General features: G+C 40.7%; 3 protein-coding genes across 7 annotated transcripts; all 3 read left to right on the top strand.

Annotated features, from left to right (window-relative positions):
* The first annotated feature begins 19,863 nt into the window (after window positions 1–19,863).
* Window positions 19,864–44,121, top strand: gne (glucosamine (UDP-N-acetyl)-2-epimerase/N-acetylmannosamine kinase). Of its 4 annotated transcripts, XM_050045627.1 has the most exons (15): window positions 29,583–29,772; window positions 36,375–36,398; window positions 36,508–36,579; window positions 36,775–36,923; window positions 37,113–37,359; window positions 37,615–37,822; window positions 37,915–38,067; window positions 38,156–38,368; window positions 39,055–39,142; window positions 39,472–39,682; window positions 40,227–40,356; window positions 40,467–40,688; window positions 41,029–41,211; window positions 43,241–43,357; window positions 43,547–44,121. In XM_050045627.1, the coding sequence occupies exons 1-15, from the start codon at window positions 29,734–29,736 to the stop codon at window positions 43,780–43,782; spliced, it is 2,292 nt and encodes a 763-aa protein (XP_049901584.1). In that variant the 5' UTR covers window positions 29,583–29,733; the 3' UTR covers window positions 43,783–44,121. The 4 variants fall into 4 exon arrangements, with proteins under 4 accessions (XP_049901587.1, XP_049901588.1, XP_049901584.1 ...); XM_050045630.1 differs by lacking the exons at window positions 29,583–29,772; window positions 36,375–36,398 and adding an exon at window positions 19,864–20,018; XM_050045631.1 differs by lacking the exons at window positions 29,583–29,772; window positions 36,375–36,398 and adding an exon at window positions 20,502–20,661.
* Window positions 44,122–47,656: 3,535 nt separating this feature from the next.
* On the top strand, window positions 47,657–60,050 carry clta (clathrin, light chain A). Of its 2 annotated transcripts, XM_050045632.1 has the most exons (7): window positions 47,657–47,937; window positions 48,683–48,711; window positions 50,596–50,713; window positions 50,986–51,097; window positions 53,933–53,986; window positions 57,281–57,316; window positions 58,812–60,050. In XM_050045632.1, the coding sequence occupies exons 1-7, from the start codon at window positions 47,760–47,762 to the stop codon at window positions 58,981–58,983; spliced, it is 699 nt and encodes a 232-aa protein (XP_049901589.1). In that variant the 5' UTR covers window positions 47,657–47,759; the 3' UTR covers window positions 58,984–60,050. The 2 variants fall into 2 exon arrangements, with proteins under 2 accessions (XP_049901589.1, XP_049901590.1); XM_050045633.1 differs by lacking the exons at window positions 53,933–53,986; window positions 57,281–57,316 and having other exon boundaries at window positions 47,659–47,937.
* Window positions 60,051–64,924: 4,874 nt separating this feature from the next.
* nansa (N-acetylneuraminic acid synthase a) lies at window positions 64,925–69,764 on the top strand. The gene is made up of 6 exons (XM_050043299.1): window positions 64,925–65,184; window positions 66,099–66,314; window positions 66,397–66,496; window positions 66,976–67,130; window positions 68,265–68,531; window positions 68,650–69,764. Exons 1-6 carry the CDS (start codon window positions 65,053–65,055, stop codon window positions 68,857–68,859), a joined length of 1,080 nt encoding a protein of 359 aa, XP_049899256.1. The 5' UTR covers window positions 64,925–65,052; the 3' UTR covers window positions 68,860–69,764.
* Window positions 69,765–72,089: the final 2,325 nt, after the last annotated feature.

The raw sequence follows: 72,089 nt of genomic DNA, 5'->3' as shown, positions 1-72,089 counted from the left end.
ACAAAGAGGAGCTGATATTGAAATACAGCACGGCCTTGGATGCTGAACTTCTGCCTCTCGGCGCTGCTGCAGTCAAATGAAAGGTGGATTATGTCTCAGGACAGCAACTTAGTGCCGCTGTGCCATTTCTCGAGGCAGGATGTAGCAAAGAGGCAGCGATTTAGGCGTCTGCATCAGTAGATCCTCAGTGAATGGCCTTTAGAAATCCTTTCAACATCCTTTTGAATGCATTCATTCTTAGTTACCTGCCATTAGCCGCATAACATCAGACCTATTTGCTGGATTGGTACATCCGTGTGCTTATGTTGTCAGTGATATTTCAGCCAGCATTAGTCTTTTTAATCTTATTTTCCCCACGAACATAGGATAAAAATAGCCTGAAATCTTGGTTCATGCATTCATTATTTCAGCTTCTCATGTAGAAATCACCTCTATACATACAGGACCATTTTGCTGACAAAGACCCAGCTGTCTTACCTCATGGCCCCTATACCACCTCTGATTTATTAAGTACCAACTACCGAGGCATGTGGTAGGATATATAGGACTCTGTATCAAATCTCATTCATTGTGATATAATATGCAAGCTAGCAGGATGTCAGCTGACGCCACGGGGACACGGTCACTTTGAAGCTTTGAACTGTCTGAGGAGCACTGATATAACCTGAGAAAGATTATTCAGAGGATGAAGCATGTATGCAGTGGCAGCCAAAAACATCCTTCAGCTTTTCAGAGGATAGCAGTGGGCATTACAGTAACTGCAATAACATAGAGCCTGTTAGAACAAGAGCCCAGTCAAATTAAATATACTTTGCAAATACCTTAATTAGAATAAACTCCCATATTATTTTAAAGGTCAGCTAACACAACCCAGTCTCATTCCCAGCTTGCCAAATACTGATGCTTGGTTTGTGTCAGATACCAACATACCAAGGGACCGTTTGAAGGAGTATGGGACACACCAGGCATTTTGTTGATGCTCTGATCAACTGCCATAGTATAAAGAGTGAGGAAGTCCACATAGGGCAGGTGGGCGTGGCAGTGGATGGACACGCTGGTCATGTCCTAAAGTTATTTTAATAACAACGTATTGTGCTAGTTTGTGTAGCATACTATGCTAATGACTAATGTCATGTGACGTATGTGAGTACTGAAAACCTACACTCAAGTAAGAGAACTATTACTCCCATAAAAAAATGACCCAAGTAAAAGTGAAAAAGTACCTGGTTAATAAATGACTAAAAGTACAAGTTACTTTCCATTTTAACATTTTTTACAATGTGTGGGCCAATGAAAAATAATGAGAGAAACAACACTTAATAAAACTTTTCTCAATTAATTAATAATCCTAGCTCCTTTTGATGAGTATTAATGATTTCAAAAGGCCAACAGACTACTGGCTACGAGACAAGTTAATGTCATTATCATAATCTCAAAAAATATCGCCACACATGAATAAGGAACACGCCCGTAGCTAACATTAGCTAGCTAACTACATTTCACCTACAGTATGTGCAGCTTCAATGTGCGTGTGAAGATCTCAGTGTTTTCCAGGAAGCACAGCAAGCACTTCATCGTGTAATCGCTGTCTTTTTCAGAATTTGATACGATAAGTATGGCCAGATGTAGCCGGAGATTGCAGGGTTACCTCCAGAAAAGCTGTTAGGCCGGTGTGGCTTAGCAGACAAGTGTCTTTTTTTAACCGGGACCAGCAACAGACTTAAATTTTGGTGTTAACAATGCAGCTAAGTTAAATTAAAACACATTCTTTATGTGTAAAAAGTAGCATTTGGTCTAATATGGATATTTAATATGCAGATTTGGTGTAGATTCATGATTGATGGGGGGCAAAACAAGATTTCTCCAAAAAGTTAGAAACTAGCTAGCTGGTGTGTCTACTGGACAAGATGCAGCTGTCATGGGGAGAGGAGCAGCATGTTGCCAAGGACAAAATGTGATGGAGAGATCTTATTGCAGTCTGAAGTCCCATTGGGGATGAAGAGGAGTCAGTAAATTAGTAAGTGGTTAATGTTAATAACATTTTGCAGAGTTTTAACTCCTCATAGTTAACATAACATTTTCATCAGCTCATTCTCTGTAAATTCAAATGTCAGCTGCTGACTCATCATCTGTAACGTCACCATTAAAATCAAACAGTTTAACATTAGCTAACTGGTAACATTAACATTAATACTTACCTCACTGACTTGGGTTGAATTAATCTCAATCTTAAATCTTAATCTCTAGGCTACTATGGTCTAAAAAAGACCTTAAAAATGGCCTGGATTGGGTCAAACAAACACAGGACTTTCATCCGAGTCAATGCTGAGTTATTTTAAGTTACGCACATTACGTCATCAAGACTCGTGGCCGGATGTCATAATGTACATACTTAACATAATGTGACAACACCCAACCATGACTAAACCTAACCTAACTGGTGAAGGCGCTAATTTACAAGATATCATACAAATGGTGTGCATCATTTTTCCTAAGATGTCTTACAAACCATTGTATGAGGATATGTTGCATGAAAGACCCCCAAAGAATTGCGCCTCAGTCTACTTTATTGGTGTGAAACAGCTGATTTAACTGCAGTATACATCACTTATTCTTTTTCATCTGTATAACACATTACTTTAGCATGTACATGACGATCTGGTTCACAGAAATGCTCGAAAGTGTAAACAAAAGCAGCGCATGAGGGGTTAATTTGTATCCAGCTCCAAAGGCTGATGCCTTATCCATCGGGCCACTGGGTTTGAGATGCCTTGAAGTAGTTTTCATTCATCATTTACAAAGTTCTGCTATTTTCCACTGTGGAATTCAGTGTTGTTCTGCTGCCCGCTGCTTGTCATATGTCTTTCACAGGCATTTGTTGTTGTTTTGTTATTTGCTTTTGAGACACTATTTAAAAGTAGATTACAGACAGGTTCTCTCCCTGCAGCCTTTCTACAGCTGACTGGAAGAACACAGCTGGGCTGTCATTGATCTAGATAATTTTACAGATGTCCTTGAAACAAGGCTGACAGGGTTAAACTAACCATGCACAATAAATCCCAAGTGTAGATACAGGGTTATAACAGTACTATATATTTTTATGTTTGACAGGGTCACCTGCAGGATGCAAGAAATTCCTGCTGACATTTTCTGGGTCCAATTAAATAATAAAAGTGTAACCAGGAGGTGCCTCCTTGATAAACCTTAGTGTGTCCCTGCTCTCACCCTATCCCCTTGCAGACCCAAGCAAATTTCTACACAGTTACTGTCCCAGAATAGCACAAAGGATTCATACATCAGCCTCTGCTGTGTTGTATAAGGTGCCTGTAATGATCAGCACTATGATAAAATCAGGAGCGACTTCTGAGGGTCTGAAAATGTAGATTACCAAGAGACATTTATAATGTATGTGGTGTGATGGAGGATTTGATAATTCCTCCTAATTCGACAATGTGTCCTTGCTGTTTCTAGTCAAACTGAAACTACAGTCATTGAATCACTGCATGCTGAGGTGAACAAAGTGTGATGTCTGGGTGATGCCTGGAGTAACTGCATGACAATTTCAAATCTCTCAATGCACAGTATTCATATTTTAAAGTACAGATTACAATATTAATGATTTCACAGCACATGCCTCCTTCTATTTGCTCAGTTTTTTAAGCTTTATCTTGGCCGCCGTTTCCTCTATACTGTAATGGGTCATCTTCCTCCATCTGAAGGGCACAGTGGCCTCTGTCAGGCCGCTCTGTGAAGTCAGAGGGGAGGAGTCGTTAGCTTTGGATATTAGTCTGCTGTCCATCATCCCTGCTGCACTCTGAGGTCCCCAGAGATGCTGAGAGAGGGAAAAGAGGAGGCGAAGGGAGGGAAAGAAAGAGGGAAAGGAGGCGGAGGGATTGCATGTAATTGTGTGTGTGTGTGTGTGTGTGCGTGCGTGTGCGTGTCCATCAACCCGTAGAGGACCTCTGAAGTCCCAGACAGAGGGAGGTGTGTACTACTGCAATGCGTAAAGGCATCACAGCTTCATGGCTTCATGCAGTGAGCAGGCTGACTGACTGAATGACTGACAGACAGACACACAGACAGACTGACTGACTGACTGACTGACTGACTGCCTCAGGGATTTACAGCATGCCTTGTGAACTGGCCATATGAAATGAATCGCTCTCAGAATAGCTGACTACCTAGCTGACTTTATAGGCTTTTCTGGTGCGTCAAACATGTCCAAACAACCTCAAGTGACGCCATCGCGCAGGTCCACTGGGAGTTAGCTGTTCATAAATAAAAGCTAAATATACAAAGTATATGAGAAGTATCCTTCTCAGCACATATTTCAGCACATCATTTGGCATCCGGAACAGCTTGAAAATAGCTCTCTCAAAAAAGACTGAACAAAAACACAACATATAAAAATGTAGACAGCAAAAATGCGACTTTAAATTAGATGTTATTTTCCATTTATGCAGCAGGAAACTGGGTTAAAGGGAAGAATTAGAGTGTGCACACAAATTGGTCAATTTTAATAACTGTGCAAAAGCAGTTATAGCTTTGATGAATCTATTCTATAACTTCCTAATTCATGATTACCTTTTAATGCTATAGGAAAAACTATAGCACATTTACTACTGTAGTAACACAACAGTAGCCTGTGCAGTTGCACTTTACGCTTTGTTTCCTTTCAATTATTGGAGTTGGCAAATTGTATATAGAAAGAAAAATGACAATGTAGTCCTCCATAAAGGTATCCTCTCAGTGTGGTCATTTATTTTCAGCTAGACAGATAAAATCCTAAAATAATAGAGAAGATGTGTTCACATCTTAGACAGCTGTACTCCATCACCAAATTAGCTCATGATATTTGCTGCACTGGGTGTCTTTTTTCATCTCTTGGAGCCTTTACAACCAATTGAACCATGTGTTCTCTTTTAAACATGGTAAAAGTGAAGAATTTGCCAATGTGTTAAAGGGAAACCCCAAAATCAAAAATACACATTTCCCCTCTTACCTGTAGTGCTATTTATCAATCTAGATTGATTTGGTGTGAGTTGCCGAGTGTGGGAGATATTGACCATAGAGATGTGTGCCTTTTCTCCATTAAAATGGAACTAGATGGCACTCAACCAAAAAAAGAAATATATTTGAAAAACTCAACAGCAATGTCACTTTCCAGAAATCATGACCTGTTTGCTCAAGATAATCCACAGACCTTGTTGTGAGCAGTTTCATGCAGGAACTATTTTCTTTCTACACCCATCATCTGAATCACTGCCCATAAGGAAGCATTCATCTACTTATTAACAAGAAGCATGTCCTTGTGACAGCACAAGATGTAAACATGAAAGGCGTCCTCCTCGGCTGAGTGGTGATATTAGCTAGCTTACTGGTGCTACGTTTGCTAGCAGCAGATGTATGCTTCCTTCTGGCTGGGAAACAGCTGGCAGTGGTACTTCAATAGAAAGAAATAGTTCCTACATGAAACTGCTCACAACAAGGTCTGTGGATTATCCTGAGTATCTGGGTCATGGTTTCTGGAAAGAGACATTGCTGTTGAGTTTTTCAAATGTATTTTTTTAGCGCTTTAAGCCCCACAAGCGGAGTGCCATCTAGTTCCATTATATTCAAGAGACAGGAGACATCTCCACAGCCAATATCACCAACACTCAGCAACTCACACCAAAACAAGCTATATTAATAAATAGCACCACAGGTAAGAGGAAAAATATGTGCTTTTTATTTTGGGGTGAACTGTCCCTTTAAAAGACATCACAGAGCATTCACATACTTGAAGTACTTACATACAGTTGGAAATAAAAGCCCCCAAAATATTCAAGTAAAAGTATATAGACTTATTGTTCAATTCAATATTAAAATCACAAAAATTTGAGTTACAAGGTTTTCACTCAAGTGTGACATCAGAGCTCGCCATATTGTGGTGTCAAAGATCATTCGCTCCCTGAGGTCCAACAGCAGGCCAAAGGAGCGGTGAAGGAAGCAGCTCAGTGTGACAACTGGAAACACTCCAGTGTAGGAGACAATGCTCGTTTGTGTTTAAAACATGAAGAATGACACAAACAGGTGTAAAACTGTGAGGTTACTGTATATGCTTAACCGGATTTCCTCACTTGGCCTGGATAAGTGGGACAAAAGGAAAGGTGCAGCTTACAGACTGAGTCATAGCATGGTGACAGTGCAGCTGGTATCATTTGTGCCGTCGATGGAAAAACATGACCAGGACTGGACCTCTCCAGCAAAGTGAGTTTGTGTCCTCTCTGTGCCCAGGTGGCCCAATCACTGGACTGTAGTGTTTACCTGTACTGTCCACACACTTTGACTGCAGGGTGTGGGCAGTGCAAATCATCGTGTTGCTTTCGCTCTCCTCTGTATCTTCCCCTGTACCTGTCTGAAATAGGAATAAAATACTGCAGGAGGCTGGGCCCCCCACTCTCCTCTACAAAAAACACTTGGAAAGCATCCAGAGCAGAGCGCATCGTGCCCTAGAAAGCTAGTGCAGTAGAACTGTCACGGAGCAATGCAGGGAAGAGAGGAACGTGACAGGACGGTGGGAGCTGGATTCACGCCCACCACACAACCAAATATGAGCAGGAAGGTAGTGCAGTGGACAGCAAGAGCAGAGATTTGGATTTCTCTGAGTAGATTTAAGATGCAGTTTTTGCTCAAAACCTGTAATAGCGTGAAATAGTGTTATGCAGATGGGACTGCCCTGTCCCAGTAACCCTCATGGGGTCAAAAACAGCTATTGTGACCAGATCAGATTAAAATTGATTTCTGTATCCTTTTAAAGGAGGACAAAAGAATCCTATTTTCTGAACTCGATCACGGCCCAAGTGTTGCCATCTAGGCAATACACTTATTCCCCTGAATATCACTCCAGTATTTCTTCTTCAGAGACTGTAGGGCAATTTTTTATTGGACACTATAAAGTGGAGAGACACAGTGGAAAATATATATATCTTTCACATCAAGTTGAACCCCTAGAAATGTTTCAAAGGGATGGTTGGATGGAGCCACTGAAAATCTTGGGGTTGGCACACCAAAACCTAAAGCCATAACTGAATTTCACGAATTTGATTATGTAGTTTTCTATAGGCTTGTTAAAAAAAATATGTCAATATGAGAGTTAAGGAACTTCACACTGATATACTTTGGTTTCTTATTTTACAATTAATATTAGTAATTATCTCACGTGCATAGATTTATACCTGTACAGTTAACAATTTGAATTCCACAACAGTTTTGTTATAATGTGTTATGTATCTATACATGTGTTAGGAGATTAATTGTTCTTTAAATAGATTGGTCATTATTTTCCCTTAAAATACAAATATACAGCTTTGATTTGAAGTACAATGATCTTAAGGAGCAAAACATTTACAAGCCATTGCAACTTTAGGGGAGACTCATGGGTACCCATAGAACCCATTTTCATTCAGATATCCTGAGGTTCAAAGGACCATGCCCCGAGCACAGTCCCCCCCATTTGTGTTGCCTGTGTTTACATCATCATTACCCCATTTTACACAGCAACCACTTCGTAGTCGTCGAAATCCGGTGCTTGGGCAGTGACTTGCGGCTTCAGACACTGACGAAAAATCCTTCCTTTAACGTCTGCATGATATGCGGCCAGTCGCCGTTATAGTTTAATGGCATTTAGCGGTGTTGGGGGAAACGCAGCGGGAAAAGAACGTCAGTTAAGGCGGTGAAAGTCCAAGTAGGGTGGGCAGGAGGGTTGGTGGGTGGGTTCAACAAACATTGGCTTTCACCCAGGAGAGCGGCGTTCGCGTCACGTAAGACTCTAAAGCCAAACCCTGTTCTTTTTTCCTAAACCTAACCACATGCTTTTGTTGCCTAAACCCAACCATGTGTGTTTGTTGCTGATGGAAAAAATAATGGCAATTCGCATTGCGTTTATTTTGAAAGACACAGTATGTAAAAAGTAAACTTCCTGTGAAAACGGAAGTGTATTTTGAACTTGACACGGTGTCCCAGAACGTCAACAACCAGGGTACCTTGCACGTTGTATCTGGATGTGGAAAGTCCATGACCAAATGTCGATATGTGACGAGGTCGGAGTTAGAATGTGTTGTACACAGAGACCACACTATAGGGCTGCTACGAAGTCCCTTCTTTATGCTGTCTTTGCATTTTTACACAGAACCGGACAACGGTGGCATCATTCTGCTTCAATATGTGATTTCAGATAACATGCCGGTATCGTGGAAGCAAAAAAGGCATGATGGGTGTGACATGTAACACAATAGCGTTGGCATACACATCGGCAGTGCTATGTAAGCAATAACAATGACATAATATGGCAATAACAATCAGTTGCTTTCCCTGTTATATGTTTTCCCAATTTACCGACATTTTCAGCCACTGTTGTTTGAGTTAGCTGCTAACTGCTACCAGCTTTTTAAAACTGCTGGCGGTGGGTTGCACACATAATACGCCATCAAAATGTCACGCCTGTCTCCTCCATAGTCCCATCCTACCAGCTGTCCCTTTTACACAGATGTCATATCAGTGCTGTTACTACCTCCACTGGCATCTTAAAGGCAAGAAAATTCTGCCCCTCCCCCCCAGTCTGCAATTATGCCCTTATACAAAACAGCGAGGTGGCATAATTGTGTAAAATTCCCACCTTGAAGAGGAAGTGTGAAAGGGGCTATCAATTGGCCACCTCACCGTAACTGATCAGCTTTAAACCAGCTCAAATGACATCTGAGCATGTAGTACAAATACAAAATGACATTGTGGTCAAAGTGCAGTGCTTCTAAGCTAGCTCACACACACTGAATGCTTACATTACGTTATCATCATAAAGTGATACTGCCCTCTCATCCCCCCCTAAAGAGAAACAAAGGGAGCATAGAGAGTTGGATTGGGACCAAAGTGTCGTGTTCGCCCGAGGAGACAAAGTGCATTGGAGGCAGTTTCCAGCAGAGCACCTCTGACAGGTCGTCCCTGACTGAACAGATGCTTCTCTTAGGTAAACAAGAGAAGGTGACTGTCTGCAACCATTTAGACAAAAATTGCTGAGCAGATGAAGGTTGACACACATAGATGAAATTACCTTGTCTGTACTTTCACTTCACAAAGAGAAAAACATTTTTTGCAAGTCAGAAGTGTAAGGAAGACACAAATTTAAGCAGGCTTTGTTTCAAGTGAAATCTAGTCCTGTGACAGGGTAGGTGTGGTTTTACGTTTGGCAGCAAAAGGAAATATGACTTTTACCATCTATGCCCAAATCTAATCTTTTCATGGCTATTCAGTGGAGACAAATCAGACAGGACTTCAAACATAAATTGTTTATACCTGTGTTAAAAGCACACTTGAAGCGTTCAAACCTGGTTCTGTTTGAACTGAGGATAGAGCAGAGAAGCTGGACTGCCTGCAGAGCTGAACAGACTTCTGATTCAGGTGAGAAAAGTAAACAAGAAGATGAAGAAGAGCCAGCATGGAGAGTGATGCATGAGATATGAGACTCACCACCCCCAGCTTTTAGAGTGCTTTCTTGTGCGTGCAAGCGTGTGTGTGTGTATGTGTGCGTGTGCGTGTGTGTGTGGGCATCTGAGCGTATTTGAATATGTGTGTGTGCCCTCTTATGAGCACAGGAGCATCAAAAAGAGAGCCAACAAGTGAGAAAGAGCACAGAACAGAGACAGAGGAAAGTGTGTGTGCGTTTGTGTGTGCGGTTATATGTGTGTGTGTGTGTGTTTGTTGGCTGTTCTGTGAAGTCATCCTAATTAATAGCCGAGAGTGTTTGGCTGAAAGCGATGTTCCTTAAATTAGAAAACGTTCTGTTGTCCAACTTGGCAGAATAAACTAGCCACTTTAGCACCCATGTTCCTCAGAGTCATAATAATGATATGTTAAATGTCTGTGCAAAATGCTTTCCTAGAATAAATGCTTCAAAGTACTACTTGTGAAAAATAAAAGCCATGATGAAAATATTATGTTTTCAACAAAATTAAACATCATTTACAGCATGCAAAGACCTTTCTTCTATCTATCTAACTATCTATCTATGCTTTCATCAGTCGATTAAGCTGCAGGGTCTTTAAATAATAGTGAACATAAACCACACCAAAGGAGGCTGCATCAGCAATACAGGGAATGGGTGCTATGGGGCGGCGCTGTGGTGCTGATTAAAGTGTACCTCGGTGCAGTGATCAATACTCTATGGGTCATACTTAGTAACTTTATGAGCCGCAGTTGTCCCATCTCCTTTTATTTTATGTGTCAGTCACCCAAGCCCCTCGACACCACCCTAACCTGCACACAGTCACACACACACACACACACACACACACACACACACACACTCACTCCATCCATCCCTTCTGTGATAAAGATTGCGCTGACAGAGCAGTAACCACCCATGGCTCATGTCCAATGGGAAAGGGTGTGTCCATGTGTGTCTGCGTGTGAGTGTGTGTTTGCATCTCCCCCATATGTCCATTGCCATAGGATGACAAAGAGGGAATGAGCAAGCAGGGAGGAGCAGTTCTCCCCATGTTAAAAACACTGTTTGCAGGTTTTAAGTTTGCATTTCTTCACTCTGCATGTTCACAACCACACACAACACACAGACTTAAAAAATCTCTTCTTCTTCCTCATCTTTTAGTTTACAACAATGGCTGCTGGCAAGCATGAGGTAAAAAGAGTGATGGATGGATGCACAGTTTAACTGTAATAAACATGGAGACGCTGAAACTCATTTTAAAACATAGAAATGGTGCTAGTGACATAGCTCAAATCTTTCCGAAGGGAGGATTTTAAAAGTTTGACAGTCTGAAGTTTAGTTGATTGATCCGTTTCTTCTGGCGTTATCAATAAATACAATTGTGTATCATCCGCATAACAACTGAAATTTACAGAGTGATTTCTAATGATGTTACCTAAGGGAAGCATATATAGAGTAAATAGGATTGGTCCGAGCACAGAACCTTGTGGAACTCCAAAAAAAACTTTAGTACATAGAGATAATTCATCATTATAATGAACGAACTGAAAACGATCAGATAAATAAGATTTAAACCAGCTTAGTGCAGAACCTTCCCCGTTAAAGGTTTTTTTGGGGGAGTTTTTCCTTATCCGCTGTGAGGGTCCTAAGGACAGAGGGATGTCGTATGCTGTAAAGCTCTCTGAGGCAAATTGTGATTTGTGATATTGAGCTTTATAAATAAAATTGATTGAATTGATTGATTGACTTCCTGCTTTGTCACTTACTGAAGTAAAACATAAATTGAAATTAGGGCAAGTACTGTAGGTTGGAAGGTAAAGCTGAGAAAGGATGGCCAAGCATGACAGCATGAAACACAGTAGGCGGTTTTCTTGAAAAGAAGACAAACAAAAAACGTCTTAACCTTTCCCATCAGACGAACACAGGTATATGCACACACTTCATACAGTTACCTGCACGAACAGTCATTAATATCAATCATCCCAATCGATTGTGAGCCTGATGCCGCCATATAGCAGCAATACTATGAGACTTGCCGTCCTGTTTTCCTTGCCAACTTGTGGGCCTTCTAAGCCCTTTGAGACAACATGCTGTGATCTGAGGCTCTAGCTACATAAACATAAACTTGAGTTAGCTGCAGCTTTTGGCTACGGTTAGCAGACAGCTAAACTATTAGCAACATTTCCTCTTCATCCCTTAAACATTTTGTCGATATTGACACGTGTTATATTGTGTTTAAGTGTAACAGGGTCAGTTATACAGCAGTAAAATGTGTAACAAAGTCAAATGTACATTTGTAATTTTAAGTCTTATAATTACACAAAATTAGTTTCAGTTGTTATTACCTGACATGCTCAGGCCTCGATAGTCAATATGTGGAACACTTGATACTCTGATTTCTGTATCCCTACGTTCACCTTTGGGGTAACCCCACCTATATAGGGGTGTCTCCAGACTTACTTCTCCCCTTTTGCTATTGTACTTCATGGGAGAAGTAAGCGACATTGCTCTTCTATTAATGTCCATGTTTTAGCACTGTTAAGCTGTTTTTATTTTATTTATTTGTTTATATTTTTCATTTTTCAGCCTAAACTTATTATATAATATGCTAACATATTCCCGTGTCACTTAATTTGTGTAGGGGCTGGAGCTGACATAATTGAAGATTATGTTTTTACCTCTTGCTGTCAGAGCTGTCAGGAATACACGGACATCACCTCCAAAGATATCCACGGTCTGGGCCTCTTCATATCAACACAAGGCAGACAACACTAGAGTCCACCAGCTACATATGCTCAGACTCTCGTTTGGACTCTCTTTTGATAAGTCTGTCTTCTTTAGTTTTTTGTACTGCCAGTTGCTGCCAGTGCTGAAATAGTAGCTTATAATTTTCTGCCATTGAATCAGGCTTTCACCATCTGAAGAGATGTGCACTTGTAGACCAGCCAATAGGAACGCTCTCTCCCTGAAATTGTCTCTGATTGGCTTTAGTCTCCCATCACAGGCTAGCTTTTCTTAACCCCGAAGACAGAGTTAAGAGATGCAGAAGTCTAGTTTTCTCTCAGACCACTTGTATTACAATATACTGAGAGATTATTTTGATTTTTTTTTTGCCCAAAACCCTGCCAACCCCAGCTTTAATATTTCTTTGAGAAAGTAATACACAGAAATAAATGAACATTTTAGACAGTAATAAAGACAGTACAGTTTTGTTTTGTTACAGAGCCTTGATGCCACTTAAGTTTCCTGTGGACACAAGAAGCATTTTGGCATTGTTTATTTCTTTTGTAGCAATCATCTCACACAATATAATAATATCAGAACCACTGCGAACAATACCAATTAACAATGACTTCCACCTGTGCTCTTATTTGTTTTTGATAATGATTTTGAGGTGTAGAGGTGTACTATTCTAAACAGAGCCTTTTATGACATATTCTGTACTTTAATGTAAAATAATTAAATACATTGCTCACAGATCCAGAACATGCCACCCACTGACTCTGTGTCTCTCCTTTGTAACTCCTTGCTTCCAGGAGACTATGAATCAGTGTTTATTGATTATGTTTGTGTCTTGTCCTGGAGACAAACATACACACACAGACACACACTCTCACACAAACTGCTGATAGCGAGCTTTTCAGTGCAGCGGAAATCAGTGAATACATTATATGTACACTCAGATGGGCCATGCATATTTGATGGCTATAAAAAGGTAAGGCTGGGGAGGTGGGGGTGGAGTTATGGCTCTCCTGCTCATTCTCGAAGTACAACACACTTTCTACCTCAGAAGGCTATGCATCACAATACAAACAGCACAGTGAGAACATTGCTCTGGTGGAAAATCATATTTATGACAAAGCAAGTAGCAGCCATTATGTTAAAATAAGCAGTAAATATAAGTTTTTAATGTCAGCTGACTTGCTAAACACCCTTAAGCTATACTGGTTTGAGCTTATCTGTTGGGCCAAATATAGGCCCAACAGATAAGCTCAAACCAGTATAGCTTAAGGGTTTCTTATTTAAAGTTTCAACTTCAAATATTTGCAACTACAGCAGGGTGGGAACTATTTTGTTAAGATATATTCAACGGATGCCTAAGCTCAAAACATTTTCTCCTCCTCTGTGTTGCTCTCTTTGCTCCAGCAGAAAACGCCCATACAGCCTCTCCCTGCTTTACATGTGACTTTGCAGATATGATGTGTGCCCTTGAAAGAGACCTTGGCTTGCATTGCAGTCATGATTGCAATGGGAGCAGTACTCTGGTTACACTGCTGCCCCTCTGTGGGCAACATGGAGACGTGCATCAGCAGAGATCTGCACATGATGATGAAACTATAGCTTGGTCATGAGTTGAGGGAATCCCCTGAGTGATTATGATATTCTGAGATGTAAATTGAAGTTAATCAGTTATTCGCTGCGGTATAAAAAACTGTTTAATATCTCAACTCTGCAGTGTAAATGGCTCTGAATGAGGATTTTTTTAAAAAAAAATGAAAAATAGTTATTGAATTTGTGTGACAAGAACAAATGAAGAAGTGAAAATAATCTGGTGGAATCAGTTTTTAGAGGCTTTTTTTAAACCCAGTTTCACATCTTAGTAACTGTGCCTCCCTGACACATGAACCAGAAAACCCTGCGGTGCTAGGGTTGCCACAATATTCTTCCCCCAAAGTAGCAATATTGCATATTATTCATAGAATTGATTTGTGGAAAGTTACAGCATCTGAAGCACCTCAACAGCAAAACCCCACACTGACAAACAGGTTACTGAGACTATTATGCTGTGGCATCATTTCCTCATACCAGCACCTGCTCTCACCCAAATACCAGTCTGATACAAAAGCACACAGCCTCAATGGGAAGGAAAAGATTGTGCAGCTGAAACAAGTTTAAACTGAAGGATGATTTAAGTTTATTTTCTAATCTAAATGTACAAATGTATCTGATACAGGAAGCACTCACAGCCCATTATAGGCCAGGATGTTGATGTGGAGATTATAATCGTCTCTCAAAATGTCTGATAGTATTGCTCAGTTGGCGGTTACTCATGAGTTTATCCATTTGACAATCGCGAGTATCACTAGAGGCCAGGAAATGAGGCACGTATGTTACTTGTGGTTGTCAAAATCCAGCTAGATGCCACTGTGGCAATTCTCCTTTAAAAAAGAAAGACAAAGACTCTGTGTGAACTTCAGTCTTTTCTTACATTGGCAATTTCTTTCGGTGAGACTCCCCTTTTATTACCTCCTTATCAATAATGCAGCAGGAACAGTGTTAAAAAGTGGTGACCAAAGAAAGAGAAAAGGACAGGACATTAAAAGGAGGACAGATAAGGCAATGCTGAGCAGTAACAGTTGGTAGAGAATGAGGAAGAAAGAGAGTTAAGAAAGAGAGATGCCTTTTGTGTATTCTGCATCACATGATCACAAATGTAGAGCAGGGAGGGGTGCTGTTAATCTTCCCCAAGGAGGTTGTGTTTTTGGTTTGGTTTGTTCGTCTGTCAGTAAGATTACAGAAAAACTACTGGCCCGATCTTGATGAAACTTGGTGGAAGGGTGTAGCATGGGCCGGGGAAGAACCCTTTACATTTTGAAGCAGATCTGAATCATGGGGCAGATACTATTGTAATTATTGTATTTGTATTGTAATTGTTACTCGTTACTTGTGTATGGTAAGATGAGGTATTCATGTACCTTTTCATGTGGGTTTAAATTTGAATTTTTGAATTTATCATCATAAGGTAAGACATTTACAGAAATGATTTTGGAGCCTTATCAGAAAAGGAAAAAAAGGACCAATATTATTTCTCAGCTAATGATTTTGTGTTTCATCACAGTTTTATAATAATTTGTAAACCTTGCCTTGCTGTCACTTTTTTGTATGAATCTTGAAATCCAGCAAATTCATCATCAGAGGAACTTCACAGCAACATAGAATTAATTCAATTGACCATCAAGAATCCTGTTTGTTGCTCATGCACTTATTCCAGAGAGCAGAAAAGTTACCAAGTCACCATACCTTTAAGACGCAGACTATAAAAATGACACTATGACCCGAAGCTTCTAGCCTCTTCTGCACACAAATAAAACCACATGACTCAGTCACAAGTCATGGACTCATGAGTTCTGTGCATACATGCCATGTCACACATTTTCAAACCCTCTATTTTCCCCTTCTCCCCCTCTCTCTGCTGTCACTGTCACTGCGGATATTGTTCAATATTTAATGGTCATGTAAAAAACATTGCAAAGTACGAAGACATGGAAATATGTAAAGCATAATTTGTTTTGGCATTTACTATTGTAAACATGTGGGTTACACAAGTTTTGCCACATGTTGTTCCAATTCATCAGCTGCTCAGCAGTAACTGCAGCTCAGACCCTGTGACTGCAGTGGAGTACAGCCCTCTCAGTGCAGCCAAGCCCTCTGGATAGTTTTTCTGTTTTAATGCATCAAAATGGCTCAGTTCCTTCTCTGTCCCTCCACAGCTGCTGCGAAACTGATTCCATAGATGTTAGGGGAAGGGAGGGCCATGCTTCATGCATGTAGATTACATTGTAGAGCACCTTTGGAAGGAAAAATTTGTAGTTTAAGCCATTGCAGAAACGAATAATGTATTCAGGTGGTAGGAGTAAGCTAATTAAGGCTGTGGCTCCCCCAGAAAATTTTCAAAGGAGTGGCCAGATGGGGCCACAGAAAATCTTGGGGTGGTGTACCAAAAACAAAAGCTGTGACTGAATTTCAGGGATTTAATAAAGCTTTTAAAGAATAAAGGATAGTTGAAATCTATGTAAATGTGAGCAACATATCTTCAAACAAAAATGCTCACAAGATGGTTTGTATGATATCCTACGAATTATACGACTTATTGTAAAGTTATGGATGTTAGGTTTAGGCAAGTAAAGTTAATGTGTTCAGCTTTAGAAAAAGAAACATGGTGAGGTACCTTAAAATGACTCTTGGGAGAAAGTCTGGTGTTTTGCGAACCATCCACCGCACCAACCTGCCACCTTAAGAGACCACTTCCTTTTTTACTTCAGTCAGCGCATTGGTCATGTGATCGAAGCCTTCCCAAATACATGGGTTATAGAGAGTTAGAGCTGCACACTGATATGTTGGTTTCCTATTTTATAGTTTATATTACTAATCATCTGATGTGCATGGATGAATCACTGTACAGTTGACATTTTGAGTTCCACAACAATCCTGTTTTAACGTCTTATGTATCTACTCATGTTAGGAACTGTAAAGAATAGGATTGTAAGGAGCACAATATACTGAGAACAAACCTCAAGGTTAGGGGAAACTCGTGGGTACCCAGAGAATCCATTTTATTCAGATGAGGTGAGAGTTCGAGGGACACGTTTGAAAATCACCATACCAGGTCTCCCCCCCTAATGAAGCCTAATTTTGGAGCATTATTAAGCCCCCTTCCTGAGCCTCCCAAGCTAGCATGACATGATTGGTACCAATGCTTGCCTTAGGTTGTCTAGTTTCAAAAGGTAATACTGTCTTTGTGCTATCTTAACAAATGAGCACTACAGCCTCTTAAACACAGTAATGTCGGCCTCCAGTTTATTCCACCAGGGAAGGCCAATGGCCATGGCCACCCTGGCCCCCCCTTGGGGGCGCCACTGAATAAAGGACAGTATAACACAATACTTTTAAGAAATAGCTCAAACTAAGTGACAAATTAGAACAGAGGGGAAAAGTTAATTGTCTATGTACATAATTTAGTCGTGACAGTAGCAATAAGAACACAAATCAGTGCAGAAAGCCAGCAGCAAACTACAGGACAAGCATAGCCGTCATGCTTCTGAGGGTGTTAATTAGGTAATGCTGCACAAAGCATGGGTGCTATTACTATAATATGTTGTTTTAAAGAACTAGGGATTTGACAGTCATTTCCTACAGTAAAGTGTCACAAAATCTAATCAGATCATCTTCTCATAGGGGAAACTGTGGTGTGAATATAATGTTTTTATTATGTATGGACTCTCATGTGTGGACACAAACATTGCCGGATGACATGGTGTCCCATATACTTAAAAAAAGGAATTTAATATTAAACCTTTAAATAAAACATAGTAGACATATCTTTGTGAGGTTAAATAAACATGATGTAATACTCAAATCATGACAACATTTAAATAAACATCTAAGAACTAATAAAAACTGACACAGTAAGGAAGTAAGACACAATGAGTTCACAGACTGTAGAAAGTACTTTTTGTCATAGCTCATACTGTAGTTTGTGTTGCATTAGATAAATCAAATTTTGCTGAAGAATAGCAGGTGTGTCATGTTGACTTGTCAGGGTGTGCAGTACATCGTGTACATCTCTATATGTGCCAGTGCAGCGAGTCAGCAGAGACAGCAGCCAGTCCTGCAGAGCGACATCAGTGTTAGAAGCTGTGACACAGTGTGCCAGAGGCCAAGAGTATCCCTCCAAATTTACACACATAGACACACACACAGACACACACACAGACACACACACACACACACACACACACACACACACACACACACACACACAGAGTAATGTATAGCAATGTTTTGTGATATGTCTCAGGGTTGAGTTGAAGGAGGAGGAAAGCAAGGGGGAGATAAAGTAAGTGCATTTGAGTCTCTGTGCACGTCCTACTGCGTCACACTCACGCACACATACACATTTATACACACACTCCTTCACTGTGACTCATCCCCCAGGCCACCCCCCTTACCCCATCTCCACTCAACCTCCACACACACCCAACAATCAATCTGTCAATGCCGCTGCTATCTGCTGCCCCCCTCTCTCTCTCCCTCTCTCTTTCTTTCTTTTTTCATTGTCATCTTTCTCTGCTTCACTCTCCACCTCAGCCCTTAATCCCTCGACAAACTTTCCTCATTCTTTCTTAACTTTTCTGTTTTCTTCAGGCAAATCCCACCCAAGCCTCCTCCACCCATCTCCCTCACAGGGCTCCTCCAAACCACCATGATGCTGTCAGTTCTTATGCAACCGCAGCCATGGTTGTGGGGGAAATAGCCCTGCAATGCAGCACAGTTATAAAATAGCAGCAGCCGCTATGGGGGCTGCAGCTGAGACAAAACGCTGCCACTTCCACCGCTGCTGTGTGGTTATTGCTCTGCACTGGAGCTGCTGTTAAACACTCCTTTTAATCTTTAATATGTGAGTGTTTTTTTTCTGTGCAGGCTGGGCTCATGCCCAAAAAGAAGAATGGGTGTTTTCTTCAAGGTCAAATGAGTGCAGCCGGGTGTAAGGACTGTTAACCATACATTTAACTCTTGTGGTTCACACATTAGGATCATACTGAGATTTCTTACTCTATAATAAACACAGTAATCGAGAACATCTGATTATACATAATGCATCATTTTATACTCAGCTAGGCCTAACAGAGTCTGCAAATGTATCCTGAACAAATGTGTAAATATACAAATTTATTTGGCCCCAGAATGGAGGCAGCATGTCACCGTAATGTAGCTATAGAGCTACAGCTAATTTTGGCTACTATTTATGCTGTGTAGTATAGTGTGCATCATTTATTTAAACTAATGATATTGTGAATGTAAACTCAGAATCTGCAACATTTCTACTATCTATATCTGTGCAATAAATGCAGAGGAGTGGAAGGAATACACTATTTGCATCTTCAACACAGTGGAGCACAAGCATAAAGTAGCCTAACATCAAATGTAAATACACAGTACAAATACTTCAGTAGGCTACACCCTAGACCAAGCAGTAAAAGGTTAAATCTGTGCCGGTAAATCCCTGCAGCAGCTGACATGTTGCAAGACTTTGGGTGTGTCCTGATTCATCTAGGTTCTGAATTGAATAAGGAAACTGTGTGTAGTTTTAAGAGCTTCACAGTCTTAGGTGACACTGTGCTTTATACATTTTGAATATTCCTATAGCCTAAATTAAACATTTATTATCTTGTTATTTAGCTTAGTTTTATATTTGCTATATGTTGTATTTTATATTTGCTATGTATTGCTTTTTCTGCTTTGTTATTTATTCTTTAAATATTGTATGCTTTGTAGCTGCACATCTTCAACTTTGTAATGCAACTTCTGCAGAGCAAGTTATCTCAGGATAAATAAACATCTGTCTTATCTGATATCAGCTGGTGTTTTTTCAAATTACCACAATAACAACAAACCGGGGTTAGGTGCCATTCCAGGAATAAAGTAGGCCCACACATTGGGCAGAAAAAAATAATCAGTGGCTTATTAATACTTATATCCCCCCTGGTACGTCCAGAAAGGTTAATACGCCCTTGTACATCAGTATTAAAATGTGTACGTTTAATGGGGGGTTTTATTATGAAGGTCAAATCACGCACATCCGGTCTCGTTCAGGCGGTCCGCCCAGATATCGACAATGCGAGCCCAGTGAGTGCCTAGATGCTCTGAGCCGTTTGCTAGTAACCACTGGAAACCCAAAGCAGAAGGGATTTAAGTGAATGTAACCACGGATGGTTTCAGCATGAGATGAAGCGACAGCGTCTCTGAATAATTCAAGGTATATTTTAATTACGCATCAGTGCGATAAAAATTACAGATAGCTTGTAGAGGGGTTGATAACTTTTGCTAACTGTGAGGTGGGGTTCACCAGCTAACAGCTAGCCTGAACCTCTACGTCACTGCGAAACGTTCAAACACTACAATTATAACACCCACTGATGATTATACAATGATGCCAATGGTGTTTTTATTACGTGTTAGGCTTGGCAGCCGGCTAACAGGCGCTAGCATAACTTTGTTGCTAAAGCCAAACCGCAGTAACGGTAAAGACGCACGCGACACGAAGTCGTCCCCATTCATTTTTTTTTTCGTGGGACACGGGTGAACGGTTCCGCAAGGTATTATGGGATTCTAGGCGACACAAAACACTCAATTTGTACAAAGTTTAACATTTTTACTACATATATAACTGTTATATGAGGGAAAAATATGCGTGCACCCCCCCCTTCATACTGATTTGCCTTAAAACCGATAAGGAAAAAGTGACGTAGTTGTGAAGCAGACAGGACGTTCAATGTTTACTTGCAGTGGGTTAGTGTCCGAGGTGGAGAAAGATGCCCCCTTTCTTCTTTAACCCTGGCTTCACGGATTATAAATGCTAACAGAAGCGAAGTGCTGCTTGGCAAAGCGTCACATGAAAGGTGGGACAAAGTGCAGGTTGTTTGTTGACATTGTGTTTTTTAACAAGCAGTCTGCTCGCTAGCTATAATTGACACGTCCGCTGTGACGAGTGAAGTAGTGGGGGCTGTGTTTAACGGTTTGTTCCCTTTCAGTGGGTCTCCTGCTTATTTGAGCTGACTTCAGTGTTTGCTGAAACAGATATTTGTTCAGACAAAACAAAGCCAAATTAAAAAGATAAGATGAATAATAAGGTGCTGAAACGGCACATAGCTAACAAACATTTCTGATGCCCTCGTGCAGAATAACCAGATGTACCTAAAGATATTGTCATACATTGAATTCCTTCTGATATTGGTTAAAATCAGCAGGCTACTCTACTGCAAAACATGCAGTCTGTAATCTTTGTGTTATATAACCTCACATTGTACCATTGGTCGACTCAGTTACATAAAAAAAAACTTTGGTCCCTGCAACTGGAGCATTACTGCCTTGCTGTGCCTTGAGTTGGTTGTAATAACATAATAGGTCACATGTTATTCCCTCCACGTGGCAATCAAGTTAATCCAGTGCAACATTACTAATGATGTTTCCTATTTAAGGTAATGGGTGTGTGCAAGAGATCCAGGTAGCATGTCAGGCCTGAATTTTAAAAATATGCAACCACACCTACACACTGCACACTGGCAGTACCAGTGTTGCTTGCTTATAAAGAACATTAGATGGCAGCATCTTATTAGCAAGTATATGACATACCTTCTTTTGTGTCTGCCATTTATAGATCCTCAGTAACACTGTAACACTGTTAGATTGTTTTATGATACTTTATTGGTACCTTAAAGCCATGTCTTCATAAGATAAGTAAAGCAGATCAGATATCTGCTAAAGGTCAGAGATAAAATGTTGTATGAAGAAAAGAAGTGGTAACTATAACTACTCTTAAGTTTTAAGTGAATCATCAGATCATTAAATCATATTTAGTGAGTTAACAGGGAATTTGGTTTTAAATACTAATTGTAGATTGGGTAGTCGTTTCTTTTAAGACAATTTGGGAAGCTTATGATCTTGACTTTGTGGTAGTCTGGGAGAAACAGGTTGAGGGCACAGTTCATGGTCCATTGCTGTGTTTGCTCTTTGTTTCATCAGAGTAAATCTACATTGAACCTGCTCACTGAGATCAGTATTTGATCTAGCTCGATGTAGTTTTTTCTGTGTCCTTTGGGTACCCGGATGTCACAACTGTGTCAACACTGAGGGCAGTTTACCCAGTCCACATTCATATTTACAGCCGGCTTGTTGAGGTGGTGCCAGCACTGCCAGTCCCTCATGTCAAATACAGATATACAATATGTGCGTGAACTAATATTCACATGAGGTTATGTGACCGTCATTATGTCTGTCATTATATGCAGTACATTATATTTAGCAATAATATCCACTTCACAAGGTAATTCTGCTGCCCTTTATTATTATTAATGATGATTTTCATTTTTGATTAATCCGCTTATTAGTTTCTTAATTGATTAATTAGTCTATCAAATGCCAGAGAACAACCAAAAATGTCCATCACAATTTTCCAAAGGGGACTTCTTCAGATTGTTTGTTTTGTCCTTCAAGCTGAATGTAAATTTCTTGGCCTAAGGGCAAACTGGTAGTTTTACATGACTATTACAGAAAGCTTAGCCAGAAGAATTCCCCTCAGGACATGGAAACAGTCTTCATGCCTTTAACGCCTTCAAGGTTGTTGTTTTGGGGTTTTTGCAATTTGCATTACTACAAATGTTAGTGTGGGGTTTTTTTTCAGTTTAATTAATTATGCTATAGGTAGACTATATCATGTAGCCTAAAATAATTTATTCCATGTCTGTGCAGAGTTTTTGGGCCAGCGCAAAGTGCAGTGCAACTGTCATTGCAAGGTTATAGAGCAAGACATGGCCAGTGCCCATGCTGTGAAAGACTGTGCGCCCATGGGCGATTAGGTCTTAGATGAGATGTGGTCAAGACATTGTTGGCGCATTGCCTTTTTGAGGCAGCAGGTCTGAAGTCAACAGCGCACTATTTTCCCGCTATTTAAAGGGTGCATTATGATGCGCCTACAAATGTGGGTTTGCAGTGCATGTACACTCTGCTTGGTTCACACACCAGACACACAGATGGGTGAAATAATACATCATTAATGAGTAAATTATTAATAAAATGTGATATAGAGAAGTAACGCACACCAAGAGTTGCAGCAAGGTGCTGATCACTGGCAGTAGACTTGAAAGTAGAAAACAGGTGTTTCACACTCTGGCTCAATGTGCGTTTCTCTTTTATTCAGATGAAGTTTTGGCCCTCTGGCCTTCTTCAAGAGTATGATTGTTGATCTTGAAGACGGCCTGGAGGCAGAAACGCCTTCTAAAAAAAAGAGAAATGCATATGGAGCCAGAGTGTGCAACATTTGCATTCTCTAAAGTGTGAACATACCAGAGAGTAGAGCAGCATAACTACATGTATTATTTCAGAAGCTAGAAGTTAAGTTTTGTCTCTGTCAAGTTTATAGCTACTACTACTGGTGCTAAAAAACTGCTGCTACTACTTTTTAATTGTGGTCATTATACTCGCTGCAGTGACATTACGGCTTTTACTGAAATACATACTTAATTAAATGCATTTGCACAATGCACTTTAAACCATGCACTATGAATTACTTAAACAGGGTCCTTTGAGGTTTTGTTCAATTTCCTTGAAATAAAAGAATATGACAAAGTTACCTTGAACTCTTTTTGTAAATTGAGAGAAGCAGAAGCACACAGGTCCCTGAACTCCTTAAATAAACAGAGAACACTAGTAATAGTGAGTCATCAAACACTCCTGAGAATCAGACACGTGGCACACTGCAGTATCCTGCATCGTTTTTATGGCTTTGTCATTATTTGACCTCTGACCACAGCTGTGTCTGATAAGGGTAGGCAATTTAGGGTCTCTAGGGACTGACCAATGAGGTGAAGGCATGCAGATGGTGCAGTCTGTTAGTACTATCAGTGACTCTGTGGGGGCGTACATGTTGGTCAGTGGGAGTGTGCAGGTCTGCACAGAGACTGATTGTAACTGGGATGATTAACAAAACTAAAGGGATGAGCGGCACATAAAAGTAACCTATATGGTCAAGAGTCTTTTATTAACAGTGGCATGAACAACAACTTTTACCTAGTGCTCCATTAGGCTCATAAAAAGACATGAAAAACCAAGAGCTTTAGTAAGAGTTCATGTGCCACGAATGGAACCAATGTGTTTTAAACGTGACAAGTAATTGATACAGAACAAACACCATCAATCCATCTCTATAAGAAAATATAAAAAGCACTCTGTAGCAACACACAAACATAAAGGAAGCAAAATGCAATAGAAAAAAATGCAAGGGAAAAACCAAATCGTACAAAATGTTATTTAGACTACCCCCTTAAAACAAACCCACATCTAGTCTTCAGGCTCGTGCACTGAATATTAGCCGAACCAGTTGATCCTCAATGAAAAAGACTCTCAATATTCACTTCATCCAAGCTCTATAAGGAACAACTTATTTATCAACCATGCTGACTATATGTACAAGCACAGAAGATAAGTAAGGAATCTTTTAATAATCCAGGAACCGAGCTGCTATTGCACCCAATATGAGTATACAACCTACATACATGACCATACAAAGAGCCACACATTTAAGAGGGTCATCTTAGAAGTTAGACTTTGTAGAATTTGTAGTTCGACATTTTGGCAAATTCGCCTATTGCCGTAATCCCTATAGTCATATGGGTAGGTACATTACCTTTAATTATCAGTGCCTGTTGTTCTGAGATCGGTGGGGCAGAGCTGCCTGCTGCTCAGTGCACAAAATGGAGGTGAATGGTACGGCCCCCTCTCTCCCTCAAAACTAATCAAATACACCATCGAATGACTCCAAAACGCTCTTGTGGACGATTTGTAGCTTACACATTCACCACGCTATGAAATAATAATGTAATATTACGAGACAGAGTTGTTTTGAAGCCAAATGCAGAGCCGGAACTACATTCCAGACACACAGTACTTGCTGGGCGGAGTGATTTCAAACAGCGTATGTTTAGTGCAGTTACTCCCGTCATCAAAACAAGTTTACCACCCAGTACACCACCACCATTCACTATGACCTCAATAATAAACAAAGTAGAATCATCACTTTCTAGACAATGTCAACAATAACCGAAAATTTATAAGCTTCGGGGGGAAAAATCATGGTATAGCCGTTCTACTGGATTGCATTAGATTACACAGGTGTACCTAACAAAGTGGCAGTGACTGTATGTTACATACATTTGTTGATGGTGGGATGGGACGAGAGTACGCCTCAAAATAATCACCGGAACACGGGGAGAACATGCTAACTCCACACTCATAAATCACCACAACTCCTGAGGGAACAACAACATAAAATGTTCCCTAGCAGTCTGTTTATTCCCAACAATGAGTAGTAATGCCAGTCACTTCACTATATGCTCTGGGCAAGCACTTATCCAAAACATAACCACAACAACATTTGCATTTTAGCCTTATTTACCATGCTTGGGTTGTAGGCTAATGTTACTCAACATGGAGGTAACGTTACAGCAGAGAGCTTGCTGAGCAAAATACACAACGATCACTTACCACATCTGCTTGTTTTGTGATGCCGACAGATGGTATGGCAGTGTCTCTCAAGAAATGCGTTTGAACCATTCCTGAGCTTCTGCGCTCCATCCTTTCACTGTAGTCCTCCGGTAAAAAATGTTTGGAGCAAACAAACATTTTCCGGACCATTTCCACAGGCGTGTTGGGGTCGATGTCCGGCACAAATAGCCATTGTTTCATCCTGTCCGTACTTTTGGTTGGTACTACGTGAAACTTAACTCTGCTCCATGTCTTCGGCTTGTTACCGCAACCTTTTACAATACATGTGTAAACCATGATTTACAACAGCACTCTGTAAACTTTTCTCAAACTTTCTGGTGCTTCCAGCAGACGATACCGCAAATGCAAGGCTGCAAGCAATAACTACGGCACTGTCTCAGGTGCGCAGTGTGTCACTCCGCCCAGTGGTTTACTCAAGAAAGTAGTTCAGAGTATTTGCTTCATGTATCGTAATGTTACTTAATTATACATTATTATTTCATAGCGTGGGGAATGCGCAAGCCATGTGTTGTCTACTAGAGCGTTTTGGAGTCATTTGATGGTGTATTTGTTTAGTGTTGAGGGAGAGAGGGGGCCGTACCGTTCACCTCCATTTTGTGCACTGAGCAGTGGGCAGCTTTGCCCCACCGATCTCAGAACAGCAGGCACTGACAATTAAAGGTAATGTACCTACTCATATGACAATAGGGATTACGGCAATAGGCGAATTTGCCAAAATGTCAAACTATCCCTTTAAAACAAACCCACATCTAGTCTTCAGGCTCATGCACTGAATATTAGCCAAACCAATTGATCTTCAATGAAAAAGACTCTCAATATTCACTTCATCCAAGCTCTATAAGGAACAACTTATTTATCAACCATGCTGACTATATGTACAAGCACAGAAGATAAGTAAGGAATCTTTTAATAATCCAGGAACCGAGCTGCTATTGCACCCAATATGAGTATACAACCTACATACATGACCATACAAAGAGCCACACATTTAAGAGGGTCATCTTAGAAGTTAGACTTTGTAGAATTTGTAGTTCGACATTTTGGCAAATTCGCCTATTGCCGTAATCCCTATAGTCATATGGGTAGGTACATTACCTTTAATTATCAGTGCCTGTTGTTCTGAGATCGGTGGGGCAGAGCTGCCTGCTGCTCAGTGCACAAAATGGAGGTGAATGGTACGGCCCCCTCTCTCCCTCAAAACTAATCAAATACACCATCGAATGACTCCAAAACGCTCTTGTGGACGATTTGTAGCTTACACATTCACCACGCTATGAAATAATAATGTAATATTACGAGACAGAGTTGTTTTGAAGCCAAATGCAGAGCCGGAACTACATTCCAGACACACAGTACTTGCTGGGCGGAGTGACAAACAACTTATTTATCAACCATGCTGACTGTATGTACAAGCACAGGAATCTTTTAATAATCCAGGAACCCAGCTGCTATTGCAGCCAATATGAGTATACAAACTACATACATGACCATATAAAGAGCCACACATTTAAGAGGGTCGTCTTAGAAGTTAGACTTTGTAGAATTTTAGTTGATTAAGTCTTAGGTAGTATATTTAAACCCAATCTCCGGATAGTGGGATTAGGCCTTGCCCAGATTGACTTCAGCCCTGCATAAAAAACCCCACAGCTCTCGCATTCATTCGAATGGAGCCAGCTTGTCGATGCACCACAAAAAAACAAACAAGCAAACATGAAAAAAAACAAACATGCAGGCCAGGGTTAACTGGCAAAAAAGTTTAACTGGGTCTGGGCCCAACTTTTTTGAGACTGCAGTGCATTGTCATCTGGCAAGGCGTTGTGCTGGCCAATCAAATACGTGCAAGTGCACATTCTTGCAATATTAATTTGTAACATGGAGGCTGTTTATATACTGTTTACCTTACAATCGTCTTGACAAAAGATGAGATAATTACTGAAGTTCAAAATCCTGTCTCATAGTGATGAATACACAATGTACTTCCAGGCCTGTCTCTGTTTGGTCAATTAAAAACATTCGTCTACATTGTCTTCATTACAATGAAGGTATTCATTTACAATAATGGCACTAGGAAACAGAACCCACACACATAGTGGTGGCACGGAGTTGGCTTCAAGAAACAATTTTTTTTTCCAACTTCAGTTATACTTAAGAAACAAGGTCACACGAGTGTGTGTGCCCCTTGGTAGTTTTCTAATCTAAACAACACAATGCCTGTCTCTAGCCTGCGTCAAGACACTGAGACATAACGTCTTCTAACCTTTCTGATTAGAGAGGTCAGGACATCTTCACTTGCTGACAAAGTGAGGGAAAGGACAGGGTCAGGTAACCACCACACAGCAGAAACACATAACTATATTTTGAACCTCAGTTGTTGTTTTTTTGTTTTTAATTCACTGCACATCGTAAGCGTTGTGCAATATTTTGGTGCCTGATAAGCCTTCAGACTGATGGATCAGCTAGTTTTCATACTGGACTCTACAATTATCTTGGCAATGCCTGAAGGAGCATGCACATGAATGTAACTACAAAAGCTGATGAAACAAAATGTCCTTAACAGCACAGGAAACTCAAAATTGTGACTTTGTATAGGTGTTCATTTCAGCTCAGGGAGGCAGTTTAATTTTGGCTTCAGTGGAAAATAACCTTTAAGCCTATTGTTATTAAAGAGGACTGAGAGAAATCTAGACTTCTGCACTTCCTCTTGTCTCGGTTTTCTGGCTTTGGAAAGTGTGGCCACAGGCCATTTCAGAGAGAGAAGGTGTTCCTGTTGGCTGTTTTACAAATGCAGATGCGCATGGCGGAGAGCTTTGCAGAGAAAGTTGCTATTCCTGCATTGGCAACACTGCAAAGCAACCTAGAAGAGAGTCTGACAATAAAAAATAAAACACTTGTCAGTATCGGCAAAGCATCTCAGAGACGGAGAGAAAATGTTGCTAATAGTTAGGCTTCTGCTTACAGCTGCGGGTTCAAGTCCACTTTGATGTAGCTAACAATACCAAGAGCCTTGAATCAGTGTGTCTACTACAAACCTCGCTAGGAGGAGAGCTGGCAGCAGCTCCAGAGATGGACTCTCAGTCAGCGGGCACAGCAACCTGAATCCAAGCCAGCAAAACCCTCAGCGCTTGGGGACCGGACAGACTCCCCACTGGATCAGCAAACTGTCTGTGGCTGCCATGACACTAGGCGCTGAGGGTTTGTGCTGGCCGTGGGATGGCTAGCAAGCTAAGTCTTGTCTCATTTGTGGTCTGATAAACAGAGAGCGTGAGAGGGACAATAAGGGGCTGAGCAAATGAGCTGCATGCAATTGTACAATGAAATAGGATTAAATAAATCAGTGTATAAGAAACACGAGTTTGCATATGTCTGTGGTTGTCTGGTGTGAGGGGACAGAGGACAGAGAGAGGACAGTGGGAGCTGCAGGAGGAGAAATGTTTCTTGTCCACATTTCTGCCTACCCCAGCTTTAACAGATGTCTCTCTCTCATTGCCTTACAGAAATGTCATCAGTTCTTGTGAACTGCAGCTACGTAGTTTCTTTACCTACATTTTTTTTACCTTTATTTCCTGGTTGGCACACTTCAGTTACACTTGAAAAAAACCCATCCTGTTACTTCCTGGCTTCTGTGAAGTGCTGAATGACGCAAGTTCTGTTATACCACAAAGGGTTTTGGAGTGTAGAGTGAATTTTAGTCGAACAAACGCATGGAGCTGGATTCTGATGTCACCTTTACAATACGTTCCATGTAAGTTGTGCATTTCCACAGCAGACTAAGACATGGCATTATTATTTCCACTGTACTAAAAGAAGAATCATAAAAACCAGTGTTGAATTTGATTAGTAATTTAATGTTTTCCATTACTTCAAGTGCTTTGCGCAGTGCATTACATGTATCCTTTCAAATTGATGTGAAAAAAACAAAATATTTCCTGTCATTCTAATGTTCTTACTCATTTTATAACAACATTTGGGTGGGGCACAAGCAAGACCTTTTAATCTGAAGATCACATTGTAAATTTTACAAATGATTTTCTTAATTTCAGCAGATTAGTCTGAAGTATGTGCTTTCTGACATTTGTCGTTTCATATAAGTAGCCAGTGATGATTTATAGAGACGAGCTTGTGTGCTGGATGTCTGGGCACGATGCCATGTTCTTTCTTCCTCCCACTCAGCCAATCACGAGCTTTAATACAAACCAACCCAGCCCAGATCTCACGCAGCCCCTCCCCCAGCTGTATGTCTGTGTCACCCTACCTCTCTCTCCTCTGTTCTCTCTTCCTCTGCTGCTTGCTGGCTCGCGCATGCCCTCCCTCCGTTGCCTCATGCGGCTTGGCGAAAGGGAGAAATAAAAAAGATAGAGGGATTGGGAATAGACCAGAGATTTATTTTAGCGGTGAGTCCAAAGAGGCGTGGGATGGAAAAGCAGACGGGTCCTTTGTGCATAAACCCACATGTAAGTCAGATGGCCTTTTTCTCTCCTTCATCACTCTCTCGTATTTTTTTTATCTTCGTGCCCCTCCTTCCTGTCTCACTGTGTATCATTACCTCTCTTTTATTCTGTGTGTAATGTATCTCTGTCTGCCTTTATCGCGGTGTCATCCCTGCCTTTGCTTTCTGCATGCGTCCCTGCCCCCATACCATAACACTGGCTGCTGATGCTGTCTTGTGATGCTTGATTAGAAGTAACTGGTGTGCTGAATGAGACTCTGGGTAAATCATAGTATTTGGTCCATGAGGGTTTTTTGTGTGACCTGAGAGTTGAAGAAAAGCACAACAGCAAGGACGGGATCTTGCATGAATTTTGCTTTGACCAGGTCACGCAAATACTGAACTAAGTTGTCAAGCTGGCATTTACCTTGAAAGGCGTGGTACTTTTGTGCCATTGTTGTTTTTAGAATGCATCCCAACTTCTGTTTTTTTCCATGCTTAAACAGAGGCTGTCCAAACACTGTCTTAACCTTCCCGTAGCTCATCTGTGACTGATTTTAACGGGGATGATTAGCAAAAGTAAGGTGATGATGATGGTGATGGTGATTAACACCACATAATTATCATTCAACTGAGGCTATTAAAGTAATGACTTAATAGAAGTAAAACTAAATGGCAGTTTGTCTTCAGGGTGTCATAGGAAATCAGCCCGCATTATTTTTAAATTACTGAATGGAAGTACAAGTCTTTGAGGTTAGGTGAGCGTGGGTAGGCTGGTGTCGGCTGGTGGCTGACGTTGGCCAGTGGGATATTGTGTAAACAAATCTACTCTGTCAAATCTACCTCAGCCAAGGACAATGATTTGTCAGCAAAGGTATAGAAGATCCGGTTTAAAAGTGGGGGGAAAAAAATCATTTCTGTGGTGGCATTTGTAAACCTGAATAATAGCGCTGTAATGCTATGTATGAAAGGATTTTAGTTATTTAACACTCTTGCCAGGAAGTGTGACCAGAAGTCCTGTTGCATGTTGAAAATATAGTAATTGCAATGCCACATTTTCAACTTGAAATAGAGGTTATAATATAGTTAACTTAAAACTTTTTCAACTAAATTTTGTCCCGTTTAAATGGACGGGTTTGGTTTTTGGTTGGTGTTTGGTTTTTCTCCTGCATGCCACTAAAAACCTTGAACTTGAGGTAAAATAAAAAACAATGAAACGGAAGCAAAACTCCATGAAATTTTATCTCCATTAAATTTGGAAGTTTGCGATCTGAACGGCCGATATCTATCCCAAGCACCACTAAAAGACAGGAAGTCTGCCTGCGCTGTGCCACTGATCGCTTGCTAGCTGAGCAGGGTACATTCTGTTTCCTGACTGAAATTCTACTCTCACAATTTTTGCAGTTTTTTATTAAGTTAAGTACTTCATCTGAATACAATAAGAAATCGTTTTATTGTTGTTTTGTTGATTTATAATCACAAGCTAGCAAGTAATGTCGGCTAGCTCCTTCACAATCATACTGTAGAGGTCGCACAAAAACATGAAATTGTTTGTCAAAGTCTGCATCATAACCACTTTCACACCGGTGTTTTGAGAGTGAATGTCGACGTTAATTAGGGCTGCCACGATTAGTCGACTAATCGATGACTAATCGACTATTAAAATAATCGGTGACTATTTTAGTAGTCAACTAATCGGTTTGAGTCATTTTACATAGAAAAGTACTATAAAAGTACCCCAAAATAATCTTACGGTAGCTTCTTACGTTCAGATATTGGCAGCTTTACACACTCTCCTGTGACAGTGAACTAAAACCCTTTGGCGTGAGTACGAAACAAGACATTAGATGACGTAATTTTGGGGTTTGGGCGAGACAGACCAACATTTTTCAACATTTTAACACATTTTTCGATGAAATGATTAGTCGACTAATCGAAAAAATAATCGACAGATTAGTCGACAATGAAAATAATCGTTAGTGGCAGCCCTAACGTTAATAGAGAGCCACAACACACAAATCAGCTGGCGGTATTAGTCTGTTGCACATTTTTAAAGGTTGGCTGACACTTACGATTTTTGTCATCATTGTTTAATCATCACTGTTGGTTCAATTAATTGTCTTCTCATGTTTAGTTCGATCAGATTAACCAATTGTAGGATACAGATAATTCGGTTTGAATGATTAATTGTTCCAACAGAATTACTTACAAACTTGTTGCCTGTTGATTTTTGTCAATTAACTAATTGATTAATTGACTGCGATCTTACTGTAATGTGTATTCCTGCTGATGAATAAATTGCGGTGGCAGTAACTCACCAAAAAAATGTGGCAATCCGTGAGCATTACAGGTGAACATCTTAAAACATTAAAATATCAACTATGCTAATGTTTTTTAAGAAGGAAAAGTACTGAACACGGTTGTAAAACCTTGAAAATACACATTGCGTTTTGGTGAGAAACACTGAATGTAAACATAACTGTGACCAGTAAATTAGCAATAAAAACCTGTAAAATGACGTTAGCAGTGCACTTTACAACCTGATCAAAGTTTGTTCGGTAGCTCATTCAACAAACCAAGATGGAACACAAGACATACTGTGCGTCCACACTTGTAGACTAGGAAGAGAAGGAGGCATTAGCCAGTGAGCATATGTTGGTTTCAGTTGGAAGTGTGCAGCTCTTTTGTTTTGCATTGCAGTTTCTGTCCAGCTGTCACTCAGCATCACAACAAGTCCATGATAGAAAGATAAATTTTGTTCCTTTTATGCAAATGAAGTGCAAGATGAATGGCTAATATGCAAAGAATTTCTCTCTTGACATAGACAGAAAACAGTGGCATCCTGCCCAGAGTATGCACAGATGAGGGTTACTGTCATGTATCCAATTCTTCCCTTTAGGTACTGATTTGTTTTTTATTCACAGGACAGGAATAATATCGGGGACGCTGTTGTCAAAAGCTATGATGACACTTACATAAATTATGTTTTCCCTGTATCACAGAGTAAAAAGCGCTCTAATGTTATGAGTGAGTGAGTTAGAACCTGTCATGGGATTGATGACAGGTGATAGATAGATCACACTGTACTTCACTTTGCTGCAATTAATCCAAGCATCTGAGATGTATAAAGAAAAACACACCAGCCAAGCAGGCGAGTTCAGACAGTACCTAACGCTGCCGCTACCCAGTATCCTTGGATAACCCCTGGATATATAATGAAACCTGTTGGCAGTTAGTAACAAAAAACGGACTGTTCACATGGCGTCACTGACGCATATTGGCATTCACTCTCACAAATCTACAGACACACCTTTTTCCACAGTTATTATGTTAAGTACTAACTACAATGATATAGGAAAGCATAAAAAGGAAAGCTCTGATTTGACACTAAAAAAACGTATAAACGTTTAATTTAATCTTAATTTAAGGTGCTTGGCACAGCCACGCCCAGGGATGAGTGAGGCTTTTGTTTAGCCAGACACCTTCAGTCAATGTTTACAAGAGAAGAATTGCCACACAGCTCAGCAGATGACTGTGGTTGACGTGACCCACTGTTTGTTTGCTAACACGTTTTCCTTGTGAAATTTCCATTGTTTCTTTTGTACGTATTTGATTTCAGCACCAGCATACACCAATAACAGACTCCCCCACAAATAGCTTCAAAATATCTTCAGTTATTTTTTCTTTTTGGGATGCAATACTGATCTCAGCATTTATCATAATGATGGAGTAGTAAACTATGGGATCATTGTAGGAATATGATGGGGTATTGCAGTGAATTTACCTGTGAATACACACAGCAGCCCATTTACTTTGCACAGTGTGATCCACTCTACTCTATGCAGGGCTTTTGTGAACAAGTATTGAGTGTACCCAGTTGTAATTCTGATTGAGTAATTAAGGCCCATCATTTGTGGTAGCAACATTCATAGCACTGTTGATCCTTTGGTTCTTCACTTCTCCAACCTACAGTCTGCTCAGAGGAAAATATGCATATATTTTGCAGCCTGTAATGAAGACACAAAATCTGTGCAATCAGAAATCTAATTCTGTAGAATAGCGTGATGGTGATTTCAATGTGCAGCTGAATCAGGTGTTTCACAGTGAAAGGACAGCAAACTCCAGATTGCCTATGGAAAATATTTGAATTTTAACACACATTTTACATGGAGAACTTAATATTTGCTGAGAAAGTGTCACTTCATGGTGCATCCCTTCTCTTTAGCCTTTGGTAGTCTGTGGAAATGTTGCCTTATTTCTTTCCAAATCTGTAGACCTTCGTGTAACCTCCTCCTGCTTACCTTGAATAACACTCATGGATTACAGTCAAGTTTGACAGCATTCAGGCGTCTGCATTGGCTTGGCGATAACATCAGCCCATCCTAACAGTCTCATTGTTTTCGGGGATCTGGTACAACCTGTTCATGTCTAGCTAGATGCCAAGTTATACAGACAAAAAGTGTCTTAGCAGGGACTTTAACTTGAGCAATACTGGATTCCTGTGGTGTGCTTTTTGAGGCTGATCCAGATATAATATGCTAAGCCATGCCATAAATGAGATGGAATGGTATATGGCAGCATAGGGCTGTGACTGTGTGGATTTTTTCTTACTGCAGTGAAAAAGCAACATAACACTTAAGTTTGGCGGTTTTTGGTGCGACACATATTTCCGAGTCCACTTGCTCACCCGAGCGACTCCCGTCTCCGTCTTTACCTTCTATGGCACAGCAGCCTTCATTGATGACAGGCTTGTACTATGGGCAGAGCATTGGGTAGTAGCACATTTTTTCAATTGATTTATTGTATTGGCTTAAAATAAATCGAATGTGGTGATGACAGTGATAAAGGCGGTTATTGTCACAGCCCTTATGGCTGCATTCTTTAAGCAGCTGTACTCACATGACATAGCACAGTCCTTAAAAGGCCTTTTTATTTGTAGAGTTGCGATGTTCTCTGCTCTTCTTTGATAAGAGGCTCAGTATTTTCCATGTTGATAAACTCAGTATCCCCTCTTTGGTTTTTTTTTATCTCTCTCTGTGTAGTAACCAGTGCAATGATGTTTGATATGGCTCTGCAGGGTTGGACTAGTTTAATACCATCTCTTAAAAAAAACAAACAAAAAAAACCTCTATCCACATAGGCTAATGATTCTACATTTACCATTCATTTACACTGTATTTTTACCAGTCAAATGGATTATTAATAAAGGCAAACGGTTCCTGCCATGGCTCTCACAACACCATTTTTAAGTAGGGACAGGCAATATTACAAGCAGCATGGTCTGTGGTAAGCAATGGATCACTCCATGGAAAACATGGTGGGATTTAACATTCGTCCCCCAGTGGGAACCCTGTTTTTTATTTTTTTTAAATCCTTGTTTGCTCGTTCCGATGTCAATGACCCCTCCGTTCCTATTCACAGAAGTGCAAAGGAATAAAATGCAGCTCAGCCAGAGGCTAAATCTAACCTCGGGAGTTTGTAAATTCCAAGCGGTCAATCCGTTCTGGAATTTGAGGTCCTTGTGATTTACCACATTGGCTTTACAGTACCTCTGTAGGTTTTCTGGAAATGTTACTGCAAAGTTGTTGTTTTATATTTAAGACTTTGAACACACAATTGGGAAAGTACAACTGTTGTAATGCATTCACAGCAGCAGATGGCAGCAAGAAGCCATCGCCACAGAAAACGTCAGCATTAGTTATGCACATTTGGATGATGTTGTGACATTAGCCTTTGATGAGCACTGTTGACGGTTAAATAGAGGAGAAACAGTTAGATATTTTTCACAAAAGACATTTTGAAATGTCACAGAAGGAAACGCACAGGTGTAAATAATACAATGCCTGTCTGTTCTGTTTGTTCTGCAAGCTGCTTCAGTTTTAGGGTCCTGGTATGTTCATGCTGGCTCACTCTCACACTTTCATAGCTCACTGGGACTCCTTAATAGAACAGAAACATCATAAATGTTATTATTAACACCTGCTTTATAGTATAACAAATCAAAATGTCTGCTTTGAAGTTTGAAACAGTTCTAAGCCTGTGGCTGAAACTGTGTCGTTGCAGTTTGTGCCAGGTGTGTTATATTACCAGCTCAAAGCGTAATCATACAAAAGATTCTTGAAGGACTACTCAGTGATTTAATCTTGATCGCTTTACTAATGTCCCAGTATGACTGAAGTCACTTCGTAGGTCAGAACCTCAGGTGACTCCAGCCTGCTGTTATATCAGGGGAGAGATAATGGAAAGGTTGTTAACATAGTACTGCAGGGGATTTACCTAAGTTCACTCATAATTCACTCATCATCATTTCTCGTGGACATAGTTCCGCCCCTTTCCGACTAACAGCCAGTAAGCATAGAGAAAAGCTTCTGTGTGCTTCTCCCCTTGCAGCTGATGAGCTGTGACTTTGTCGCTCTCATTTATGGGCTGCTGTCCTTTGAGACCAATTTTCTCCTGCAAGGTGACCAGGGTGTACCAGGTGTGAGTGTGACCTTCACCTTGCCATGCAAAGCACTGTCCTAAAGCATGTTTCCCACCTCTGGAAAAAAAAGTGTCAGCATGTGTTCTTTGTTAAAAATGCAAAACATTTTTAGTGTAGTTGTGTTGTGTTGTGTTTCCATGTTACAGCTTCTGAATAATCGGAAGGCCCCAGTGAGTATGACCTGTGGGTGGGTTATGGTATTGAAAATAATGGATAATATTATTATGCTTTACCGACCCATTACTGGATCTCACCCTGTCTTTTCTGCATTGTTTTTAGGAGCTTTACTATCTGAGAATGCAGAGGAACAGAGAAAAGATGGAGAGGAGAAAGACAGACGAGGACAATCAGGTATGGCTTCATGTCTTTGGCTCCGTATGAAAATGAGGGTTTATTTAGAACATTATGTGAAGTGAAGTTATTATTTTCAGCCATTTGTATTTGAATAATTAAACATAACTAGTGGAGAGAGGGGTGTGTTTTTATGTGCTCAACTAATGGTGTCTCTGTGTGTTTGTTTGGTCTTTAACCCTCCATTTGGTGTAGTGTAAGAGGAAGTTGAGGGTGTGTGTGGCAACATGCAACAGAGCGGACTACTCCAAGCTGGCCCCCATCATGTTTGGGCTCAAAAGCCACCCTGACGAGTTTGATCTGGAAGTTGTGGTGCTTGGCTCACATCTCATTGATGATTACGGGTATGTCCAACTGGCACTAAGGCATCCTTCTAAAAAAGCAAAAGCTTGTTACAGATGTTGCAAAACAATAAAGTAGTGTCTAAAGTGTAATGCACCAGCCAATACAACATTGCATAATTGCCCACAGATGTTCTTTGTGAAACTCAGGTTTTTCGCTGACTTGCTCTTTTCCTACTTTCTGCTCCGCAGGAACACTTTTCGTATGATCGAGCAGGATGACTTTGACATCGGCTCCAAGCTCCACACCATTGTGAGAGGAGAGGATGAGGCTGCCATGGTGGAGAGTGTTGGGCTGGCACTTGTGAAACTCCCTGATGTCCTACAGAGGCTGCACCCTGACATCCTGGTCGTCCATGGGGACCGTTTTGATGCACTGGCCCTAGCAACTGCTGCAGCACTGATGAACATTAGAATACTTCATCTGGAGGGAGGAGAGGTGAGGAGGCAGGGCTCGAGAATATGAGAGAGAAGTTCTAGTCACACCACGCACCGTGTGTATAGTATGCAGCCATATGTTTTCTTGTCTTCCTAAGAGTGGCACAAAATACAATAATGGACTGATATAATAATAGTGCAGGAATTTATGGTTCTTTTACAGTCAGTTTTTGATCCGATGCACCTGCCTGCAAGACTTTGTAGTAATATTACCAAAGAACAAATAACATGTATCTTTTGTTTGTCTTTTTCCCAGGTCAGCGGTACAATCGATGACTCAATTCGCCACGCCATCAGTAAGCTAGCCCATTACCATGCCTGCTGCACACGCAGAGCAGAGCAGCACCTCATAGCCATGTGCGAGGACCACTCTCGCATCCTGCTGGCCGGCTGCCCTTCATATGATAAGCTGCTATCAAATAATCACAGAGACGACTACATGGATATCATCAAGAGCTGGCTGGGTACGTGGGGATACAGTCACGGGACAGAAATAAAGTGTGAGGCATTGAAATATGTTTGTATGTGATGTGTCGGGTGTTTATTCATGTTGCAGGTGACAAGGTGCAGGAGCGTGACTACATCGTGGCTTTGCAGCACCCAGTTACCACTGACATCCAGCACTCTATTAAAATCTATGGGCTGATGCTGGATGCTCTGCTTTCTTTCAACAAAAAGACCCTCATCCTCTTCCCTAACATTGATGCCGGTTAGTTTCACTTACTGCTTCCTTTGGGTCCTTTGTGTTATTCCAGGCTGTTCTGTGTCACTTAAACAGCCCCTTCTTATGTAAACAGGAAGTAAGGAGATGGTGCGTGTGATGCGTAAGAAGGGCATCGAGCAGCATCCCAACTTCCGGGCAGTGAAGCACATTCCCTTTGAGCAGTTCATCCAGCTGGTGTGCCACGCCGGCTGCATGATCGGAAACAGCAGCTGTGGGGTACGAGAGGCCGGGGCCTTTGGCACGCCTGTCATTAACCTGGGAACAAGGCAAACTGGAAGAGAAACAGGTATGTTTGATAATTACATGCTGCCTCTGCCACAATTTTTGTCCAGACTTACTCTCTGACTGAGGAAGGTCAAGAGATGGATTAAATCACTAATGAGGCATCGCACATGCTGTAGTAAGGCGCAGCTCCGCAAGGACTGTTTATATATTTGGTTTCAGAGCTTTACAAAGTGTTTATAAAGATAGTCTGTCATCTGAAACAAGTTACTATCGCTCAACCCACCAGACTCCATTTAAGTTAAGACCAATTTTAGTGTGTACAGAGCCAGAATATTTTCACATCTAACTGGGTGAATTAAGGATTTATTTCAAACAAACCAGTGTGTTTTACAATGATAAAATTACTGGGGTTTTTTAAATAGAGTTGTGGGCTGTTTCCGGTTAAACAAGGGATCCTTTCCATAATGTTGTCAGACATCTGTAATAATAATAATGTGAGCATGTGAGTGGCAAAAACAAGTACTTCTAGTGGATGTACATTAACGGTGCCAAATGTCCATGTCGTTACATTGCAGCCTGTTTCACCACTGCTGACTTTAGTGATCTTGCTCTGTACTGGATCACTTTAAAACACTGTTGTTCCCATACATCACTTAGACACAAAGACAGGAAAATGGGGTCCAGGTTGAAAGTTAAAGTTTCCCTTCAACATCTGCTGTATACTGATGATGTGTCTCTCTTTGCCAGGTGAAAATGTCCTACATGTCAGAGATGCAGACACTCATAATAAGATCTTCCACGCTCTGGAGCTGCAGTTTGGAAAGAGATACCCCTGGTATGATCTGTATACTGTCAATCTGTCTTAACGGGTCTTTGTCCTCCAGTTTTGCTTGTAGAGCCTCTTTTCCTTTTTTCTCTCTTGTTCTAAAAGCACCGAATCTGTATTCTAAGTGTACATTTTTGCTCTGCATATTATGAAGGGTAACTTACAGCAACAAGTGAAATGTAAAGTTGAAGTTAATTGAGTTAACTCCTGTCACAGCTTTATAGTTAAGAATAGAAGAAATTACAACAAAATATAACAAAATACTATATAAATATGTACAATATATCTTTTTTATAATGATGACATATAAACACAAGTGCATTTCTGTTTCTCATCAGCTCTAAGATTTATGGCGATGGCAACGCAGTGGCCCGTATTCTCAAGTTTTTACGGACCATTGACCTGGACGAGCCGCTCCAGAAGACTTTCTGTTTCCCCCGAGTGAAAGACTGCATCTCCCAGGACATTGATCACATCCTGGAGACACAGAGCGCTCTGGCTATTGACCTGGGAGGGACCAACCTCAGGGTGGCAATCGTCAGTATGACGGTATGCTGCATATACTGTAATCTTTTCGATGTAGCTGTATCTCCTTTTTTTTTTTTTTTTTTTTTAATTAAATATATTCTTTAGGGCATTTTACCTTTAATGGACAGGACAGGTAAGTGTGAGGGGGGGAGAGAGAGAGGGGGGATGACATGCAGCAAAGGGCCACAGACTGGATTCGAACCCGGGCCGGGTCTTGAAGGTGTTTCGTTTTAAATGGCTGTCAATAAAGCTTTGATTAAAACAACAAAACCTTAAAAAGTTAAAGAGCTGCCTCGGTCGCTGTCCACTGTTACATATTGTGGGATGCATATGCCAGTGAAGTGTTTAGTGTTTGCGTACTGTAACACTGGTTACTGTTGGTTACTATTTCAAACATACTAAAACATCTCAAATACCCTTCTAGCCTACTAAATAGCTTGTTAGTATGGAAATTCAGACGCAGTCTGTGTCTTCACTGTGATTCAACTTTGCCATCTGGTATAAAACCTGCTTCATGTTCTTCTTCCCTTTTCTTTCCCCGCCACCACTCTGTTTCTCTGTCCAGGGTAAAATAGTAAAGAAAAATACTCAGCCAAATCCAAAGACCATCGAGGCCAGGATGCAGCTCATATTAAAGATGTGTGCAGATGCCATGCGGGACGCTGTCTGCCTCAACTGTAGAATTCTCGGTGTTGGTATGAAAAGACACTCACATTACTTAATGAATATGTGGCTTTGATGCTGACAAAAACACCATAAAACTATCATCTTGTAGCTCTTATAACATCTCTCACCTACATTGTAGGAGTGTCCACGGGTGGACGTGTAAACCCACAAGAAGGCGTGGTCGTAAACTCCACAAAGCTGATCCAGGAGTGGTCCTCAGTGGACCTGAGAACACCCATCTCAGACGCCCTGCACCTACCTGTCTGGGTCGACAATGATGGCAACTGTGCTGCGTTGGCTGAGAGAAAGTTTGGTCAAGGCAAGGGGGTTGAGAACTTTGTCACTGTCATCACAGGAACTGGTGAGTCAGGATCTTTTCATTCATTCACACATTTGGTCATTCATCATCAGTTTAAACAGGGTTGGTGCAAGGAATTACATTTTGTAAAATTGTCATAATCCTAATATAAAAAATAAACAACTATGCAGTGGAGGAAAGGGGGCATCATCTTTTTAAGTCTCTTAACTGAGCCTAGTCAGTATATTTTGTCATACTAAATGTCATGAGCCCTGTATCATACAGCAAATTGTAATCATCATTATAGCCTCATCTTACTGCACTGACTGCCTTTAACTACTCAAATCAGTTACTTAATTGCACTGACAATCTGAAGAAGTAAATACCTTGCCTCTGTGTGTAGGTATTGGAGGAGGGATCATCCATAACAATGAGCTGGTCCACGGCAGCACCTTCTGTGCTGCAGAGCTGGGCCACATCATGGTTTCACTGGAAGGCCCAGAGTGTCCGTGTGGCAGCAGAGGATGCATAGAGGCCTACTCATCCGGCTTGGCCTTGCAGAAAGAGGCCAAAAGGCTGCATGACGGTGAGTGTTTGTTTTTGTGTGCGTGAAGATTCATGGAATGTGCTGGGACTCAACTATGCCCAGATGATCCAGAGAGTAGCTGTGAAAGGTGTGTCTTCTAAACATGGTGTGTGCTCACCCTGACATAAACTTCTAGTTTTGTTCAGTCACCCTCTGGAATTGCATGTGCATAAAGGAATAGTTCACCCAAAAATATTATATGCCACATAACACACACGTGACGCAGGCATGAATGTAGGTTGGATGGATTTGCTGGTTGTAGGAATTTAAAGTAATTTCTTTGCCCTTTTTGTAACTTTAAACTAGAAATAAAGTAATCTCTCGCTGTTTTTCTAACTGCTGATTCTTAGAATATTTGACTTTGTGGAAATCTAGCTGGATAAAGAAAACCTAGAGCAGTGTTTATGTCAAGTTGATTGAACAGTCCCAGGATTTCACTAGCCTGGTGAAACCGTTCTAATCTCGCGAGCTCATGTTCTATTTCGCTCCGCAGATCAGTCTGGCCATGCAATCATAAAGGCGCATTCTGGCATCGGTTAAAGCTTACCGGGCCAAACAACTGTTTATTACTTTGGGGAGGGCACGTCATCAGAATAGGAGCGGAGTGAATGCATTTCGTGAACAACCAACATGGCCACTGATTTTGAAACTGCTATGGTAAATGTGTTGAACGAACTGGAATGTATATTTTCTTTAAAAGCAGAACAAACGGCTGCACTGAAAGCTTTTATTGAAAAAAGAAAGGATGTGTTTGCCGTCCTTTCTACGGGGTTTGGTAAAAGTTTAATTTACCAACTGGCTCTGTTGATCGGGAAAAAGGTGGGACTCACTGAAAACCTAGTGGCTATTGTTGTTTCTCCGCTAGTTGCTCTGATGGAGGAGCAGGTCAGGGAAGCGACCAAGCTGGGAATCACAGCCATGCAACTCGGAGTCCACAGTGAGGAGGAAATCCGCAACACTCTTTCACAGACATCATCACAGCTCATCTCCGCTGCAGTTTGCTTGGCTGTTTACAGTGGCGTTGTGCTAGCCTATGTCACACGTTTCGTTTACTCTGATTGGTTTTCCATCTTGCCAATTGCGTGAAGGGGCACTTTGAGTGACAGCCATTGATACCGCCCCTCGGGAATAGAGGACACGCATACTCCGTGTCAAGACCCATTCGCGTTTTGTGACTTGGGTCTGGCAACGCCAGGCTAGGATTTCACAGGCTGTTTTGGGAATTGTTGCAGCCTGATAAGCCTGATTTTATGGCAGCTTTTGTAAAAACGTATATACATTTATAGGCATTTTTTTTTTTCGCATTGAAATTTTGGGGGGACATTGAAAATTGTGAAAATAGTTGTGATGCTGTGTTAGTGTTTCCCACAGAATTTCCCACAGAATTAGAATTTATTTGTGATGGTAGGGGCGTTGGTCAATCAGCTGTTAATGCCATGCGACAGAGCACTGAAGGACCATCCCCATGAGAGGCTCTCCTTGTGCTCTCACTGCCGGTATAGCATGAGCTAACACAGCACGACATGATCTCATCACTACTCGTCATATTTTGCTGCTTGGGCAGTAGCCCTGCAGCAGCAAACGTCTGACACAGAGTCACTTATCTCACAACAAAATGGCTCGACTCTGTTGTTAAACCTGTTAATAACCATTGGGTAACTTTAGCTTTGTGATGCTAACAGTTAGCCCTGTCATTGTGTGTGTGACTCTGTCCCAGGCACAGAGCTCCGATCCCGAAGCAGCAGCTTTATAATAAGCAGAAAGAGGAAGGCTGAGCGAATCAATACACTGCACAGAGCTCTACAATGAAATGAGATTTTACCCATTAAAATAGTCATATTTATGGTAAAGTTACAGTGATTGGACAAAATTGCAAGGTTACACAGAATTCACAGGAACGGAACATTGCGAAATCCCGAAGAGACGGGCTAAATGTGGTTTCTCATCACATATCTCCAATGACTTCATAACATCATTCATCATTTGCATGCATACGCACATCTGACCTGTGTGCTGATGTGTCTTTCAGAGGACCTGCTGAAGGTGGAGGGGATGGATATGAAGATCACGGAGCAAATCACCGCTGCCCACCTCATCAACGCAGCCAGACTGGGGAACAGCAAAGCTCAGGCTGTTCTGCACAAAGGTCAGAGCGCAAAGCCAAAAAAATGCATACAAAACAAAAAAAGACCCAAAAATAGTCCTTTGTCACAGACAGGAATTATAAACACTTAACATTCTCAAAAACATTATTATATTTCACGATCACTGGTCATCAAATCTGCTATTAAACAAGGAAAAAAATCTAATTTCTGTCTTCATCTTCCCCCCTTAGCCTCCACAGCGCTAGGCGTGGGCATGATTAACATCCTCCACATAGTGAACCCCACACTGGTGATTCTGTCCGGCATCTTGGCCTCTTACTACGAGGCCCCAGTGCAGCAAGTCATCTCTGAGAGAGCCCTCGACTGTGCCCAGAGCATCAAGGTTATCGCGTCAGATTTGGAGGAACCGGCTTTGCTTGGAGCAGCTAGCATGGTGTTGGACTATGCAACCAGAAGGACATACTGAAGGATATCATCTTATTTACCAAGGACTGCCACCAACAAGAGAACTGCAAACCTGACAGTAGTACTTGTACTGCCCAGATAGATATACAGGCATGTCTAAGGGATACATTTTAAAGGCTTGACAATGAGTTCGAACCATTGGGCTAGTGTTTAGCACGCTTGTTTTGCTTGTTAATTACCTTGATGAAGGCAGTTTTTCTTGTGGTTTCCACAAAAATGCAAATTCTCAAGCATGTCAGAATTATGCCTTCACTTGGCCAGATGATGGTCAGTAAGTGGGTCCACTGCACAATCCGGAAATGTCATCAGTCTTGTTTTTTTTAAATTTAGGTCTACATTTTTTAATTAAGCCCCAGGGCTTTTTATTTCTTTTTAACGATTAAGCATCAGCTTCTGAGTAAACAGTAACACTATCTTAAAACCAAAATTACCCTTCCAGGGTAGGACTAACCCGCTCTACTTGTAATGTGATGTGGGTGGATGGAAAAGTCATTAATGAAAGCTTGTATCAAAATATTGTGACCAAAATATTGCTAAAACATTCTCCTGCAGCTTTGTCTCAGATCTCCTTGATCGGTTGCCGTCTCACTTTTTTATATAATCTTTTATGGAGGTTTTATTCTCAATTTGATCTGTGTTGAAATAAGGGTGACTGTCAAGTTATTATGTTACATTTCCATGTTTTGTTTTGTGAATTACATTATGTAAGGTATGGGGAAAATCTTTAGTACTTTAAGATGATGGTTGGTGTAGTTGCTAATCTTGAAGGCTTACGGGGTAAGAAATGGTTAATGAATAATCAGTTGAAATATTTAATGACATGTTAAGGTAGCAACTGCTTGAGCATAATAGCTGCTTTAGTATGAGGGCCTGACTGTGAAGCTTTTGTCTGAATCAGATGAAGTGGTTTTTGTTTTTTTTTAATATATATATATATATATCTATATATATATATAGATATATAGATATACATTTCATCACCACAGACCTTACGAAGTTTTGAACTGAATTTGAAGTTTTTCTTCACGCCTTTCGAATATATATTTTATCTGAAAAATATTTACATGGTTTGTATGTAATTACATACTCTAATGTGCATTACATGCCAATTGAAATTTTTTGGATTAATTTCTTTGTATTTTGGGGGCTTATGTCCAAATATATATATACTGTTTTGTTTAAAATATACACAAGAAATAAACTTTATTTAAGAGAGGAAAGCATGGAAGACATGAATGTTCTGTAGAGTACAAATCCTGCTGATACTTTTTACAATGGTCCAATTCACAATATTGTTGCTTAGGGTGTTTATGCAGCTTCTAAGTTAAAGGGGCAAAAAGCGAAATCGTTTCACCGCCAGGTTTGCTGTTGTGCACTGCCTGTAGACCAAAACAAAGTGTGTCATGAGCCACTCCTCCCTCTACCTCTACGTGAGCCCGCCAGGCACGGGCTCACGGAGAAGAGTAGGAACATTAGCTATAGCTCCCAGGAGCATTAGCAGTTAGCACTAGTCGGCTATAGTCTGAGTGGGTGGAAGTTCGCTGCAAAGATCAGCCTCTCATTGGGCGGAACGAGCCACCCGCTGAAGTCCCGCCCTACCACCTCCGGTTGCAGTTTTCAACACGTCCTTTACTAACTTTTGCGGTGTTTGATCTTGCGGGGATGTAGCTATTTTTCTGCCATGGTTCGCGTCCTGTAGGCGATATTTTTGTGGGCGTGTTACACCAAAACCTGTTTCCCCCCGGCAATATTTTTGCAAGCGCACCGTTGCTGTGGCACCGCCAAGAACGATTGTGATTGGTTGAAAGAAATACAAGCAGCTGGGGCGTTTTTTTCTCCAATCTTAAAGTGAGAGTCGGCCCAGCCAGACCTTTCTTTTCTTGAGAAAGGTCTGGTGAGCGAGACTAGTCGGCTGCCACGCTAACGTTCCTACTCTTCTGCATGCTCACGGAGAAGAGTTAGCGTTAGCTCCCGGAGTTAGCACTAGTCGGCTGCCACTGGCTACTGGAGTAACTTACAGCTATGGAGTGCTTCTACCAGCTCTTCTAGTCACTGAGCCTCGCCTCCATCTCAGCAAGTATATTTCATTTATTACAGGTACCATCATGCCATCTGCCATTGCTCACTGGCTGTAGCCTTTTATAGGGAGGGAGGGGCAAGGAGGAGGCGATTCACATGAATGTACATGAACGCGCAGCCGGACCGGCTTGTAAACAAGGGGCTGGAGATCAACACAGAGAGAGGGTGTGTGAGGTCATGCTATACTCCAGATGAAATTACACCTCTAGTTCTTCACATAGCAATTTTTTAATTCCTTCAATCTAGAAATGATGAATTTCGCTTATTATCCCTTTAAGTGTCTACACAGGAACACGTGCAACTATTTCAAAACACGTCTCTTCCATCAGCATCCTTGAAATACATGTAAAAAATGTTTTGTGGAATTTAAAAAAAAAAAAAAAAAAAAAAAAGTTTAATGTAAAAGATGAAGAGATTAAACAAGTCTGATATTGGGGTGATGTGTTTCTGGGGGCCCAGTAGAGTAAGGACGATGACTGAACTGCTGTTCCAAAACAAGTTTTACAATTGTAAATTTTACTTTTATCAGTGACTGCAAGTGTTCAGTCATATGAGACTCCTGGATATTTAAACTGAATAAAATAGCCAGTCATGTAAGTACTGTAAATGGGACTTTTACGCAGAAACAGCAACTGCCCTCTAAAGCCTTGCTGATTTCTGCACTCTGTATCTCCAACAGAGTTGCAGTATATGAATCTACCACTATAGTCCTGACTGATAAGTTTTAAAGTCGGTAAGGTTCATTCAAAATCCGTATTTCACCACTTAGTCATCATGCAATTTACTAATGTGCCCTGGGAGTCATATTCAATTATGTTCCTCACTTGTTATTACAAGAAATAATAGTTAATAATAATTTTTCCATTTTTTTCTTTGTCTTCTTTTTAATCATTTAGCCCCATCATTTAGTTATCTTGAGGGTAAATTGCAAAGTTCGGAGCCAGGTAACAGTCAAGTCCTACATCCTTATTCAAGGCCATGATTTAGTCATATGAGTTACAGTAAAATGCTCATATGGAGGAGACTCACCTTTGTGTTTTATGACCTCTATAAAGTGAGCAACAACTGGCTTCATAGTTTTGTTCCTTTTTATTTGTTACGGCAACCCAGGTTTTCAACTCAGAGCAACTTCTAGCTTTGAAATAGGAGTCCCACTTACAGTGTGTTTTATATGCAATATATTTCCTCCCAGCTGCATAGTCGGGTTAGTCCCTGCTTGTCACCTGAGCCACTTGAGACTATTCAGAGCTGTCAATAATTAACCACCATGGCATTGTGCTTGGGCTGGACCCAACACATGTTGCCAGGGTGCTTCGTCAGGAAGACAGGAGCAAAGAGGAACAAGGATCTCTGATCTGATGAGACCAACATTTTAAGAAAAAAAAAAAAAAAATAGCTTCAGTCTGCCATAAATTGGTAGAGCTGGGCAAATAAATGGGATTTTTGTTGCAAGTAAATTCAGACATGTATTTAATACATATTTTGTATGAAACAATTTGCATAATATTAGCATATTACAGCATATAAAATACACAACAGATACATACAGGCCTAACAATGATATCAGGTTAATTATGTAGCAGTTGAATCTTGCCTAATCTCAGACTGCGGATTTTTCTCACAGCTCTGACAGCACGTAGCAGGTCATGGGACCCGTATGAAGCAGCGTTTACAGATTTGATTGGTTCCAATTTGAGGCAGCTGTTCTGTAATTGGTCCTCCGTGCGATCACTCACCCGCTCTGGCTTGTGATTGGTTCCTCTCCTGTTTCCGCTTCGCTAGCTTTTTCGTTTTTTTTCTTTTTGTGTCGTCCTTCTTCCCGTTGAGCTAATCGATTACGGTCACCCGCGACACCTGCTCACCGTTTCTCATATTTATCCTCACGTAATTACACACACCATGGATGATTTTGACATGCTGAACGCGCCCGCCGCTGGGAACGGTGTCGGGTCGGAGGAGGACCCCGCTGCCGCCTTCTTAGCCCAGCAGGAGAGCGAGATCGCGGGGATTGAAAACGACGAAGGCTTCAGCATCCTGGACAGCGGAGAGGTCCCCTCGTCGCTTGGAGACCCTAACGGTGGGTGACTGTTGTGGTCAAGCAGAGGCAGTTTCTCCTCGTTAAATGTCACCATAGCCTTTCTATTTAACTTTAATGACAGGGTGCCGTGTGTGTTGTCAAACTGTAACTTCCGTTAAACCTTAATTTGGTCCTAAATGGACTCTGAAGCTGATGCTCTTTGGTCAGATGCTAACGTTAGCTTAGCCACCGAATTAGCCCAGTTGGTTTAGCTAGCGTTACCATTAACCCGTGTCAGCGCTATGTAAAATTGACAAATGAACATGAACACGAAGCGGAAAACTCAGAATGGTTACTTAACTAATGTTTGTTTTATGAATATCCAACTGTCTGTAAAATGAATGAAGCTGTGTGATAACATCAGCCCTGCCGCTCTTGGTCTTGTCATTCATAGCTGACTGTTTGCTGGCAGCCCGACATGTTGCTACAGCCCTGGGAGCCAGCAAACCTTACAGCCAAAAGAGGAAATTGATGGAGCTTAACGACCTTTGCCCATGCCTGCCTCGTTTCCTTGAAACTGTAGCTTCGTTGTGGTGTAGCAATTATAGTTAGTCAGAAGTGCTGACATGCCATGTCATGAAATGTGTGTGTATGAAAATCTTGAGGATTCAGCAATAGTAAAAGAGTTAGCCAAGGTCTTGTCATGATAGAGGTTTTGTTGTTTTCAGCTTAAACACATAACTAATGTCTGCTGTTTTATTTGTCTACTTGATTTCTAACAGCTATTTTCATTGTATCTTTGCAGATGGTGCTGTCAATGGAGAGCTTCATGGGGTAATACTTTCACTCTTATATTGTCAAACTGCCCAATTATTCTGTCCTTGTGTCTGTTCCGCTGTATTTTGTGTGTATAGGGAGACTTTGACAGCCTATTCGTGCTCACAAAATACACTTGTCACACTGTCCAAACCAAACATCTTTTGGTTATTTGAGCTCTCAATGTAGGGCTTTTGCTTGCTGCCTTAAAGAGATGTAATCTCTGGCTCTTCTAACTCCTCAGAGGATAATTGTGAGGACACTGATATTATTGTTTTGATAAATGGCCAAACCATGTTGCTTAAGTGACATTTGTCTCCGTAATGTTGCAGTGAAGAAAAACCTTAACATTGCCACGTGGAAAAAGTCTTATACTGTAGGTATTAACTTACCCAATGTCAGTGTTGGGTGGCTTTTTATGAAAGCACAACTGTTAAAGAATACTCTTGGTTATTTACAGTTTGGGTCTTATTTTGATGATTTTCTTAGTTTCTGGATGGATGGATGTAACCAATGTAGTTGCTGAGATGTGGCCAGTAATTTTAACATTGTGCTGACTGAGTAAGTTGCTAAGATCTATGAACATGACAGTATTGCTCAAAAGAAATCGGATAAGTAAAGAAACACTTGATTCATGCCAGCAATTAAACCAGATTATATACACCACTTTATTTGGATGTAAAGCAGAAAGTTAGCCCACCTGAATTGCTGTTAATATTCCCAAAAAGATCAGTATTTATGCACTGTTGAGAGAAGTTTGCCTACAGGGCTTTCTGCCAGAAAGGGATTTCTTCGTTAAGGTTTGGGAAGAAATGGTGGTTTGAGTTAAAATGAATAGACTTCTGCCAGAAAGCCCCTTTTGGCAGAAAGCCATATAGACAAGCTTCTCCCATGTGCGCACACAACTACATCGAGTATGGAAGGTCAAAGTTGAACCATTACGTTGGCCTGAAAATTGTGATGGATGTTAACATTGGATCCCCTGTGATTTTTTTTTCTCGAAAAACTTTGGGTAACCTGGTGGTTTGTTGAAAATGTGTCTGACTGTTTGTTTCTTGGCCCATCTGACTTCATTGTGGTGATGTTTCCATCTTCCCAGATGTTGACAGTTTAAAGAAACGTTATAATCACTGAAAGGAATGATGACCTAAACTGCAAAATATAAAACCAAAATCGTAATAAACCAAAATTATTCTTTAACGGGAAATATTGCTGACTTTCAACCAGCTCAGTGTCATCACAATGGCAAATGTGTGGGGAGCTCCAAGCGCTGAAGGCATGAAAAGTTTCCCTTAAGTGAACTGATGAGATTAATATACAGTAGACTTGCTAATGGGATGCTGAGATTGGATTTTGTGGAGTGTTTTTTTTTTCAGTTTTATGCATTAGTTCTGCAGCTTCTCTTTGTTTAAAATATAAAAATACATTTGTAAGATTTTAGTGGTGAAGTGGAAAGAAAACTTGTTTTCTTTTAGCGCTGTAGCAGATAGTGTGATTTCAATGCTGACTAAAGAGGTCTGAATATCCGGCTGTCAGATTCACTCCAACTTACGTTTCCTGTGCTGTCATTGCAACATTGTTGTATTTTGCACCGTCAGGACTTATTTCTGACAGTGAGAGAGGCTAAGCTTATAAAACCCAAAGCAGGCCAAATGAACTTCTAATAAATCCTCTCAGAATATAACTAACGTCTAGGAACAGATGTACTGAATAAATACTGAAATTAGGATAAGAAATTGGCTGCGATTGAAAATGTATTTACAACCTTCAGATGACAGTTGGATAGATGAGTAATTCATATTGAGAGACTTTTTCACCGAATCTCTGTAACTGACATTGAGGAAAAGTTTTTTTATGAAGTAAGACAATCATCTCTATATCATCACCTCCCTTGTTTCTCAGGAAAGCAACGGTCCATCAGACGCCTATGCAGCAATTTCCAATGCAGACCGGCTGCAGGCAGAACCTGAAAGCCTACGCAAGTGGAGAGAGGAGCAAAGTGAACGGCTGGAGTTGCTAGGTAAGCACAGACCAGAGTAAGTTAGAAGGGAACAGGACAGGCCACTGCTGTCTCAAAAGTAAAGGTTGATATTATGAGACCTACGCCTAGCACTGGAAATTCAAACCTAGCAGGGTTTTTTTTTTTCCACAGTTTGTTGGTATGTTATGAATTTCTCCTTCCCTAATTGCCAGTGGTCCTGCCCTCATTATTTCCCCCTGCTTTTATGTTTACCTTTCCATCTGTCTCTTCACTAATTTATTGCCCCTCACCTCGCTCTTCTCCCTCTCCAGATGAAAATTCTCGCAAGCAGGAGTCAGAGTGGAAGGAGAAAGCCAAGGTGGAGCTGGAAGAGTGGCACGCCAGGCAGAACGAGCAGCTGGAGAAAACCAAATCCAACAACAGGTACTGGCTTCATAGAGGGGTAGAGACAGGACACAAGGAACAATGGACTTGGGGAGGGCTGATATTACCATGAATAAGAACCCATTCACATTTGTGTCTGGACAAAAAAAAAAGCCAAGTCGATGATATGGAGGATTTCCAAAAAGTTCTTAAATCATAGCGGCAGTCTTGGATTTAGCCACAGGGGAACTTATAGCTGAATAGTAAGGTTTGGCTCAGTGTGTAGAGTCTCTAGCAGGAAGAGAAATGGATCCACCCTAGCCTTGAGGTTCGAGAAAGATATTGTGCTGCTTTCCCAGCAAGTCAGTGTTCCTATCCTTCGCTAGCCCAAAGTTTCCTTTAGTAGATTGCTCTCACATACTTGTGGACAATCATGACGTCAAGATGTTACTTTAGGGAGCAACCTGAGTTACTCCAGGTGATGAGCCAAAAACATGATAGTAATTGTTGTAGTATTGTAGGATCTCATGCTTCGACACACACCTTTTCAATAGCCCTGCCAACCAATACCACTGTGTGATGGTGTGTGTCTCCGTATATACATACACTTGTTATTTCCCAATTCAGCACTGTAGTTTCAATATCTTCAGACCTCTGCTGAAGGGTAGGCTAAAGTTAAAGGTGGAGTCTGCGATCCTGGAGAAAGATTGTTGCTATTTGAACTCAAAACCCAAACAAATAAACCCCTCCCATCAGCGCTCTTTCAGAAGCTCTGTTTTACTATCTCTCCTGCTCCCATTGCCTTTCTCTTTATACATTCACGCCCTTTCCCCTGTCCTGTGCACGAGCACAGCGTGACAGTGTTGTGTAGCTTGGTCCAAGCGACATTGTTTGTTTCCCGTTTGCAGAGCCAGGGCTGTTTATGCAAACAGGACATTTGTTTTTCAGTGCACACACAGAATGGAAAGCTAACAGGAGATATTTGCTGTATTTGGCAAAAAGTGTACTGGATTAGAATTGTAGACTCCATCTTTAATTTTACAGCTTAAGTTAGATCTTACTGTACAGTCATGGATGCTTAAAGCAATAATTGTACTGTGTTAATATTATTATCTTAGATTTACCCCACCTGGCCATAAATTGGCAGAGGTGAAGGTATGTGAGAGACAACCCTTAAGGCTCATTAACTTCAGCATGGGTTTGGCTTATTCAAAAAATTCTAGTGTAATTAGAAAAATGTTTTTACAAATCTATAATGTCATGATGATACCGTGTTCCAAGTGGGAATTAAGTTAGTTGGTCTTGAATACTTAATAATAACAATGCTTCAAAAGACTGAAGTGTTGTTTTCTCATGTGATTGTTAGATATGTAACTATTTAAGGATGTTTAATATGCCATTGGCTGGCATGTTTGTGCCCTTCAGCAAGCACCAGGTAACTCATCATTTTGTAGAGGTGAATTGGCAAAGTTTCTGTCTCGGTTTCTCCTGCACTGTAACGTAGCCCTGCTGCCCTATTAATAATGAAATACCTGCAGCCATGACTCCCTGCTCAACTGGCAGTCCTGTTTGGTGGAAAAGTGTTACTGATGGATAATCCTTTCATATGGATGGTCTTTGTCTGGTAAACAAGTAACTGATATACAAATGTAGAAGAGTTAAGGCTGCAACAGACATTATTTTTATAATAAAGATAAGCAAATGAGTCCAAACATTGGAGAAGCTGTCACTAGTAAATAATGTGGTGTCTTCCGTTAATTACTTAGGCCAGATCCACACTAATACGTTTACGTTTCAAAATAAAAACAACCTCAATACACTTGAGTGTTTTAGCACCGTTTTTAGAGTAATCTCTGTCCATACTAACACATCTGAAAACACATATCACATGACCATTCACGCACACTGGGCATCCATGTGCTGATGTAAACAGGAAGCACATTGTCAACTCTGTGGTTGGTGACTTAGTCATAGAAAGATGGCACCAAGTAGGACCAGAGATTTCTTTGCTTGGGCTGTCCACGAGGAGGAATTGTTACTGAAGTTGACATGAGTATATGGCAGTCATTGGTCGGAAACTATAGATTAGGAGTTGTTACAAGGCAAATACAGCAACACATTAGAGCAGCACTGGGAACATTAGCCATCACTGGAGAAAGCAATGGTGATGGTAAAGGAGCAAAGTAATCCACACAAGAAGAATAAAATAACAAAAGTTATGCTGGCATACCTACAATCTTTAAAACACGTCTTGACTGATGAGACCCAACCAGGAAGTGAACGTGGGTGTCAACATCATCGTTTTCAAAAGTGTCTGTCAACGCCCATCCAGACAAAAATGCAACCCTGGAGTTATCAAACTAAAACATGATCAGCAGCATTTTCAAAGGTCTCCATTTTAGCGGTTCCAAAACACTGGAATAGTGTGGACGCTAGACGTAAACGTAGCAAAAGTTATGTGTTTCTAAATGAAAACATTAGTGTGGATGCAGCGTTATATTCATTAGCCATAGTTACAGTGTATCGCCAGGATTCAATTAATTACTAAAGCAGTTCAATGTGTCGAACAATTAGAACTTGATAGTGTTTTGAAGTTACTCCCTCACTTCTGGTATTAGTTTTGGATGTGAGGAGCTGATGGTGTATGGCAGATCACACAGACATGTAATTAAAGATTTCATGGGCGGGCACAATCAGCTGACAGCCTCCCTGAGCCTGTGAAACCCTCGATGCTGCGTTTAGAAGTCCTTCCCTGAGCCTTTGATGATATGCCTTAGCTTATTACTGTGTGGTAACCTATAATGCTTGTGTTTCCATCCTCTTCTCCCTTTTATTGCTGTCTCTCTTCTCTCCTGCCTTCTTGCTGCTCTGTCGTTTGGGCGGATGTTTGTCCAGGGTGCTGGATGAAGACTTCTACAAGCAGCCCTTCTCTGAGCTCATTGGTTATGTGTATGTTGCTCCAACTAACATCCTCCCTTCTCATTCTTTTGCCTTTTTTTTCTCCATTGTCATCATTAACTCCCAGCCTCCAACCAACCATTGACATCATCTCATTAGTTAGGTCATTAGTTAACTCCCCATGTATTGCCATGATTTAACTCCATCTTTTGTTCTTTAATTCGTAACTACTTGGATTTTGAATTGTTTCACGTCATCTAGCTTTTTTTTTTCTTTCTCATATGTAAACCTCAGTCATAATTTCACCCCATATGTCTGCATGCCATTTGTGAGTGGATGCCTGTGAGGATTTGTCAGTACAGAGAATGACTGCATGCTACTACACACACACTGCCACGCTCCTCAGTCACATCTATGGAAATCAAATTAATTATTTCATTACTGTGCCTCATCTATTACTCACTTCCATACTTATCCTTCATTTCAGCAAAACATTTTGCAAACACATGACATGAATTTCCAACAATTAACACTGCTTACATTTATTGTATGAACTCTCACAGGAAGTGTTTTGTTTCTACTTAACATCTTTTCATAAGCGTGATGTTTTTTTCCCCCAAAAAAATTAATCTACAGAATAAGGATCAGGAGTATGATGCGTGTAGATTTGTTTGAAGCAGCTGTGTGTGAACTTGGCATCAACTAAACTATCCCTTTTTCTTAATCTGTTCACTGAACAATGTGCAGAGTCGACACTGTTCATAGGGATGGTTCCTTCCTCTTAATCTTTACAAGTCAAACTTCCTACTCACTCTAACTTCCCGTACCTCCAGCTCTGCCACTCACTTATGTAAACGCTAGGGCTATGTGCAGAACAGGATAGTGTCATGCTAACCGTACCACATGTGAAACAGAGTTAAAAGTTACTTAAATTTTAAATAGTGTGTGCCGGTCAAGTTGTATTCCTTTCCTTTGGATTTAAATTGGATCCATCTGCAGGATTCAGAAACTCAAGTTGATACCTTGTTTTGCCTTTGAGGATATTTTATAATGTTTTTTTCAAGCTGCATAAAAGCATTTAATAGTCTTCTGAAATATTGTTTTGTTTCCATCTTTCTGGTTCATATGCTAATTTTTTCTAATCAACATATAAAGGGTCAGAATTTCGGTTTCTTGAACTTGCAGATGTCCTGACTTGTGATACTGAGTCCAGCATTCACTATCTCTCTCTCTCCTTATTATTGGTGGTAAATGTAATGCACAGCAAAGATTTTATTGAGAACACCATTGATCATGATCACACAACTGCTTCAAACTGAACAGTGTGTTCATGCTTTTTAGAATGTTAGCTGCTCTGTAGCTACTGCTGTCCGACACGGTGACATGCTAATTTGCCCAGCTAGCTATCCAGTAGGCTGAGCTGTGAAGCCTTTGGTTTTGCTATTCAATCACAAAAGAGTGCACATTAGCCTGCATTGCGGTGTACATGTTTTTTCTTCTAAAGATTCATCAGCTTTGCTTTTAAAGGTCAAGGAAAGACCAGATTCTAGCCATGTTAAAGGGACAGTTCACCTCAAAATCAAAGACATATTTTTTCTTCTACCTGTAGTGCTGTTTATCAGCCTAGATTATTTTGGTGTGAATTGCTGAGTGTTGGAGATATCAGCTGTAGAGATGTCTGCCTCTTCTTGAATATAATAGAACTAGATGGCACTCAGCTTGTGGTGCTCAAAACACCCAAAAATTACATTTGAAAAACTCAACAGCAATGTCTCTTTCCAAAAATCATGACCTGATTACTCAAGATAATTGAAAGACAACGTTGTGAGTAGTTTCATATAGGAACTATTTTCTGTCTACGGATCTACACCTTCCAACCGTATCACTAAGCAGAAGGAAGCATGCATCTAATGCTAGCTCCACATAACACCACTAAGTTAGCTAACGTAGCTAACCTCGTGCTGACACAGTTAGGAGCCTCTCGTCCGTGAGTTTGTGAATCACCACATCTACTGCTGGCACCACTGAGCTAGCTAACATTACAGCTCAGCCAAGAAGGATGGCATTAATGTTTTCAGTTCGCACTGACACAAGCCCAAGCCTCTCATCTATGAGTAGATGTGTGCTTTCGTCTGGGCAGTGATTTGGATGGCAGGTGTAGAAAGAAAATGGTTCCTACATGAAACTGCTCACAACAAGATCTGTGGATTATCTTCAGTAACCAGGTCATGATTTCTGGAAAGAGACATTGCTGTTAAGTTTTTCAAGTATTTTTTTTTTGCGGGGGCACTTTTAGCACCACAAGCTGAGTGCCATCTAGTTGCATTATATTCGCAAAAAGGCAGACATCTCTATAGCTGATATCTCCAACACTCAGCAACTGACAGCAAAACAATTTAGACTGATAAATAGCACCACAGGTAAGAGGAAATAAATGTAGTTTTAATTTGGGGGTGAACTGTCCCTTTAAACTTGTCATTACTGTTATTTCTAACAAAGCTTTTTTTTTTTATTAGAAATGTATAGCATAGCTGAAAGCTATTATTTACTAGTATTTTTTTTTAATAGTCTACATAATGTGCACACCTCAATGCAGAGTATGCAGCACATTGTCAGCATATATGTGGGATTGAGTCTGAGCAGTGTTGGTGTAGAGTGACACTGAATTACACCACCTCGTCGTCCTCCTCCATCTTGTCAGTGTGAGACCGTGAGTGGGACTCCAAGGGCCTCATTTATAAGCCTTTAGTAAGAACAAATGGGCCTGAATGATGTGAATAATGCACTTCCCACACAAATGCTGGGAATTAAAAAATGTGTCAAGAGATTGAATGCATCCCTGCACAGTCTCAGAAGAATGCCTATAAAGATTTGGAGGGAGTGGGAGCTGCAAATGTAGTTAAATTAATCGTGTTAATGTCTCGTGACGAGATGAAATGGCTTGCAGGTGAGCTTTTGAACATTTGATAGATCAGAATATTAGTAAGAGGATGTTGTGCTCATGTTTTGACCCAACTTATAAGAAAATTACTAACACAGTTTTATAAATGAGACCCCAGGCCATAATGTCCTTGTGTGAGTAACATGGCACAAAGCAGTATTCACACAGAAATGTCTTTCCCACTCACCAAACCAAAGGCTGCACACTTAGCATTTTGAACACTTTTGAAGAAAAAAAAAAAAGAATGAAATTTTTTTGAAATGTAGCTTTTGCATGCCGGCTTTCAACATCTGCATTTAGCTCATTTTGGTTGTCTTTCATTTCGTCCCCTCTCTCTCTCTCTCTTCTAAATTCTGACTTGTGAAACTGTTTCTCCCTGTTTTCTTTTCCTATGCACCTTAAAGCACACACATTAACCATCCTTGCTACCGCCTAGACCAGTTAAGTAAAAATATGAAACCCCAGAACTTCCAAGTACTTTATATTTTTGACCGGGGATAGATGCAGTTCTGTGTGTGTGTGTTAGATAATTAAACGTTGCACAGATGATCCAGCTTACTATCTCGACAGTTAGATCCACTGCCTAGATAGAGGTTTGTTATGATGTCCCCTCTGTGATGTTGTGGTCCTTCTAGTTCCTTTTGTGTATTTGTAGTTGGTTGTGACGGTGAATGTTCATTGGCTTCTCATCCCCATTTTGCTTTGTGTACTGTGTTGTAGTTAGTAGCAGAGTTTGTGCCTGCAGGTTGGGTGGGCAATAGAAAAAAACAATCTTAAGTAGAAAACGGCAGTGGAATTAATACTGTTTGTGGGTGGGGTGTTATGAGGGCTTACATTTGTTTAGCCATAATCTGTGGCTTGCATCTCAAAATGTCTTGTGATAGTGGCACTGATCCATTTTCAGATTTAAGTTTTGTCTTTTCTTTTTGTTTTAATTTACTTTTGTTTTCAATTTAAGTGCTATGTTGTAAGACTTGTAGTATAAATATCATTTTTTGTTTGATAGATGGTTTAAAAACATCAAACCTTCACCAAGAAGACAGTAATTGATCTGTTCCGCAATTACGACACATGAAATCAAAGTAAACACATTCTTTGCCACTCTTCCAAATAGCCTGCTTTTCAGCCGCAGCACAATGCATGGCTAAGGCCCAGCAGTGCTTCAGTTCTTTTGGGCTTGGTTAAAAAAAGAGCTTGCCATTATTGTTCCTTTTTATTCAAGGACAAGTATATAGATAAGCTCATCATCCCTATACTTGGGTCTTGCTAAGGAAAGTTGTAAATATGCAACCACGGGGCAAGTTGAAGTGTAAGGGTGCGGGCCAACTCCCCTCCCCCCAGTTCTGTACAGAACTGCATTTTTAACCAACCAAAGATGCTTAACAGACCTTACAGTTACTTTGTTTAGCTTTGGTTTGTTTTCTTTGGATTTCTCATCAGTGTTTTTATATGTACCTCCCTTTACTGTTGTGGAGAGTCAAAAAGACAGGTGACTGTACTGTAATGTGTAAGCAGAGTTGGGGGCATGCCACAGGTAATGAAACTGTTGTAGCTTGTTGCTCTTTGTGGGCCTAAAGACATAAATGGATGTCCATTTCTGTGTAGTGATTGGACTGTCCCGCCCTGAGGTCGACTCTGCTGAACCACCAATGTCCCACCGAGCAATCAAAAGGAAAACTTGTCTGTAGTTAAATGTGTTGTAGAGCTTTATGCTTAATAGATTTAAGGAGTATCTCTCATATCCTGATGTGAGACTGAATTTTAACTTAACATATATATCAAAGGCTTGACTGAGTTTTCCACCAGAGCTTGTGTTGGTGATCAGCAGAGGACTTCCTTAGAGCTGTATGTGTACTATGCTGTATCTTACTACTTCCTCCACTGATTGTTTTCTATTCCATGTCCTCTCCTTATCTTCTTCCCTGTTGCGTATAGGGCGGCTGAGGAGGCCATGATTTCAGATCTGGACGAGAACAACCCCGGCACGGAGTGGGAGCGGGTGGCTCGGCTCTGCGACTTCAACCCCAAGTCCAGCAAGCAGGCCAAAGACGTGTCCCGCATGCGCTCGGTCCTCATCTCCCTGAAGCAGTCCCCGCTAGTCCGTTAGGCAGCCAAAGCTGCCCAGGGCGTCATTCCATATCATCCTCTATCACCACACACCAACCAACCCAGCAGTCACAACCTGTATTCTGAAGACAAGGGGGCTTACACCCCTTCTGTGCACACGTTTGCCATGCACAGTCTTACCCCCCCCCCCCACCCCCCCCCACCCCCCCACCAGTGGAAGGATATAGCCAGTGGTCCTGCCCTCATCCATTTCCACCTGGCAGGGCTGTAGAGATTAACCTTCAAGCACCAGCTCACCATTTCCTCCCCCTTAAAGGGTTTCCACCTGTGTGCACCTCTTCCACAGACCAAACAAGACCTTTTAATACATCTTCCTCACGTTTAACAAACTGAGATCAAGGCCTGTTAGATCGACACCAGGTCTCATGGTCTGTGGTCTTGTGCAACACTTGTGTAAGGGTGGTGAGCTGGGACACTAAAAGGGAAGGGTTGATGTTCGTTTGGGCCTTCAGCTACACTACAGCCTGCTTCACACGGCCCCCAAACAATATCATTCCCATGATGCTGTACTCTAACTCTTAACCTGTCAATCTCATGAATCTTTCTTCGACTTACGAGGGTTGATCGATGTTAAATGGTTTACTTCACCTTCTGTTTTCCCATCCTTACAAAAAAAAAACGTAAGAATTTTTCTTTATTGTTGTTTTTTAAGGACCAAACTCTAAGACAGAACTCCAAATTCAGTGTGTGTACTTTAAGCTGTGTGTGTAGAGCCTGCTTGTGGCATATTGTGTTCAATTTTCCGATCTATGCATTTCCTTTTGAAAAGCCTCTCCCCTCTCCAGTCAGGAACTGAACAAAGTCCAGTCATTACAATACATATGACCTGTTTGTGTGTGCGTTTAAACCTCAACAGTGTGTGTATGTACTCTATGCGTGTACCTATGTACATATACAGAAGGCAATATATATACAGTATATAAAATGTTTATGTCACTGAAATTAGACAGTTGTGGTTTTAAAGAGAACTAGATATTAGACAGCTGTTGCTTGACCATGCGTGTTCATTGTCCATTTGATTTCAATATCAGTAAAAAGTGAATGAAAGCTGTCGTCCTGTCGTTCTTCAGCTGGATAATAAATGTTCATCTGTGGTTTAGGAATGTGGCTGCACTGAGTCAACAAAGTGTCATAGTGCTGGCAGATCCTGGAAAGATTTACTTGTAAGAATCCTGAACAACAGAGCGCCCAAATGATTTCAGTTTCCATAGATGGCTGTGGAGTTCTCCATGACTTACCTCGTGTGATACAAACAACTTTCCCTATCTGGAGAAAACTGCCTAAAAGGGTATGAGGCTGTGCAGCATGCAAGCTCGAACAACTCTTACCTGAACCTAATTTGGGTTGTTAAAGGAAAGAAAACGTAAAGAGGTTTACAAGGCTTTTTGTTGTCCTGAATAATGTTGGATTTGTCTTTTCTTTGAGGTCTAAGCTTAAGGGCAGTTAGATATGTTTGTCTGTTTTCATGCAAAGTATTTTATCTTTGACCACCCCTGAAATTAATGTTAATGGAGGAGCTTTTGTGCTGTAAAGTCAGCTTCAGATGACACTGGCTATATTCCCAAAATCTTAAATTGAATCACACACTATGTGGAACTTATTTGGCCCAGCGGTACTTTTTGTTAGATATATCCAGGTTGTTGTGGCCTCCATCTCCCTTTCTCTTTGTACCAGTCAGTCTGTGTCAGGACGTCCCATGGTGGCGTCCAGTGGGATGTAGTCCATGGAGATGATGCATCGGGTCTACAAGACAGTGACGGAGCACCACCATATGTTCACCATCCTGCAGTGCACCAGTGCCAACCCTCTGGATCCCACAGATGTCAACCTCAGCGTGGTCACATGAAGATGAATGAACAGAACAAGTGTCTCCTTGCAGTCACTGACTCTTCTTTGTTAGGAGTGCAATAAATCTATCACTAATATTTTAGTTTTGTTCGTACATGAAGGTAAGATAGCGTGTCATCTACATAACAATGAAAGGATATTCTATGATAAAGACGATTATATTGAAAGGTTAGATACAGTAAGAAAAGAACTAAGTAAATGCTTGAGGTCATGGTGATTAACACATGATCTTCCTTAAGACATACTTTCTCTCCCTACTTCTCTCCCTCTCTACTTTAGATTTTTGAAGATTTTCAGTGTTGTTGATGTAGGGAGGGGAAACTGAGTTTGTCCTCATTATCTCCTTTGTGTAGCGTCATAAATAACGTGACATTAAGTGCAATGGTGGAGGTGGTTCTAACATTGCTAACAGGACTTTTTACATGTTTACACATAGATGTACAGTTACTCTTCCACTGTATTGAGGAACAGGCGTCAGAATGCACCACAGAGGTCACTGCCCCAGGTAGCCTTCTGGTTATAGCTTTTTTGGGCTTCTGATTGGCCAACATCATCACCTTCTTCTTTGCGTGGCTCTAGGGTTACAGTTGTGTTGCCGCCTGTGTTTGGCATGCTCTTGACAGCGCATTAAATACGTTTTTGCCTTTTCATAAGCTCTGTCAGCCTATCATCTTTCAGCTCCTCATGGTTATTTCTCTGCTGTAGTTCTTTCTTGCTGCCGTCGTGCGCGCCCTCCACTTCCCCATCACCACCCAGTCTTTATAGATCCATCAGCCTCATCCGCCTCAGCAGTCAGCAGCCTCAGAGTCATCAGCCACCACCACCAGTGTCTGGACTCCATTGGGGGGATTTATCCTGCTGCCGCACAGATGTCCCTCGATTACAAAATATCTCCCTCTGGTGTCCAAGCGCCAAACACTTCTGTCAAATCTTAATCAGCACAAATCATTTGTTAGTCTACTCTGTACACTCATATTCTGTATTAAACATTATCTTTACTTCACTCTTCTGTCTCTGCTGAGCGAAATGAATAAACATAAATATGCCTTGGTCTGATAAAAGTGGGAACAATTCCAGAGAGTGACTTATAGGACCACAGACTGTGGGCTGTTACCAGCAAGAACAGTTCCAGTAAGTGACCAGTGTTGTGTCTTACCATAAAACCACACTACTTGTTAATGAGAACTGTCAGGTATGTTTTTGATTAGAATGCTAGAACTCAAAATGTTAGGATAGGTTGAAAAACATACTTTTAAGACCTGAGGAATGGTTCAAGAAAAGACTGAAATCTTATTCTTTAGACAAAAGGTATGTTGACCAATCCCGACCAGGTGTGGGGGGCCTTTGACAACACTTGAAGTGGGATTGGGCCAGAGATGAAGACGTTCACTGCCTAATCTAATACATTTCACTGAAGTCATAATTTAAGATTTCATGGAGCAAACTAATGATGATGATGGATTGATTTATTGTTGTGGCATCATCAATTTGATAGTTCTGTTTTGTTTACCTCAGTAGTCAAGGGCTTTCTCCAAATAGAAACAAATCTCACACACCCTGAACAAGCTCAACTGTTACTTGCTATTGATATTACAGAATTATTTTGATATCACAGTGATAATAGTGACATAACAGTCTTACATAACAACACAACAAAGCCTTGAAAGCTCTGTTTCCAGGACAACAGGCACCTGTTAACATGAGATACACACACACACACACGCACACACACAATTCTAATGCTTTGACAATATAACATATTGACATAAGCCTTCAAATTACGTATGTTCATTCAATTCCACGTCAGTTTGGGGAGTGTCCCTGAAGACGAGTTAGACTGGAAACTAAACCCTCAACCGTCATGCCTCCCCCCTTCCTTCATCAGACACTCCCAGCAAACCATAGCTGAGGAAGACAATATTTGTAATGTGTGTGTGCTGTGCAGGATTGTCAAACAAGGGAGAAACCATGCATGTCCTTGTGCGCAAGTGTTTTTTAGAGTGAAAGTTGATCTCATGTCATGGATGTCACCATTTTATTTTTGGCACACTATTTAAGGCCTCCAAGCTAACATTACCACAGTTACAGTTAATTTGATCAGCTCGGTTCATAAATTAAAACTTTATTGCAGTAGTAATATTGTTATTCATGAAAACATCAGGCATTATACATCACACACTATGACCATTAATGATAAATAGATTATCTTTACCCCCTCTCTCTTTTACTGAAGGAATACCAGAAAGAATTCACAGACATCCCCACTGGGTATTCTGGGCATGCGCAGGCCACCCACATAACTGAGGCCGCTGTAACTGTGGATCGTTTAGTGATCTTGACCTGGAAGGGAAATGACAAAGAGGCATCCCTGGAAAACCTCCAGAGGCATCCCCAAAAAATTTTCATAAAGCAATTGTATCGGGGTGGCTGTGGCCCCTTCTGGTCACCTCATAGTAGCACCACTGGACATCTCAGTGCAGGCAGAGCTGGTCTAAGCAGTTCAAATGGTGGAGACAGTGATGGGATCATGTGTTAAACAGATACCCTGTGGGCAGAACTGTCATGATAATGTTAGTTTGGTTCATTTAGATTTAGAGTCATATAAGAGTTCATATCACTAGCAAGTCAGTCATGGTCTTGACCCCCTTCAGTTTATTCAGCATCATTTAGAAGTGCCCTGACAATGTTGCATTAACCTCATTATTAATGGCACTTTGCCCTCCTCTACAGTCTACACAATATTATAATAGTAGATTTTAGTAACAATGAAGTGATTCAGGCCCTGGTACTGCCTGCTATCAAATTAAAACTATTTTTTGGCGTCACCCACCCCTATCTTCCATTAAATCTTTCTTTTGTATTTTAAAGTTTTGCAACATGGTGTCACAAGCAACTGAAACATCCAGTTTCTATTATTAGACCCAACTTTGCCACAGTCGGTTTGACACCAGTACCTGAGATGACATGAAGATAGAAGAAGGGCACATACCTGCATGAACTTGCTAAACTGGAATTCATTGTGTTCATTTTCTTTTTTTCGCAGTCTGTCATTGTTTTTATGAAACTGTCAGTGGTCTTGTTTCTTTCTTCTCTTTTTTTCATTCCATCCGAGTAAGATGGTGGTGACTAAGGCGGCCATGTTTGCAGTGAAGGTCCATGATATCCGAACCAAAGAAGAAGTGTTGGTGTGAAATGTAATCACCAACAGCCTGTAGGCATAATAGCAGGGTGTGGTGATTTGCACCACAATTCACAAATGTGTTAACAGTCAAATGTGGGATGTGAAGCCACATGTGCATTCTTCTTTATAACACAGGCATCTTCCTGCATGTTCTGCAACACTAGCTCTGTCAAAAATGAGTTATGTACCCTGGCTTGCTTGGTAAATTTCCACACTTCATCTCTATTCAAAAGGATTTGTCCCTGCCTAATTTTCCCAGGAGTAAATCGTAATAAAATGTTACTGTCAACAACTTATGTTAATTGCAATGGTGTCTCTGAAAGGTTAATCTTGGAAATAAAAAATGTGTTAAAGGCTCTGCATTCTGGTTTTATTTTCTCATCTAAGAGTTCTCAAAGAGTAGTGAAAAATATGGGTGTGATATTGCTGGATAATTATTCCACTTTGTCTTCTTTCATTCACCACATATGAACTGTTAATGCAGCTCCTGAGTGTGTCTATTTTACTTAAAGAAACTGAAATTCAAATGTGCATGACAGCTGTACTGACTGTGCTTATATGAGACATCTTTTATTTGAGTTGGGATAGGTGCATGGGAGAATTTTTCACCAGTCTCTACTTGCTTTTTGTTAAGACTCTGTTTACCCAAAATATTCAAGAGTATTGCAAACCCATTGGAAAAGTTGCCACAACATCATAATTAATGTTTTGTTCAATTTTATTATACATATTGCTGTTTATACATTTCGCATTAGTCGTGTGACTGATTAAATACTTGTTTTCATGATCCACTCCTTCACCTGTAATTCAAACACATGCATAAACTCATGCTTTTATTTTTAAAGGACATCCGGCTTTGACGTTAAACTACAACGCGGAAGTCCCTCTCACATCCTGGATGTGCAGCACATGAACTGTTCCGGTCGGCTTTCCCAGTCACAGCTACCGCTTCCACCTCGTCTAAGATCTCTGCTACATTATTACTTTCTCTGGTTTTTTGTTTAACTTTTTGTGAACAAAATGCCTCTAGAGTTTGAGCTGTGCCCCGGCAGGATGATCGGAGGAAGTCACCCGTGCTTCATCATAGCCGAAATTGGACAAAACCACCAGGGAGACATTGAGATTGCCAAGCAAATGATAAAAATGGCAAAGGTAATAAAACAGACACGTATCGCTTTATTTTAATTGTTATTTTTTTCTGTTCTTATCATGCTCAGAACTCCATTCAAAAATGTGTCACTTTAAAGTCTTGGTCGCTGCATCGTCCTCGTCTGAACCATTACTTTTAACAGCACATTAACTGAGCTGGTGCGTGTTTGCCGACCTTAATATCTAAATTAATAGTTAGGTTATATGTGCTAATTTATGGAGCATCTGTATGCAAATCGCTCGGAATGCTATCTGTAGAAAGATGTGTAGTCATGTCGCCGAATGTTAAATTAGCAGATTTATGAATGGAGTTTGGTTTGTCTAATCACGGCTGGCACATAGTGGCCGTATTAGGTTACTATGTCTGTACTGAAGCAACTGTGCATGCCTGTATTCAGTTAAAGGTAAGAAACTATGACTAAGGATAAACATATAAAGTCAAAAACTCACCTTTCCAGAATAAAACAAACTTCATTGTGGCTCCACTTTATACTTTAAGTAGGGCTTTATTTTTTTCCTGGACATTTCCTGAAAGAACAATGTATTTTGGTATCAATTACAGGGGAAATAGAGACAAGGTTTTGTTAGTTGTGTTGTTAATAAGCTTTTATTTCAGTTTCCAGAGGAATTTCCTTGAAAGAAGAGCTCCCTTTAAACCCACCTGAATGTATTTGTTCATTATTAATTCATGAATGAACTTTATTCTCCATATATGTTGACTGGCATGCTTGCTTTTAGAAAGAAAAAGCACACTTTCCATGTTCAGTTCACCCAGTGGACAAAAAAAAATCTTTCTTACACTTGAAATAGATTAATCCATGAAGCTTCCTGTGAATTTAAGTCATATATTATTATGATTTATTATATTTTCCAAGCTTCCTGTCTTTTTTATTGCTAACTTATATCCGTCTTCACAGGACTGTGGTGCTGACTGTGCCAAATTCCAGAAAAGTGAATTAGAGTACAAATTCAACAAGCAGGCCTTGGAGCGCCCCTACAAATCTGCCCACTCCTGGGGAAAAACCTACGGAGACCACAAGCGCCACCTGGAGTTCAGCCATGAGCAGTACAGGGAGCTGCAGGAATATGCCAAGGAAGTAGGGATCTACTTCACCGCCTCAGGGATGGACGAGGTAACAAAAGAGACTTTTATTGAAGGTTTTATGACGTTTTAATCAGGTTTAAGTTTAACCACAATTTTTTGTGTGTCAACAGATGGCAGTGGAGTTTCTCCATGAGCTCAATGTGCCTTTCTTTAAAGTGGGCTCTGGAGACACCAACAACTTCCCCTATCTGGAGAAGACTGCCAAGAAAGGTGAGAGTGAGCTGTTATATCTGGGAAAATGTATGAGATTTAATCATCAGATGTACAGTGCATTTTATAACACATACTAATGCACAGACAGTGTTACATATAAACAAATATGGTGTTAAAAAAACAATAAAAGATCAATAAAAGAAGAAAGAAATACACACGTCTTGGTCCTCAGAAGAAATGAATAAAAACTGTGGAGGAGAAATAGCAAGCCTGAATGTTGTTCTTTTAGGTGTGGACTGTTTTTTCTGTGACACACACACTTCTTGGAATTCACACCCAAATTAATTTTCCTACTATAAACAGGGGAGTGCTTTTATCCCACTGACCGGGAATATTCATGGAAATGTCTAAAATTTGACACTTTAAACTAACAGAACTACAAGAACTCCATGAGAATAAAGAGTAGTGTTGCATTTTGCCATCTGCCCACATTAGACATTCTGTTTAACATGCTGTTGCCCTCTTGTCTGTGTCAGGACGTCCCATGGTGGTGTCCAGCGGGATGCAGAGCATGGAGACGATGCGTCAGGTCTACAAAATAGTGAAGGCGCACAACCCAAACTTTGCCATCCTGCAGTGCACCAGCGCCTACCCTCTGGAAGCTGAGGACGTCAACCTCAGAGTGATAGCGGTGAGAAGAACAGAATTAAATATTACTTTATATTTAAAAGGTCGGTACAGAAACAATGTATTTTTAAAGATTTCTTAACCTATCGCTGTTAAACACAAAATGAAATGTTTTCAGCAGCTGCATTATTCATTTTTGGAGCCTTTAAAATATTAAATGTCTCACTGCGGTGAGTATTTTTAGAATGTAAAATGTATCTCCCCAAGTTGCAGGTTGAACTTCCTGTTTTCATGGCCATATTGAGTTAGCAAATTTTTATGAGCTTCATTCATTGTTTTATTTTCCGAATACTCCACATGACAGATTCCACACAAGACCACCTATATACTGTATATTGCAGAGTAAAGTAGGCCTGTACTCCAAAGTCCACAATTTAATCACATCATGCTTATGCTTTATAAATTTGAATCTATCTTTCTGTGTTGAATCCATTAAAGGAACAGTTTGACACTTTGGGAAAAAAGCTTATTTGCTACTTACCCTGAGATTTAGATGCCTTATAGCCACTCTCATTTCTGTATGTATTTATAAATGTACTGCCTCTATGTTTATATTCAGTTTTTGTATAGATTAAACAAACAAGATTTGTTAATGTGAGCTTTAGAGGTGCTGGTAGGCAGATTTTGTTACTTTAGGCAGGTGAGCAGTCTGGCTGCTTCCAGTATCTTGAATGCTAAGCTAAGCTAACTGGCTGCTAGTGTTTATTTAATCATTTGTTTATTTTTCATTTTTAACTCTTAGTTTTAGTGACCCGTATAACCAAAATAAACAGAATTTATTTACTTGATATATTGTGTAATACAAAACATTGTATGCATGTCAGACAAAAAGCGTATCATTTTATTTTACGATCATTTTGTAACACAATATTTTCTTTCTAAACTCCTGGAAACAAACATTTTCATAGCAGTTTATGTTTCTAGTGTCTCACTTAATGTTCAACATATTAGGAGTTGTCACTATTGGACTGAGCCAGGCTAGCTGTATTTTCGTTTCTAGTCCGTATGCTAAACTAAGCTGACTGGCAGCTGACTCTAGCTTTACATTTTTTTATTTTTTTTTGGACAAATATGACAGTGCTATCAATCTTTTCAGTATGACATTTAAGAGTAACACTCATCCACTTGTCAACTACAGGAATACCAGAAGGAATTTCCAGACATTCCCATTGGGTATTCTGGCCACGAGTCTGGGACCAGCATTTCAATTGCAGCTGTAGCTCTGGGGGCAAAGGTCGTGGAGCGCCATGTAACCTTGGACAAGACGTGGAAAGGAAGTGATCATGCAGCCTCGCTGTTGCCCAGTGAGCTTGCAGAACTGGTTCGTTCAATCCGACTGGTGGAGAGGGCGCTGGGAAACGGCATCAAAAAGATGCTACCTTGTGAGAAGGCGTGCCATGATAAGGTGAGATATCCTCTCTCAGATACTGTTTTCAATGCAGTAAAGCGAAATTTGTTCAGAAAGATAAAGAACTGTTAAGGAAACATTTGAGCTATCACTCCTTTTCTTTCTTTTCTTCCAGCTGGGAAAATCCTTGGTGGCCAAGGTGAAGATCCCCAAAGGAACCACTCTGACTCAGGACATGTTGACGGTGAAGGTGGCCGAGCCTAAGGGCGTCGCGCCTGAGGACATCTTCGAGCTGGTTGGTAAGACTGTGACGGAGGACGTGGAGGAGGACGAGAGCGTCTTGCCAGAGGTGGTGGATCAGTACTGCAAGAAGAAGAAGTGCTGAGGTGGGCAGAGAGCTTTGACATGGGGAGAAAAGGCACTTAATTTAAGAGGAAATGTAACAGATTCCTCTGGGGATAAATCACAAGGAGCTTAAAGCGACACACACAGGTGTGTGACGGTAATTTTGTTGGGTGCTGCTGAGATTTCTGACACTGAAGTCATGGACGATCAGTGAGGATCACTTACTAGCTGTTAATTCGAATATATCACAGCTGGTGTTCAAACAGATAACTCTTTGCCAAAGCATTTATAATTTTCTAAAAGTCACCTTAACATTATACACTAACTTCTTGGCAAACGGGCTCTTTGATAAACCCACCTTTATCTCACAGGGGGCTCAGCAGTAGTTTCAGTGTGATGCCTTCTGAAGTGGCACAAAAGCCACTTGTTACAGTTACTAAACATACTTTGCACTATAGTTTTAACCTGTGCTGTAGAGATTAAATTAATATTAAACACATGAAGCTGCTACTAGTCGTCTCGTCACCTAACAGTGACATCACAGAGCCCGTTTGCCAAACAGTCCTTGTGTTCTTCCTCTACCTGCTCATTGATTTAAGTTAGTGGTGTCAGGCGGGGAATTGTATTTGTACTGCTTCTTTGAAAGAAGCAAAAATAAAACTACTGGAGCCTGACACTTTCCAAAAAGAAGAAAGAAGACGTGCATATATTGTTTGCATCAGAACAGGGACACAGCCTTATGCCCACTCTCCCAGTTTACATTGTTTTGGTCATGAACCCACCTCCTCACATCTTTGCTCTGGCACCAGTGGCGCCCTCTCATCACGATTGCAAGATAAAGGACGTTTACATACACTTAACATGTTGACATCTGTTGTGACTCTGTTGAGATCTATGATGTTCTGAAAAGATGAAGCATCCAAATAAAATGTTGCCTGAATTCCCTCCCTCCTGTGTTCCTTGTCTTTGCAATTTTGCTTTGATGCTCAGATCCACTCACTCTGTTTACCCAACATCCATGGTGTACAAGTACTCTCATGGTCATGGTAGCTTTATTATTTATAGATGTTGGGTAGGTTTCTGTCAAATAGCATACTATGTTATAGATGTTGGGTAGGTTTCTGTCAAATAGCATACTATGCTATGATATTTTTTGTGTTTGCATTCCCCTGGTGAGTGCACATTATTTTAGATTTGGAAGTATCTACATTTTAATATTTAGGTGATCTATGTGAATCTTTACAAGGAATAATGTAATATACATCTGCATTAGATATTCTGAATATATTTATGGAAGCTAATAAATAGTAATTGCAGGAAGGAATATGAAGGGTTCATTTGCAAGAACAGATATGTACATTAGTCAGACGGGAAGTGGTTGTTTTGAAAAGATATCTCTAAGGTTTTTTTTTTAATTAATCATGTTTTTTTATGTGCACTCAGATATATCAATCATACTGGCAGTTAAATAATTTTAAGAATGACTGTCATCTGTTTTTGAAAAATTTCTCTTCATTTATTCCTGCCAAAAATGATACATAAAAAAATAACAATTAAAAAATGCATATAAAAACGTGTCATACCTTTAGGGTGCATCAGACATGGTCCCTAAGAATCTGCACTTCTGTGACATTATTGTGATCAAGTAAACTGAAATAGTTATAAAAAGGGAAAAAAAAGAGAAATCCTAGCTACAAACCACTAATGCAGTTTTGCAACCTACATTTCTGTACATTCTTTTACACCACAGACTCCTTAATGAAAACATAAAACTTCTGTAATCTCATGTTTTAGATGTGGATCAGGTCGAGTGGGTCTCCAGCTGATTTGGCGTAAACACCATCTGCAGACGAAGGAACACATTTGTTGTTGCAGGTGTTAACGTTACATGGTTATGTTTAGACTGTTTTACCAGCACACAGAGTCCTGAGTGCAGTAAGATACTATCCCAGTTTAACAAGGCGAAGGTCTGCAAGATCTTAACAACATTTACAACAGCTCAGTTTAGAAACTTAGTTGGTAAGAATGAGAATAGAGAGGTCATTAAAGGTGAGTGAATACTTCTCAGACAAAATGCTGGATGATAATGTCCCACTGTGTGTTTCAGCTCCCTGCCAACAAGTCTACATTTTCTAATGTTATGGAAAGAAAAACTGAAGATTTCTGGCAGTTTTCTGGATCACAAATAGAAGTAATGTTGTACGTGAACCACTAGATGGAGCAGTTTCTCTGTTGGAAAGCTGGATTTTTTCAGAACCAGATTTTTCAACCGTCTCTGACTGACACCAGATAGGAGAGCTCTGTGAGTCCATCCAGCTGCTATTATAGTGAATTGTTATTTATCATAATGTCTAAAGGCATGAAACACTCCAGGTCTTTTCACTGACAACAACAGCCATTTGAGTATTTTGACTCAAATGGCTGTTGTTCTCCTCAGCGAACATGCTCCTAAGCAAGGCGCTGAACTCTTATCTGCTGCAGCGGCTGCAGGATCGGGAGTAATCCTGCTCTCTGTATCTGAGGATCAGAGGATTTTCCCAAGATTATAAAAAGTTGTCTGTCAGGTCTTAGGCCTTTAGTTTCATGGCAGTATAGGCTGCATGGGTTGTCTTTCCACCTGCCATCTCAGCTAATGATATAATGACCCTCACCACAGAGCTTTAACAGAGCTGTGTCTGCTTCAGCTTACATATAAAATGTGTCAGCTGCGGTTCACGAGAGGAAACAGGTGCACTGAACTTCAGTTGGGTGCTCTGTCTCAGAAAAAACAACAGCAAAGTCTTCATGTCATCTGTTGGTATCTCATTTCATTAAAGGGACAGTTCAACCCAAATCAAAAATACATATTTTTCCTCTTAACTGTAGTGCTGTTTATCAGTGTAAATTGTTTTGAAGAGAGTTGTTGAGTGTTGGAGATATCAGCTAAAGAGATGTCTGCCTTCTCTCAAATAAAATAGAACTAGATGGCACTCGGCTTGTGGTGCTCAAAGTGCCAAAGAATTACATTTGAAAAACGTTACAGCAATGTCTCTTTGCAGAAATCATGACCCGGATACTCAAGATAATCCATAGACCTTGTTGTGAGCAGTTTCATGTAGGAACTATTTTCTTTGTACCACTGTACACCTGCCAACTGTATCACTGCGCAGAAGGAAGCGTGCATCTACTGCTAGCTCACGTAACACCACGGAGCTAGCTAACATTGCTGGAGGACACGATTAACCCTATCGGCCTGAACGACGCATAGTGCGTCCAAATTCACACCTGTTC

This window comes from Epinephelus moara, chromosome 5, assembly GCF_006386435.1.
Source record: "Epinephelus moara isolate mb chromosome 5, YSFRI_EMoa_1.0, whole genome shotgun sequence".
NCBI lineage: Eukaryota > Metazoa > Chordata > Actinopteri > Perciformes > Serranidae > Epinephelus > Epinephelus moara.
The sequence above is the reverse complement of the archived record's forward strand: the minus strand, read 5'-3'. Positions and strand labels throughout refer to the sequence as shown.

Bases quoted from the DNA above. Each gene is read 5' to 3' on its own strand.
- gne (XM_050045627.1), top strand. From the start codon at position 29,734: ATGGAAAAGCAGACGGGTCCTTTGTGCATAAACCCACAT. The intron at 37,823-37,914 runs GTACGTGGGGAT...TTCATGTTGCAG, and splicing joins TATCATCAAGAGCTGGCTGG to GTGACAAGGTGCAGGAGCGT. The intron at 40,357-40,466 runs GTATGAAAAGAC...CCTACATTGTAG, and splicing joins CTGTAGAATTCTCGGTGTTG to GAGTGTCCACGGGTGGACGT.
- clta (XM_050045632.1), top strand. From the start codon at position 47,760: ATGGATGATTTTGACATGCTGAACGCGCCCGCCGCTGGGAACGGTGTC. The intron at 50,714-50,985 runs GTAAGCACAGAC...CTCCCTCTCCAG, and splicing joins TGAACGGCTGGAGTTGCTAG to ATGAAAATTCTCGCAAGCAG. The intron at 51,098-53,932 runs GTACTGGCTTCA...ATGTTTGTCCAG, and splicing joins AAAACCAAATCCAACAACAG to GGTGCTGGATGAAGACTTCT.
- nansa (XM_050043299.1), top strand. From the start codon at position 65,053: ATGCCTCTAGAGTTTGAGCTGTGCCCCGGCAGGATGATCGGAGGAAGT. The intron at 66,315-66,396 runs GTAACAAAAGAG...GTGTGTCAACAG, and splicing joins CCGCCTCAGGGATGGACGAG to ATGGCAGTGGAGTTTCTCCA. The intron at 68,532-68,649 runs GTGAGATATCCT...CTTTTCTTCCAG, and splicing joins AGAAGGCGTGCCATGATAAG to CTGGGAAAATCCTTGGTGGC.